Source organism: Erinaceus europaeus, chromosome 2, assembly GCF_950295315.1.
Source record: "Erinaceus europaeus chromosome 2, mEriEur2.1, whole genome shotgun sequence".
NCBI lineage: Eukaryota > Metazoa > Chordata > Mammalia > Eulipotyphla > Erinaceidae > Erinaceus > Erinaceus europaeus.
The window spans coordinates 187602891-187673072 of record NC_080163.1 but is presented as its reverse complement, the minus strand read 5'-3'; the positions used below and the strand labels follow the sequence as shown (position 1 = coordinate 187673072).

The 70182-nt window shown below is 51.7% G+C and overlaps 2 protein-coding genes across 5 annotated transcripts in view; both read right to left on the bottom strand.

Annotated features, from left to right (window-relative positions):
• The window catches only part of NCCRP1 (NCCRP1, F-box associated domain containing), a 6572-nt gene extending 5850 nt beyond the window's left edge, over nucleotides 1-722 (bottom strand). Inside the window, exon 1 of the mRNA XM_016188521.2 lies at nucleotides 603-722. The gene's annotated coding sequence lies outside the window, so the exon portion shown is untranslated. The remainder of the gene's footprint in view (nucleotides 1-602) is intronic.
• A 12598-nt stretch (nucleotides 723-13320) lies between these two features.
• On the bottom strand, nucleotides 13321-63012 carry PAK4 (p21 (RAC1) activated kinase 4). Of its 4 annotated transcripts, none has more exons than XM_016188517.2 (10): nucleotides 62866-63012; nucleotides 24860-24933; nucleotides 22881-23117; nucleotides 19843-20304; nucleotides 19213-19653; nucleotides 17933-18066; nucleotides 17622-17748; nucleotides 16558-16683; nucleotides 14896-15030; nucleotides 13321-14318 (listed from the first exon to the last, which is right to left on the bottom strand). In XM_016188517.2, the coding sequence occupies exons 3-10, from the start codon at nucleotides 23082-23084 to the stop codon at nucleotides 14163-14165; spliced, it is 1785 nt and encodes a 594-aa protein (XP_016044003.1). In that variant the 5' UTR covers nucleotides 23085-23117; nucleotides 24860-24933; nucleotides 62866-63012; the 3' UTR covers nucleotides 13321-14162. The 4 variants fall into 4 exon arrangements, with proteins under 4 accessions (XP_016044003.1, XP_060041870.1, XP_060041871.1 ...); XM_060185887.1 differs by lacking the exon at nucleotides 62866-63012 and adding an exon at nucleotides 33099-33414; XM_060185888.1 differs by lacking the exon at nucleotides 62866-63012 and adding an exon at nucleotides 33018-33033.
• Nucleotides 63013-70182: the final 7170 nt, after the last annotated feature.

Genomic DNA, 70182 nt, shown 5'->3' with positions numbered 1-70182 from the left:
TCCCAGCCCCCCCATGTTCTCCAGCACCCAGGAGTCCCAGTCCCCCCTCCCGTCCTCCAGCACCCAAGGATCCCAGCCCCACCATGTCCTCCAGCACCCAGGGGTCCCAGTCCCCCCCACCCCGTCCTCCAGCACCCAAGGATCCCAGCGCCACTATGTCCTTCAGTACCCAGGGGTCCCAGTGCCCCCCCATCCTCCAGCACCCACGGGTCCCAGTCACCACCAGCTCCCTTATCAGCTAAGCCCACCCCCAGCCCCGAGTCCTCCCACCCAGCCCCTCCTCCGTTGCACCCCTCCCCTGTCATCCGCTGACAGCACCCACGTCCTTCTTTCACCTAGCCCCAACTCCCCCAACCCCACATTCCCAGTCTTCTTGCCTCAATTTCCCCAGTGGCGACTGAGAACCTACCCAGGCATCCCTCGAACCCTCCACCCCCCGGGGGAGAGGGGTGTGACCACAGAGCTAATGCCAGGGCTCCACTCCCTAATGAGGTCGGTTTCGCTTCATTAAGATCCAGGCAGGGCAGGATGAAAAGGTTAAGGAATGCTCCACCTTTTTACAGCCCCCCTAACTTCCACCCCGGGGAGTGGGGAGCCCTCACCTTGCCACTTCTTCCTCCACCCCACCTCACATGCCCTGGGACCCGGACAGTTCCTGTCCTGCTGACCAGGTGTGGAGGTGGTGGCAGTGGGGAGGGCGAGGAGCAGAGCCCCAGCTCCAGACTTGGGAAGCCCCCAGGGAGTGCTGAGAGAGCAGCAGGCCCACCTGGGTCTTTGCCAGGGGAGGACCTGCCACCCCTTCCCAGAGCGGGTGGGGCTGCCTGCCTCCTGTTCCTGCTGAGGTCAGAGGGAGGGTTGGGGTGCTGGTGGGGGTGCGGAGGAACCTGTAGGGCTGGATGCCCACGGCCACATCTTGTTGGGCCACGTCCCACACTCCCTGCAACCCCCCCACCCCCAACCCTGGTGCAGAACCCCACAACTGCCAAGGTGAGTTCTAAGTGTCTACAAGTCCATTTCACCCTGGAGACTATGGGGGGGGGTGTGTGGCACACTCAGTTGAGCAGTTGAGCAGTTGAGCACACCACGGTAGGTACCATGCACAAGCACCCAGGTTCAAGACCCAGGTCCCCACCTGCAGGAGGGGGGAGCTTCATGAGTGGTGAAGCAGTGCTACAGGTGTCTCTTTGTCTTTCTCACTCTCTATCCCTCTCAATGTCTCTCTGTCTTATCAAATAAAAGGAAAAAAATGGCTTCAGGGAGTGGTGGATTTGTGGTGTAGGCATGGAACCCCAGCAATGACCCTGGTGTCACGTGTGTGTGTATAGACACACACACACACACACACACACACACACAATGAAGTATTTGGCATCTCTGCTATTGGCATTTTAACTGTTTATTAATGGGAGAGAGAAAGCCAGAGCGTCACTCTGGCACATGCAATGCCTACCCTGTACCCCCATTTCACAGTTGAGGAAACTGAGGCCTGATCCCATCTGACCCCAGATGACCCCACCTGCCTCCCCAGGCGCTTCCTGCTCCAGATCCTGAGGAGGCTGTGGCTCCCACACCTCACAGCCTAGTGATGAAGCACAGTAATTGAGGGCCGCCCGGGTGCCGGGCATCGTTGGAAGTTCTCTGGTGGGAGTCGGCACTGCTGCTATCCCCCTTCTATAGATGTGGAAACTGAGGTGGAGAGAGATCTTAGTGAGTCACCCCAGGCTGCAACAGCTGGTAAGCAGTGAGTTCGAGACACTCAGAGTCTTGATTGAGACACCCAGGGACAAAGAGAGGGATAGTGGTGGGCACTACAGCAGGTAGGAGAGAGAGAAAGAGAGAGAGAGAGAGAGGAAGAGAGAGTTTTCCAGAGATAAAGAGGCAGAAAAAGAGTGAAAAAGACCAAGAGTTGAAGCTTCCTTGAATGTGGTGGAGGCTGGACTCAAACCTGGGTCACATACTTGGTAAAGCAACTCACTATCCAAGTGAACTATTCTGCTGACCCTTATCCACTCCTCTCCTCTCCTCTCCTCTCCTCTCCTCTCCTCTCCTCTCCTCTCCTCTCCTCTCCTCTCCTCTCCTCTCCTCTCCTTTCCCCTCTCTTCCTCTCCTCTGTCTTCCCCTCCCCTCCCCTTCCTTGCTTCTCTTTCTTTTCAGATAAGATACAAAGAGAAAGAAAACCACAACACTGAAGCTTCCTTCAATGTGGTGGAGGCTAGACTCGAACCTGGGTCTTACACATGTTAAACAGCACACTAATCCAAATGAGTTATTTTGAAATAAGTCACTTGGACAGTGCACTGCTTTGCTATGTGCATAACCCAGGTTTGAGTCTGGCCCCCAGCAAATTGAAGGAATCTATGGTGCTGTGGTGTCTCTCTCTAAAAAAAAAAAAAAAAGAAAAGAAAGGAAGAAAAGGGGATGGATGGTAGATAGCATAATGTTTATGCAAACAGACTGTTATGCCTGAGGCTCCAAAGTTCCAGGTTCAGTTCCCCACACCACCATAAGCCAGAGCTAAGCGGTGACTATTTCACAAGCCCACTCTCTCCTGTCTCTTTTTTTATTGCCACTAGGGTTATTACTAGGGCTGGGTGCTGGTACTTTGAATCTAATCCACTACTCCCAGTGGCCATTTTCCCTTCATCTTATTTGTTTGTTTCTATTTTATATAAGACAGAGGAAAACTGAGAAGGGAGGGGGAGATAGAGAAAGGGGGGGGAGAGAGAGAGAGAGGAAGAGAGAGAGAGAGACACCTACAGACCTGCTTCACTGTGAAGCTTCCTGGCTTCAAGTGGGGATGGGGGGACTCAAACCTGGGTCCTTGCCCGTGGTAGCATGTGTGTTCAAACAAATGCACCACCACTTGGCCCTGTTTATTGTCTCTTTTCACTCACGGAACCTCTACCCCCACCCCCATTTATAGATCCAGCAAGATGATAAAAGAGATGACAGGACCCATGGGGAAAACTAGGAATGGGCCTGTAACCCTCTGGGGTGGAAGAAGACCACTGGAAAGCCATAGGGAGGCTCCCAAGGAAATTCCCAACACCTTGCAGAGCCTGTGACACACCTGAGATCCTTTCCTGGCATCAGGAGCCCACAAGCCCGTGCCCCTGCCTGGCCTCCTACGCACGGACCACAGAGGGGGAGGAGGAAGGGGCGGAGCCAGCGAGGAGTCTGAACAATCCCCAGCCCAGAATCCAGGGTCGGGAGTGGCTGTGAGCTGGAAAACTAAACAGAAGGCAGGGGCAGGGCAATGGCACACCCGTGGAGCGTACATACAAGGACCCAGGGTCAATGCCCCTGCAGTCCTCCACCTGAAGGGGGAAGTTTCAGGAGTGGTGAAACAGTGCTACAGGTATCTTTCTCTCTTCCTCTCTATCTCCCTTCCCATCTGTTCTCTGGAGCAGAGGAATTGTACAGACAGGAAAGATGATTCCGTCAGTGGTAAAGACTAGGACTTACTGACTCGAGGCTCTAGTTTTAAGCCCTGAGAGATAACCAGAGATATAACCTGATCCCTCTCTCTCTCTGAACAGATAGCTACAAAAATGACATCTTGACAAGAAACAACATGAAAAGTGCCAGGGATGATGCAAAAAGACTTTCAAGGGGGAAGAAGCACAGTGGTTATGCAAACAGACGCTCATGTTTGAGGCTCCATAGTCCCAGGTTCAATTCCCCACACCACCATAAACCAGAGCTGAGCAGTGCTCGGGTCAAAAAATAAATGAAATAAAATAAAATAAAATGACTTTCATGCCTGAGACTCCAAGGTCCCAGGTTCAATCCCCAGCTGTTGTCTGTTGAAATAAATATTAAATTTTAAGAAATAAACAATAAGAAAATAAAAGAAACACAATTCTCTCTACAATGTCATGCCAGTCCTGTGCTCTAACGCTGAACTATCTTCCCAGCCTTTACAAAGTACATCTGTTTCTTAGGACTGCTTCAACAAAACAGCACATATTTGATCATTTAAAAGGAAAGAAAATTAGAGGCTGAACTGTGATGCACAGGGTACAGTGCACATGCCACCATGCACAAGTACCCTGATTCAAGCACTCAGTCCCCACCTGCAGGGGAGCTTCATGAATAGTGAGTCAGTACTGCAAGTGTCTCTCCTTCCTTCTCCTCGATTTCTCACCCTCCAGCAAAGACATAACTAAAGAAGGAAAAACAAAAAGGCCTCCAGGAATGGTGGAATTGTGAAGGCACCAAGTCCCGGTGATAACCCTGGTGGCAAAAAACAACAACAACAAAAACACCTAAAAAAAAAAAAAAAGTAAGCAAAGGAACAAAGAACAAAACTGAAAGAAAGACATTCTCTCAAATTCTGGAGGTCAAAAGTACGAAAATGAAGGTGTTGTTGAGGCCACAGTCCGTCCAGAGGCTCTAGGGGAAACTGTGTGTCTGGCCTCTCCCAGCTCCTGGCAGCTGCCAGCATTCCTCAGCTTGTGGTCACATCACTTCAGTCTCTGTCTCTGTGGTCACATTTCTTCCTCTTTGATCTCAAGTCACCGCCACCCCTGCCACCCTCACCCCCTTTAAATTATTTTAGCCAAAGCTGATGCCAAGGATTGAACATGGGACCTCAGAGATTAAGCAAGTGTGTTGTGGGGGTTGGGTGGTGGTGCATCTGGTTGAGAGCATGCATTACTATGGGCAATGACCCGGGTTCAAGACCCTGTTCCCCACATGCAGGTGGGAATCTTCACGAGTGGTGAAGCAGGTCTGCAGCTTGCTCGCCTTCTTCCTTTCTTCCTTCCTTTTCATTTTTAAATTCAGTTCATTATTTTGGATAGAGACAGAGAGAAATTGAGGGGGGAGGGGGAAATTAAGAGGGAGACAGAGAAACACCTACCGTCCTGCTTCACTGCTGGAGAAGCTTCCCCCCTGCAGATGGGGGTGGGAGTCTTGAACCTAGGTCCTCGTGCATGGTAATGTGTGTGCTCAACTGGGTGTCACCACCTGGCCCTGCTCCAGCCCATTTCCTCTCTATAAACCAGGACCTTCCCCCTTTCCCCCTCCAACACACACACACACACACACACACACACACACACACACACACACACGGCCATTTGAAAGTGGCCCTCATTCTCTTGCGCATTCACAATGTCCCATGTTTTTCCTAGTCCTTGACCCTCCAGTCTCCTCCCCACCCAGGGTCTTGTACATGCTGCCCTTCTGTCCACAAGGTCTTCCGTTCCATGCTTTTCTCCCCCTCCACTCAAATGCCATCCTTTCACAGGCTGCATGCCCTCCTGGCTCTTCTACCAAGCAATGAGTCTTGGGGTTGGTCCTGGTCAGTACATAAGCAGTAACCTGCCCCCCCACCTCACCAAAGTCCAGTTCCAGTCTCCCACCCCGTCATCCTCTGTATCCACACCCCACTCTTTCTCTCTCTTGAACTCGGTATGATTTGTAAATACCTCTGAGTGTGTGGATGTGTTCACTTGTTACGTCGTGAGAATGTCAGGGCAGGGCCTTGGGTGGGTCTGTTTACTGTGTGTCCCCAGCTCTGGGCTGATGACACTGACTGTTCAGTTTGCTGAGAAGAGTTGAGTCCCTGGGCAGGATGGGCCTTTACACACTGCTCCTGCCACCAAACCTGTGTCACCCCCAGAACATGAGCCACCAGGGCCCAGTCCTGCTGGGAAAGGGAGAGAAAGAGGGAACCAGAAGGCAGAGGAGAAAACTGGGGTGGGGTGGGGAGAGGTTCTTCATCATGGCTGCTGGGCTTGGGTGAGAAAGAAGGGCAATGGGAGAAAAGTAGCGCAGCGGGTTAAGCGCACGTGGCACGAAGCGCAGGGACCGGCATAAGGATCCCAGTTCAAGCCCCCAGCTCCCCACCTGCAGGGGAGTCGCTTCACAAGCAGTGAAGCAGGTCTGCAGGTGTCTGTCTTTCTCTCCCCCTCTCTGTCTTCCCCTCCTCTCTCCATTTCTCTCTGTCCTAACCAACAATGACAACAATAATAATAACTACAACAATAAAATAAGGGCAACAAAAGGGAATAAATAAATAAAAATTAAAAAAAAAAGAATAAGGAAGCTTCCAATGGAGAGGATTGGGCCACAGAACTCTGGTGGTGAGAACTGTGTGGAATTGTACCCTGTTATCTTACAATCTTGTTAATCATTGTTAAAGCACTAATAAAAATTAAAAGATTCAGTTTACTATGTTAAAATTAATGTATTTACTATGTATTAGGATAATGTATGTGGGAGAGAGAGAGAGAGAGCGAGAGAGAGAGAGAGAGAGACAGAGACCAGAGCATAATCCTGGAATGCAGTTCCAGAAATTGAACTCAAAACCTCATGCTTGAGAGTCTGAGGCTTTATCCACTGCACCACATCCTGGGCTGCCCCCTTCATTCTCATATGTAAGTGGATCTCTTTCTAGTCTTCAAAGTGAGGACCGATTTCTGTCCATCACTTGTACTTTACACCTCCTCATTCTATCAATGCTTCTTCCGCAAGTCACTGGTTGGACTCTGCCTCCCCGTGAGCACACTTGACTACAGGGGACTCCCTATCTTCACCCCTACATTTGCAATACACTCTCCTGGATGGAAAGGATGCCCAGGGTCCCGCAGAAGGACCCCTGCAGTGACCATTCTCTCACATGTCCCTCATTGTCCCCAGAGATAAGTTCTGTGGGAAATCACCCAGGAGCAGGATTATCGGGAAGTAAGGTGCAATACTGCACATGACTAAGTCAGACTTCCTAATTGTCACCCGGTTCATTGTGTTAAAATGACAGCACCGTCACTTGAATTTGCATCTCCCTGATTACAATACTAATGAGTCTGAACACCCGGGTACACCCTGTTAGCCTTTGGCTTTTTTTTTTTTTCCTCCTGGTAGGTTGTCTGTTTATGTCCTTTGTTCCTTTTTCTCTTTGTGCTGCTCTTTTTCTGTCTGAAAATATCTTGTCAGTTTCAAGACATTGTGAATATTCTCTTCCCATCTGAATCCCATGACTTTTGTCCATGATGTTCTTCCTTGAATAATTTTTTTTCCTGCTCAGCTCTGGCTTATGGTAGTGCAGGGGACTGACCCCAGGACCTCAGAGCCTCGGGTATGAATCTTTTTGTATAACAACTATGCTATTCCCCCTGCCCCAAAGTATCGTTTCTAAAAAAATATTTTATTTACTTATTGGGTAGAGATTGAAAGTAATTGAGAGGGTGGCCATCTTTGTTTAAAAATTATTATTATTATTATTTTGCCTCCAGGGTTATTGCTGGGGCTCAGTGCCTGCACCATGAATCCACTGCTCCTGGAGGCCATTTTTTCCCCTCCTTTTTGTTGCCTTTGTTGTTGTAGCCCTGTTATGGTTATTAATGTTGTTGTTGATGTCATTCGTTGTTGGATAGGACAGAGAGAAATTGAGAGAGGAGGGGAAGACAGAGAGAGGGAGAGAAAGATAGACACCTGCAGACTTGCTTCACTGCCTGTGAAGTGACTCCCCTGCAGGTGGGGAGCCAGGGACTCCAACTGGGATCCTTACGCCAGTCCTTGTGCTTTGTGCCACATGCGCTTAACCCTCTGTGCTATCTATCACCCGACCCCCAAAAAATATTTTTTAAATTTTATTTAGTTTGTTGTTGGATAGTGACAGAGAGAAATTGAGAGGGGAGGATAAGAGAGAAAAGAGACAGATACCTGAAGCCCTGCTTCACCACTTATGAAGCTTTCTCCTTGAAGGTGGGGACCAGGGCTTGAACCCAGGACCTTGTGTAATGTAACGTGTGCGCTTAGCCAGGTGCGCCACTGCCTCCCCTCCATCTTTTTCTTTATTTGAGAACACAGAGATAAATTGAGAAGGGATGGGAGATAGGAAGAAAGAAAAACACCCGCAGCCCTGTTTCACCACTATGAAGCTTTCTCCCTGCAGGTGAGGACTGGGGGCTTGAACCTGAGTTCTTATGCAAGGTCATGCGCACTCAACTGGGTGTGCCGCAGCCCAACACCCTTTGTAAACTCTTAACTGACACCATTGTTGACGTCATGAAGATAGCAGCTATCAGTGCTGCAACCCTCAGACTGAGCCATCCTGAGGAACTGTTGAATGCTTCCAGAGAGTTCTCAAGTTAAAGATGGGTGCCATGTCTGTAGGGCAATGCTGACAACCTCACCAAGTGATGTTCCTGGGTCAACCATCACCACCAACTCTCCTATTCTGAGAGTCCACTGCCATCCTCAGGCCCTTCCATTGACTGGTTGCCTTGGTGAGGGCATTACCATCCCTCTTTGGATATAGACTGAGGGGGCTCCTCTCAGGGCATTGACTTCCCCACCAGTGTACCTGGAGGGGGCTGGTGGAGGATGAACTCAAATTTGGGGATGGCAGAAGGAAGTTGCGGCTTGGTTTCTTCTGAGCTAAAAGCTAAAAAACTGTTCTCTGTCCCCCAACCCCAAGCTGATCAGGTATTTTCCTTGGTCAACTGTAGAGTTTATCTTTCTTTTAAAATATATTTATTGGGAGTCAGGCTGTAGCGCAGCGGGTTAAGCGCAGGTGGCGCAAAGCACAAGGACCGGCATAAGGATCCCGGTTTGAACCCCGGCTCCCCACCTGCAGGGGAGTCACTTCACAGGCGGTGAAGCAGGTCTGCAGGTGTCTATCTTTCTCTCCTCCTCTGTCTTCCCCTCCTCTCTCCATTTCTCTCTGTCCTATACGACAACAACAATAATAACTACAACAATAAAACAACAAGGGCAACAAAAGGGAATAAATAAAATATTAAAAAATATATATATTTATTATATAATGTATTTTATAATTATTATCATTTTGTTTATTTATACCACAGCACTGCTCAGCTCTGGTGGTTCTGGAGACTGAACCTGGGATTTTCAGTGCCTCAGGCATCTCCTCTCCCCGAGTTTACCTTTCTTTAGCAGTGAGATCTAGTCCACCTAAAGAAGCTGTCCAACAAAACTGAGTCAATGGGAATGCTTCTTAACTATGCAGTCTAATTAGGAATCACTGACCAGAAGCAGCAAGGAACACAGAGAATGTGGTTAGTTCCACTGAGTGCTGAATGCTTTATTTAGTTTCATTTAAAATTAAGTAGTCAGGGCTGGGGAGGTAGCATAATGGATATGTGAAAGACTCTCATGCCTGAAGCTCTGAGGTTCCAAGTTCAGTCCCTACCATAAGCCATTGCTAAGCAGTGTCTGTCTGTCTCTCTCTGTGTCATTAAAAAATATATATATTTTTAAATAGCCAGGGCTGGCGATATGTAAAGACTTTCATGCCTGAGGAAACGATGGTCCCAGGTTCAATCCTCAGCACCACCATAAGCCAGAGCTGAGTAGTGCTCTGGTAAAATTAATATCGGCAGGCTAGGGAGATAGCACAATGGTTGTGCAAAAAACTTTCATGCACGAGGCTTAAAGGTTCCAGGTTCAATCCCCAGTACCACCATAAGCCAAGCTGAGCAGAGATCTGTAGTCTATATATCCTTCTCTCTGTATCTCTTTCACTAAAATAGACAAATATGAAAAAATAAAATTAAACAGCCATGGCCTGTGGCTACCTACCTCCTAAGCAGCAAGGACTTAGAGCGTCCATTTGTTGTGGTAGTAAGTAGAGAATCAGTTTTACATTTCTTCATAAAAACGAAGCCATTTCCCCATACCTATTATTAAGCAGCCCCCTCTCCAATTGATCTGACTCATATATATATTTACCACGTAAACTTCGGCCTGCCTTTGAATTCCCTGCTTTGTCATTAAATTAAGGTTTCTGGGATGAAGCTGGCAAATCTAACGAGTGACAGTGGTGGGGAATCATGATTCAATAGTCGCTGAATTTTTAGCTAGGCACCCAAGACGGACTACATTTCCCAAGATTCCTTGCCGCTGGGTGTAATCACGTGCCTCAAGCCCGGCTGCAGAGGCAATGGTGCCACCTTGGGGGTTGTGTCCTTAAACGGGAGTTCTCTGCTTGGTCTGAGCATGTGATGGGGGCAGAGTGCTAGGGCAGGGCCCTGCTGGCTGGGAAGGGCTCAAGCCCTCACTTGGCCTAGAGGAGAACGGCTGACCCGTGAGAGCTGTCAGAGCCGCCTGCTCACAGGTTGTTAGAATACAGACCACCACCCTATCCATTTTCCAATTGGGCCTGGGAATTCGCATTTGCAGTGAGTTGGCAGGGGGTGCTGCTGGTTCAGAACTCACACTTGCAGAACCCCACGGGGCACTTTTCACTTGATCTCTGTGAACACTCGCTGCTGATCACACGGCAGCCCTGGTGCAGCTGAGGTAGTGCTCACTGCACTCGGGGAGGGCCTCCTCAGTCCTTGAACCCTGACAGGTGGCGCCCTCCAGGGCCACTACCCATGGTAGCAGGTGCTGTCAGCTGCCCGGCCACACTAGCCCTGCTCGGAGTCCCCTTGTTCCACCAAGGCTGCAAATTTCCGCCTGGGAAATTTGCCACCTGTGGCCAGTTAAGTTCCGGCCAGGAAGGGATGCTGGCAGAGGCTGGAAGAAGCTACCCGGCTCTGGCCACAGCAGAGCCATGAATGGACCTGCCAGGTCTGGGTTATGCCACTGAGCCATTTTGTTGGTTTGTTTTTGATCCAGCACAGTGAGTAGCAGCAGACTCTATCTTCTTTGCACCCTCCCCTTCACTTTTGTAATTTTGCCCCCAGTTATCACTGGGGTTTGAAGCCTGCGCAAATGCCACAGTTCCAAGTCAGTCTTTGTCTTACTTCTCCTTCTACAGAGACAGAAAGGCAGAGGAGCATATTGAGAGAGTGAACACACAGCTACACTTCCTTCAATGCGATGGAGGCTGGACTCAAACCTGGGTTTGAGCACATGGTAAAGCATTGCTGCACTATGCAAGTGAACTGTTTTGCTGGCCGCCTTCTTTCTCTTTGACAGAGGGTGAGAGAAAGGGAAAGAGGTGGAGAGACAGAGTAGACACTTAGCAACACTGCTCCACTGCGGGGCTTTAACCTGGGTCTTCATGCATAGCGTTTTTTTTTTTTTTAAAGCAGACAAAGGGAGACACCACAGCAGTAAAGCTTCTCCCAGTGCACTGAGCATGAGGCAAAGCTGGCATCCTCCTAGGTGAGCTATCTCACTGGCCCTCTAGTTACTCAAGCTCTGCTGGCGTCATGCCTACCAGCTCCCAACTCCCCCCATTTGAAACAACTGGGGTAGAAGAGGCTGTGCTCCTTTTGCAGGGGAATCAGCAGCAGGAGGGCATAGCCCCCCTCCCCCAAACTATTCTTTAAACTGAAGTGGCGGTGACTGAAAGTGACAATGACAGTGGTGAGGCTGGCCGGCTCTGCCCCATATATCCTGTCACTGAGCTGACCTGTCCCTCAGACAGCAGCTCCTTCTCAGCCATCCCAGGCCCCCCACCCCCAGGCACCAGGAACCTGGACTAGGTAAACAGCCTCCAATATCATTTTTTCCCCTTATTCTTTTTTTTTTTTTTAAGATTAAAAAAAAATCTATTTCCTTTTTGTTGCTTTTTTTAAAAAAAAATTTTCCCTCCTGGGTTATTGCTGGGCTCAGTGCCTGCACCATGAATCCACCGCTCCTGGAGGCCATTTTTTCCCCTTTTGTTGCCCTTGTTGTTGTAGCCTCATTGTGGTTATTATTGTTGATGTTGTTTGTTGTTGGATAGGACAGAGAGCAATGGAGAGAGGAGGGGAAGACAGAGGGGGAGAGAAAGATAGACACCTGCAGACCTGCTTCACCACCTGTGAAGCGACTCCCCTGCAGGTGGGGAGCCAGGGGCTCGAACCAGGATCCTTATGCCGGTCCCTGCACTTTGCACCACATGTACTTAACCCACTGTGCCACCGCCCGACCCCCTTGTTGCCCTTGTTTTTATTGTTGTTGTAACTGATATTGTCGTTGTTGGATAGGACAGAGAGAAATGGAGAGAGGAGGGGAAGATAGAGAGGGGGAGAGAAAGACACCTGCAGACCTGCTTCACTGTCTATGAAGCGACTCCCCTGCAGGTGGGGAGCCAGGGGTTTGAACTGGGATCCTCATGCTGGTCCTTGTGCTTTGCAGTGTGCTTAACTTGATGCACTACTGCCCAACTCCCTCTTCTTTTTACCAGAGTAATGCTCAGCTCTGGCTGACGGTGGTGCTGAGGATTGAGCCTGGGACCTGGGAGCCTCAGGCATGAGAGTCCTTTGCAGAACCGTTATGTTATCTCCATCGCCCCCACTCTCCTTAACTGGCTTTGGAATCATGGGCACACCAGCCTCCCCAAACCAGTCAGGCAGTCATCCTTCTATTTTCTGGAACAATCTGTACTATCAATAGTCACCTCATCTTTCAAAATCCAACAGATTTGTGAAAGTGCTCAAGTGCAAAGCTTTTCTTTTTCTTTTTTTTTTTTTGATATGTGCACTAGGGGCTATTTTGGTCTTGTTTTCCATTTCTCCCTATACTGATTTCACCATATTTTTTTCCCAAACACGTAACCACCTCATCCAGGATCCTGACACATTCAGTGCAGCAGTAGCTGCTTTGTGCTGGAGGTTTGTAGTCCCGTGATTCTCTAGCTAGACCCTGCATGTACTTAGCCGGGCCTGTCAAAGAACAACGCCCTATTCGCTGTGCTGGTGGGGAGCCTGGGGCGAGCGCTGAGCACTTCCCACCCACAAACCAAACCGAGGTCCTTGGGGTGAGAGGTGTGTGTGGGACACAGAAGGCGGACACCCCATGCCATCATGTCCCATAGTCAGTCCTCTGCTGGAAATATTGGGGCTACACCCGCAGGAAAGCATGGAGTGTGTTTAAAAAAATACTCCAGGGGGCCTGGGTGATGGTGCACCTGGTTAAGCTTACACATAGTGTGCATGGAGCTGGGTTCAGGTCCCTGTTCTCCATCTGTAAGAGGGAAGCTTTGGGAGTGGGAAGCATGCTGCAGGTGAGTCTGTCTCTACCAATCTCTCCCTTCTCTCTCAAATTTTGTCTCTAATAAATACGTTAAAAAAAATTTGTCAAAAAACAAAAAACACCACTACTCCAGTAGCTAAGTGATGGCACACTGGGATTAGTGCATATTATGCACAAGGACCTGGGTTCAAGCCCCCAGTCTCTTCCTGATGGGGGGAAGCTTCTTGAGTGGTGAAGCAGGTCTGCAACTGTCTCCCTCCCTTCTCAATTTCTCTCTGTTCTATCAAATAACAACTCCTGATCCATCCACCATAATCAATCTGCCTAGTGGTCAATGAACTAACGCTAATGCACCAGGGATGGCTCCAGACTGCTGGACAGGCTCAAGGCAGGCCCTGTACACACACACACACACACACACACACACACACACACACAAACAAGAGAATGTTTTAATTGTAAAACTAATGGGAGGGAGGGGAGGCTGGCGCTATGCCACGGGGGGGGGGGGGGGGGCGGGGTGGCGGGCCAAGAAGCTAATTCTTCGAGCGGTGGTTCTGTCCCTGGTGCCACCGTGGGGGACTGGGGATGTCTGCCCCCAACATAGGGACAGGGGCTAGTGTTACAAAATGGCAATATAAATAGATTTCTAGAAAAGAGGCTGTCCAGGTGCAGTAGTCATTTTCTGCAGAGGCAGGGGTGAGGTGGGGGAGGGGACAGGGGACCCCAACCCCTGTCTTCCCCATCCAGTCACAGGTGCAGGGCTAAGGGGAAAGGCCACTCTTCAGACATTCATAATCTACCCCCACAATGGCTCAGGGGGGAGAGGGGCTCTATGTTAGGCCAGATCTCGGAGACACCCACTTGCAGACGGGAGGACAGAGGCGTGGGACCCCCACGTGCACACGCACACCCTCACACACTCACGTACACACCTTTTCTGTAGTGTCTGCTCCACCCCAGGGGCCCCCACTGTGGGTTTCCAGTGATGGGGGGGGGGACACCTGTCCTTTCTGTAGACAAGAAAGTACTGGGGGAGGTGGGGGCTGTCCCAGAGGGTGGAGGAGGGCTCTGGGCGCCTTGCTGGTACCCGGGAGTCCCTGGGTTTTTTTGTTTTTGTTATAAAAGTCACAAAATTGAAACCAGAGTTCAGTAGTTGGGCTCCAGCAGTGCAGAGTGTCTTCCAGGCTAGGAACCGGGGGGTGACCCCCACATTGGCCTCTGGCAGCAGGGCAGGGCTGGCCCAGGGGGGCTCTTTGGTTCAGGCCAGGCACTGGGCCTCATCGCGTGCGGTTCTGGCGCATGAGGGGCACGATGCTGGCGGGCGGGCCTGCTTTGGCCAGGAACGGGTGCTTTAGTAGCTCAGCTGCTGTGGCCCGCTGTGTGGGGTCCCGCACCAGCAGGCGGTCCAGGAAGCCCTTCAGGGACGGTGACACCTGTGGGGACAGGTTGGGGGAAGGTTGGGGTCCAGGGGCCTAGCTAGCATGTGTCTGAGTGATAGCTCTACTGCTGTCACAGGGGCCTCATTTTCCTCTCCTGCCAAATGGGGGGTAGCTCTGGGAGCCTGCTTTGTTTGCTGTGTGCACAGCCCAGGTTCCAGCTCAGCTCCTGCCAGAGGAAGCTTCAGTGCTACAGTTTCAACTTCCTTACTTTCTTGTCTGATAAAAATGACTCAGAGGGGGCTGGGTGGTGGCAAATTCAATTAAATGGCAGTGGATTCATAGTGCCGGCACCGAGCCTGATTCCAGGAGCTCATTTCGGGCCAGCTGTTTCTCACCTGGCTACTCCTCCGCCAGGAATCCCTCTTTCCTGCTCTGCTGTATTTGGCCAGACTACCCTGAGCACAAACACTGGGATGGTGAGGGTGCAGAACACCCAAGTTTCCACAGACATTTGAGGTCTGGGGCTGGGAGGGGGTGTGAGCCTGGCCCATTCTGGGGTGGGGAGGGGTCTGCCCATTCTCCACACTACCCCAGTGCTGTCTCTCTCCCTGCCCGCCAGCAGGGGCCCCACCTTGTGCAGGTTCTTCAGTCGTGGTGGTAGGTTGTCACGAATCATCTTCATAGCTTTGAGGGGTGGCTCATTAAAGTAGGGGGGCTCCCCGTCCACCATCTCGATCACCATCACTCCCAGAGACCAGATGTCTACCTGCGTTGGGAGAGGGGACAGGCGGGATGAGCCATGCAGGGGCCCTGGTGGTTGTGCCCAGAGAACCCTCTCTGCTGTCCACCCGCCAGGCCCCACAGTCACCCAGGGAGGGTTCTGTCCGGCCCACATCCATGCCACCACCCTCCTCCCTTTATTAGTTCCCACGCCATCCAGGGCTGCTCTCTGACAAAGTGCTGAGTCAGCACAGGGGGTCCACGTGACCCCAGCTGAGCCAATCAGAGAGCCAGCTGAGGCTGACTCCTGTGTGCCCAGAGCAGTGGTGCTGCAAGGCAGGAAGGCCTGGTCTGAGCTGCAAGGTCAGCTGTGCTCCACAAGGGGAGGGTGTGTGGGGGGGTGAGTGAAGCTGCTGCTAAGGGACCAGAGAGGGGTGGGCGTGGGGGTAGGGAAGGACGCATAGAGGGCCCAGCCTTCAAGCCAGTCAGTCCCAAGCTCGCATTTCTAGGGGTCCAGAACATTCACAGTTCACGCGGTCTGTCACATCATGAGCAGTCCCGGCTGAGATGACCCCTTGGACTCTCTCACACCAGCCTCCCCCTCAGTGTGACTCCCTAGGGCACTTCACACTTTGGGGTTGGCTTTCTCAGACAGGTAAGACAGACAGACACATACCACAGCACTGAAACTTCCCCCGGTGCATAGCACCCCCACGCTGTGTACCAGAGTCAGGTCCCCTCCCCGCTGAGCTATCTTGTTGGTCCTCAGTGTACCTTTTTTTTTTTTTAAATCTATTTATTTTTTTTTCACCAGAGCACTGTTCAGCTCTGGCTTATGATGGTGCAGGGGATTGAACTTGGGACTTTGGAGCCTCAGACATGAGAGTCTCTTTGCATAACCATTATGCTACCTACCTCTGCCCTATTTATATATTATTAGATAGTGACAGAGAAAAATTGAAGAGGGGGAGATAGAGGAAAAGAGACAGAGAGATGCCTGTAGCCCTGCTTCACTACTTGTGAAGCTTTCCCCCTACAGGTGGGGACCAGGGACTTGAACCCAGGTCCTTGCGCATTGTAATGGGTGTACTTAACCAGGTGCACCACTGCCTGCCCTCCCCCCCCCACCCCCCCCGCGCACCTTTCTTGCTGACTGACTGATGCACAGTAGAGGCAGCCCAGGGCCATGCCACAGGTCAAAGGTCTCTGGTGATGGCAGAGAGTGAAGCAGGTGACAGGTAGGGGTGGAGACTGTGGCCAAGATGAGTGTCATTGTTCTAAGCACAGCTCCTCAGTGCCACCCCCACCCCCCACCCCTGACACTGGTGGGACCTGGCTCTGTGATGCGAGAGCTCTCTCTAATGCTTCCAGGAGCTTCTCCAGGCCACAAAGGCCAGCACCTCTGCTCTAGGCTGTCGGTCCGGGCCTGGTCACCCCAGCTCGGCATTATGCTCAACCAAGTACTGGGCGGCCAGGGACTAGCACCCAGGCAGTGATGGACCACACAAAGGATGAACCAAAGGTGCACGCTTAGCCATACCCACAAACGCCATTCCCAGCGTGGCTGACTCACCTCTGGCCCGTAGGGAAGGCGTGAGATGAGCTCCGGGGCCATCCAGTAGGGCGTGCCAACCAGTGACTTCCTTCGAGGCACCTCCTTGCTCACTTGGGCGCAGAAGCCAAAGTCTGACAGCTTCACCTGGGGGAGGGCAGGCAGGGGTTGGGGGTCAGTGGACAGGCTGCCACCTGTTTATTTCCTGAGTTTTGGATGTGCTGCGTCTCCAGAAGTCAGACCTGGGCTACTTGGGCTGCACCCCCACCTGCCTGCTTAACCCAGACCACACTGCTTGTCTCTCCGGCAGGGGTCTGGGAGAAGGGAAACACACTGCAGGACCAAACAATGGGTGGGGTCAAGGCCAGGGACAGCCCCCACGGCCCTGCTCGGAGGAAGAGGCACATGCTTAGTAAACAAGCGTGAGGGCTAGCTTGCCACTGTCATGACCATGTCTCCAGAGCCAAGGACTGACGCCTTCTTTGAGGGTAGGGGGGACAGACCGTGTACCCCTTTCAGATGCTGAGGCTATCCTGGATCTCACATCCCCCAGAAGGCAAATCTGCACGGTGTGCACCTGATTTTGGGGGCTGGCAGATGTCTCCAGAGCACATCTGCAGACATATGTAGATGTTCACGGGCGCCCACTGAGACTCTGGGGAAACTGAACCCCCTCCCTCCTTCCCTGGGCGAGGGCAGGGAATCACCCACAGGATTTGGTGCATCAAAATGTACCTCCTGAAAACCACTTCCACTGCTGAAATACAAATGCAGGTGTCTGGGTATCTCTGCATCCGTGCAGCTCAGCACTACACAGGTCCCCAGGGCTGGGAGCCTGAACCGTCCCCAGGGTTGGGAGCCTGAACCCCCACTGTCCCTTTTGGGCCCAGGGTTCGACTCTGACTCCCAGAGTCTTGTGCTGAGGTCAGCGGCTCCACCGCCTGGGGTCTTGGGGACTGTGGGAACAGAGAGAGCCCCTCCAAGTCTGGATGGATACATGAGGAGCAAAACAACTTGCTGCCCCTCATGGTGTGGAGCTGGGCTCAGAGCCTCACGGGGGTGTGGGGCACCATGCTTGTGCTCACCCTGCCATCATGGGTCAGCAGGATGGAGTCGCTCTTGATGTCCCGATGGATGACGCCTTGGGCGTGGAGCACCGACAGGGCCTGCAGCACGGCCAGGCACACGGAGGCAATCTGCTCCTCATTCATCCTGCGTGGGGTGGGGCTGAGTAAGATAGGGCCTGGCCTGGCCTGCCCAGGGGGTCGAAAAGCTCAGCTGCACAGCAGGGATATGAGGGGGACATGCCCTCCCTGGACCACTCCCAAAGGGTCTGGAAGGGACTTGGTTTCTGAGGGGCCTGAGGAGACAGCCGCCAGGCGGGGTGCGGCAGTACCTGGTATGGGTGACGATGTCGGTGAGGGCGCCTCCCTCCAGGAACTCCATCACCACCCAGAGCTCGTCCCCTACCAGGTAGCTGTTGTACATCTCCACCACGTTCTCATGCTGGTAGTCCCGCATGATCACCACCTGCGTGTGGGGGGCTGGGGGTCAGTGTGGGGGAGGCAGGAGGGTGACTGCTTGCCCCAATCCTGGGGTGCCTGCCACCCTATCCAGCCGTAGACTGGATGGACCCGTCACATCTGGGTCAGGTGAGGCTACCCTCTGTCAACACTCAGGACAGCTCTGTGCCAGGTATAAGTGCGTGTGTGCGTGTGTGTGTGTGTGTGTGTGGGGGGTGGCAGCCCAGGCACATGCCAGTTTCTGAGCCTCAGCTCTGAGTGGCCTGGGAGCCAGGGCTGGTGCTGGGGGTGGGAAGAGGGTGTTTAGGCTCAGGGTGGAGAGCGGAAAGACAGGCTAGAACAGCAGGCAGGAATGCCAGGGGCAGGGAGGCCAAGCCTGGGAGAGGCAGAATAGAGCTTCCAGGGGCAGCTTAAACAGAAGCCGGTGATGCAGCCCTAATACTGAGGGCACAGGGGTGCACTATGGGGTGCAGTGAGGTATGCTGAGGGGCTGGGAGGCAAGAGCTCTTGCCTTAAGACCCCTCGGACTTGGCCCCGAGTCCAACCCCTGCATCAGGGTCCAGGCGCTGCTCCTGATCCACATTCCTCTTGGGGCAGAGCCAGGACTCTTTGGCATGGGCTCCCCAAAAGACAGGCCACCAAGAGCCACAGCCTGGGTCATGGGACCAAGGGCCAAGGCCTTGTCACATCTGCCCACAATTGGGCTAGGCCTTTATCCTGAGGGCATCAGGGGGCATTACCATGGCCAGTAAAGGGTGTGCGTGTGTTGTAATGTGGCAGAAAGAAGTTTCCAGCTGCTAGCTGGGGAAGCCCAGGGGCACTCAGAGCAGGCCTAGAGGGAAAAGATGGGGCTTCCCAGGGCGGAGGGGAGGGGAGAATTAGGGCTAGCAAGGATGGTATTAAGGGGGAAGGGGGTTGGCGGGAAGGCCCAGGCTCTGTCCTGCAGACAGGGTGGGTGAGTCATCTCTGAGGCAGGAAGATGAAGGGGGGGGCAGGTTTGAGTCACCTGAATGGGTGTGAGGGGCCTGGTGCTGGTGGGCAGGTCAGGAAAGGGATGGAGGAGCCAGGCTGGGGGAAGTATGAGGATTGGGTCTCAGGCCCAATCCTAGGGACTCCCCCCCACCCCGCTTGAGGGGCCAAACCGGGGGTGCACCTCATTGAAGAGCAGCTCCCGCCTCTGCTGTTTGCGCAGGTCCATCTTCTTGACGGCCACCAGGCGGCCTGAGCTGCGCACGGTGGCGATGCACACGATGCCGGTGGAGCCCTCACCAATCTTGATGAAGTTGTCCAGGTAGGAGCGGGGGTCTCCGGGGTCCACCACCAGCTGCAGGGCGGCCCGGAACTGCTCATGGGACACTCGCTGGGGCTCCCTTTGGGGTGAACGGGGGCCAGGGGGCCCAGGGGCAGGGGGGCCGGCAGGGGAGATGAGGGTGCGGGCCTGGGGGGCCAGCTGGGGCTCGGAGGCGTGGGGACCCAGCATGCCAGGGCTGGGGGGCTCTCGGGTTCGGGTGGGAGGCTGGGAGGAAGAGGAGGACTGGGGGGCAGTTAGGCCCCCCGCTGATGGCCCGTTGGGAGCTATGTTGTGAGGTTCCCCCTGAAAGAGAAGCGAGAGGGGGCTGTCAGAGGTTGATGACTCTGCTCTCCAGGCAGGAGAGGGACTTGGCTACGGGTGGACACATGGCGGTCAGGATGGTGATGGACAGTGGGCTGGAGCTGGTGGGTGGATGTGGGGAAGGCTCTGGGGAAGGGGGCAGAGGGGGGACTGGGGCAGGTGGTCGGTTACCTGGGCACCCCGGGGTGGGTGGTCCGTATCAGCCCTTGGGTACGTGTTAAAGGGCCGGCCTGCTGCCACTTTCACACCCCCAGCCAGACAGGCAGGCTGGGGGGTGCCAACATCTGGCCCAGAGTGGGGGCGTTTGTCCCGGGAGGACTCCTGGGGTCCCCCTGAGCCTTCCCTAGAAGACTTGGGCCTCTTCTCAGGCCCCACTCGCCGCCTGTCTCCGCCGCCGCTCCCCGCCTCGATGCGGCCTGGGGCCCGGATGTGGCCGCCCACCTTCTCTGGGCCCCCCTTGGATGGGACAGAGGCCAGATCCGCAGGAACCCCGTTTTCCTGTCGAGCCCGGGTGGGTGGTGGCGGGCTGTCTCTCCGCAGGGAGTTGGAGCGCGTCACTGACATGTTCTCGAACTCATCAAGCAGCAGCGTGAGGGCCCCATCCTTGGCACCTTTGCTGCCCCGCACGATGGTCTGGGGTCCCGGGCAATGGTGGGGTCGGGGCCGGACAAGGATGAGGGGACACAGGACATGGAACAGACAAGTGAGGACGAGACATCACAATACACACACACACACACACACACACACACACACACACACACACACACACAGAGACAAGACAGAGACAAATGAAGAAATGCAGAAATGCCATGGGGTGATGATGGGGCTGGGTGGCCCTACCTGTGTTTCTGGGCTGGGGTGTGGTGGTGGTGGGGGGTGTCCCTGCCCGGTGGGGTGGAAGGGAAAGAGGGCAGAGGCCACACCACCCCATAATCAGCCCTGGGGAGCTGGAAATTACAGGGTGCTGGGGTTGGGGCCTGGCTGGGTACTTCCTTCCCTGCAGGCTGCTGAGACTGCAATCCCCAGACCCTGCATCTGTTCCCCTGGAAGTCAAGGGTGGGTTCGGGTAGAGTCAGAAAGAGCTGGGTCCAAAGCAGAGGGCAAGAGGGTCCTGGGAGTGGGGGTGGCGGAAAGGAGGGTATGTAGTAAATGTGGAAGCCCACAGAGGCTGGGCAGAGTGTAGCTAGCCATCTAGATCAGTCCCCCTTCCTCCTCTAGTACAGAATCACCACCTCCAGGCTGGCCTCTGGCTCCCCCTGGCCCCAGGCACACTGGTCTCTGTCTCTAGTCCTCACATGCAGCAGGCTCAGCCTACAACCCCCCACTCCAAATCCCAAGAACACTGTAGCTCCCTCCTGCCTTCAGCATTTGCTAGAAGCTCGGCTTTTGCCAACCCCCCGCAGTCTAAGATGTCAGTGCTAACATCCCCAATCCCCAGCCTACTTTCTTTTCTTTTTTTTCCAGTGTTTAATACCAGCTGCATGGAGCCGGCACCCTGCCGCCCACTGTCCACTCCTGGGCGCCATGTTGGCAAGGGCAGGGGTCGCTGTTTCCTGTTCTTGCTACACGGCAGCATCTGGGACACAGTTGGTGCTTAATAGACATTTCTGGACAGGTGAGTTGGGTGGGCTGGGAAGAAGCTGGCCGGGGAGGGGAGACCATGCCCTTTCCCCCCCTCCCCCTCCATGGATCTCTGCAGTGCAGGGACAGTGGCCCAGAGTTTCCAGACAGCCTGAATTAGACTTCAGCTACCCCTGATGTGCAGAAAACACTGAGCCCACAAAACCCACCCAGAGGCCACCATGTCTCTGTGGGCCTGCCCCCAGTGCTGCCTCTCCTGGGCCTTGGGTGTTGCTCTGGAAGCTGGCTCTGGCCAGGGGCCCTGGAAGCCAGGTGGCCATGTGCTTAGACTGTGGTGCTGGGGCAAGAAGTCAGGAGGTCCTGAAAGTAAAGGGGACTGAGGAGCTTCCCATATGTGCTCAGGAACATACTAGTGTGAATTCCAGCTGCCTGGCTGGGCAAGGGCTATACTTTAGGAGCTGCTCTAGGGGGTGGGGCTGGGGGGGGCAGTTAGGGCCCACAACGAGCCCCAGAAGAGGCAGCTGCCACTTAGTTCTAACCTATTGGCCAGAAGCCAGAAATGATCATCTGTGACGCCATTCAAGTTTGAAATGGTGGCAAAACTCCAAACTACTGGAAAGCCCTCTGCTCACTTGGATGATGCGCTGCTCTGCCATGTGTGTGACCCAGGTTTGAGCCCAGCCTCCACGGCATTGAAGGAAGCTCTGGTGCTGTGGTCTATCTCTCTCTTCTCTCTGCCTCTCTGTTTCTAACAACCCCCCCAAAAAGTTCCCTGCACAAGCCCAGCGATACATCAGGCCTTGGTGGGTCACTTGGCTCAGTGGCTGCTGGGATAGGACATGTCACACTGCCCCTAGCCCAGTCCCAAGCCTGCTGCCCTCTCCCTCTCCACCCCTGGGAAGAATTCTGGCTGTGTTCCTGGCCCTCCCCAGTCCCCACTGGCCTCAGGATAAAGTCCAGCTCCAGGCTGGCTCCACAGGCTGGGTGTGGCCTCACCCCACCACAGGCCACCCTCACTGCAGGTCACACCCGGGCCTTAGACACAGACCCAGCCTGCCATGTTGCTAAAGATGGCAAGAACACAAAAGCAAAAACAAAGTTTCAGCACTGCCAGAGGGGTGCACTCCTTCACTCAAGGGCTTGTCTCTCCATCCAGGGCCTCACTTGCAGTTCCTCTTTAGCCCTCAGGGCTGATTCAGGGGTGCTCCCTTAAGGAAGGCACATCATCAAGCTCCCCATGTCCAGTGCCCTCCCCAACTTGAAACAGTCACTATCCAGGAGGGGGGCTGGCTCCCAAGCCTGTGGGGACTCTGTGAAGGGCCAAGGATGTGTGTGTGTGTTGGAGGGAGGGGGGCGAGCACAGAGATCCTTGGGGGCAGAGGGCTTGTCAGAAGGGCTGGGGTTAGTGTGGGCTTCTCAGGACTGGCATCAGCACTGAGAAGCAGTCAGAGGGGTCAGTGAGGGTGGGGAAAGACTAGAGTTGGGGGTGGTGGTGGTGAGAACTGAGCTGTCTGTTTGGAGGTTGCTAGCTATGGGGTCAGAGTGAGGGTTCTGTTAAGGACTCAGACACTGAGGCGGGGGTGGGGGTTAGGTCAGGGAAGGTGATGGGGGAGGCACCCACATACCTTGGGGGCCCCAGGCTGGATGGAGGTGATGCAGGCAGGGTCAATGAGGGGCTTGGGTCGGCGAGCTGACTCCTCGATCAGGCTCTGCCACTGGCGGGGCAGCCCTGTGAACTTCTGCTCGTGCTGGTCGAAGCCCGTGTGCACCCGGTGCTCAAAGTTGGACGGCGCTGAGATCTCCACCCGCTTCTTCTTCTTCCCAAACATGGCGGTGGCATCCGGGGGCTCTGGCCAGCAGGTCTGTGGGAGGGGGACACTCACTGGGACCTGATAGCTCAACCTGCTGCTCCAGTTCTGCCCCAAACTCCCCCTTTAGAGATGAGGAAACTGAGGCGTGGGAGGGAATCCTCGCCATGACTGCATGGGGAAGAGAGCCACTTCCCCAGAGCTAAGAGCAGACTAAGCTGCCTCTGTCTGTACGGCGCCTGGGACAGAGAGAGGGAAGACCAGCGCCAACCAAACAAAACCAGAGCTGGAGAGACAGCAGGGTGACTGCCCTGCCATGGACTCGGCTCTGGATAGAGGCCTGACACTGAATGGGGGGCAGTGGCACTGGAAGCAGTCCTGGAACTGTGGCTTCTCGGCCTCTCTCTGTATTTGAATAAACAATAACAACAACAGCAACAGAAACCAGCCTGGAGCAGTGAAACTGCATATGCATGAATAAACAAAACAAAATGCCCAATGGGGCTGGGCTGGGCTGCCAAGAGCATCTACTTTGCTGTGTGTGTGACCCAGGTTTGAGGCCCCGCACACCACGTGGGAGTTCTACTGCAGTGGGGGAGCTTCAGTGCTCTAGTCTGTCTCTCTGGCCACTAATTGTTGTTGTTATTGTTATTATTATTATTATTTTTACCAGAGCACTGCTCAGGTCTGGCTTATGGTGATGCTGGGGATTGAACCTGGGAGCTCAGAGCCTCAGACACGGAAGTATTTCACAGAACCACTATGCTGTCTCCCCTGCCCTCTCACTTCATCCTTTTAATTTTTTAAAAAAATATTTATTAATTCCCTTTTTTATTGTTGTAATTATTGTTGTTATTGATGTTGTCGCTGGATAGGACAGAGAGAAATGGAGAGAAGAGGAGAAGACAGAGAGGGGGAGAGAAAGAGAGACACCTGCAGACCTGCTTCACTGCTTGTGGGGAGTCGGGGGCTCGAACCGGCATCCTTATGCTGGTCCTTGCGCTTTGTGCCACCTGCGCTTAACCTGCTGTGCTATACTGCCTGACTCCCTCTCACTTCATCTTTAACAAAACTGGGACCTTGGTAGGTTCTGGCAGTAGCACACCCAGTTAGGTGTACCCATAATAGTGTGCAAGGACCCAGGTTCAAGCATAGTCCCTCACCCCTGCCCCCCACCTGCAAGGGGAAGCTTCACAAGCAGTCAAGTAATGCTGTAGCTATCTCCCCCTCCCCTCTCAATTTTTCTCTGTTTCTACTCAATACATAAACAAACAAATAAATAAATAAATCTGTAAGAATAATATTATAAAAGGGTCTGGGTGGTGGCACATCTGGTACACATTATGGTACTTAAGGACCCAGATTCAAGCCTCTCATCCCCACCTGCTGAGGGGAAGCTTCATAAGTGATGAAGCAGGATGCAGATGTCTCTCCCCACCCCCATTTCTACTTTCCCTCTCATTTTTTCTCTCTATCCAAAAGAAGTAAATAAAAATATATATTCTTTTTAAGTTGGGACCTTGGTGAAGCCCAGGTTGATGGCAATAACAAAAAAATGAAGGAGGAGCCAAAGGAGCAGGGTGGGGGCATGTTGACAGTGGAATTCCACTGGGGGCCCAGAGACTAGAGCTGGGGCAGGGGAGCCACATGGGCAGAGCGCAAATCTCTGGGCCAGTGACTTCACCTCTCTGCGCCTCAACCACAGGGGCCAGAGCATTAACTGAGTCACAGAAAGCAGGGCTTGGCCAGAGGTCTGTCCCCCTCTTGTTATTCTGATGGCCTGGGGTCCCCCAGACCTGGTCTGATGCCGGCTGTGCTAGAAGAGCCCTGGGGTGGGTGATGTCTCCTCTTGGGGCTCCGGGCTATTCATCTGCAAAACAGGAGCAAACCGGCCCTTTAATCACTCACTCACTCACTCACTCACTCACTCACTAACTCACTCACTCACTCACTCACTCAGTAATAAATCACTCCTTGGTGCCCAGCCACACACTGCTCTGTGTCAGGTGTTGACCCCGAGAGTCTCTGACAGAGTGGGGTGTCCGTCCCCCAGACAGACAGACATGTGTCCCAGGTGAGGTCTGTGTGGCATCACGCTCATGGGCAGGTGGGTGCCCCCTTCCTACCCCTGCTTCTCTGTCCAGGAGAACCAGTTTGGCAGCAGGAACCCAGTGGGAGGCGGGCGGGGACCCAGCAGCAGACCTGTCTGGGCTGGTGCAGACCTCCGGGCAAGCAGGTGGCCAGAGCCAGGGCTGCCCAGCCAGCCCCCCACACACACACCTGCTCTGGGGTCCAGCTGTCTCAGTGTGGAGTGGACCAGCCTGCGCCCTCACCTGAGCTCCTTTTCTGACTCCAAAGAAGTCCAAGGCCCCTTCAGTGCTCTTCCCCATTGCAGACCCTCACCGTACCCCTCCCTCCCTTTCTCCCTCCCTCCCAGGCTTCCTGCTGATCCCTGGGCCCCTGACTCCCCTGGTCTCCCTCTCCCCACTCCCCTGGTCTCCTTCTCCCCACTTCTCTGTCTCCTGCCTATACCCTGGCCCTTCCCAGCCTCCCAGCTCTGCTCTCCTGGGATCACTCACCTCTGGGGCAGCCTCCTCCCTCCCTCCCTCTCAAATCCCACTCCCCAAGCCCAGGACTGGGGGCACTGAATCAGAGGCCTCAGTGGGAAGCACTGAGCCATGTGACCCCTCAGTAAACCAGCGAGGGAGTGGGGGGTGCCGGGGACCCCAGGAGGGACTAGTTGGGACTCAGATGCGTGTGACCCTGCTGGCAAACTAGGGGGTGGCCAGGCCCACCTCCGGATATTTGTCTGGGGCCACCCCTTCCCCTGGGCACTGTGCAGAAGGCAGGACAAACAGAGGAACTGAGCCTGTTTATAATGACTGGTGGGAGCCCCACCCTGAGGCAGCTTCTAGAGCTGCTGCTACAACCCCCTGCACCACCCCCCAAGCCTGTCCTGATCTTCTGACCTTATTGGGGGGGGGGGAGGAAGATGCTTCACAAAGTGGGGAGTGGGAGGGGGTTGGCCAAGAGCAGGTGCTGGGGCTTGAGAATGCAGAGGTCACACTGCCCAATTTGGACAGCCCTGCTCTAGTGCAAGGCTCTGGGCCATGGAGTTTCTGTACCCTCAGAGGGGGGCACATAAGCCCCCCCCCCCCCCCGGGAGTTCCAGGGCCAGCCACCTTGTGCCTCAGTTTCCTCTTCTATTAAAAGATGGTGAGAACAATGCCTGCTGCCTGGAGTTCCAACTGGAGGTCACAGAGGGCTGCAGGCACCCCTGACCTGGCCCAAGGTGGCAGGGTGGCAGCCGACACTGAGCACCTGTGTCCCTTCTGAGTACTCCACCCAGAGTCGCTGGTTAATCTCCATAGCTGATGGGTGTGTGTGTGTGTGTGTGTGGGGGGAGCCCTGAGCTACAAGACAGGGCCAGAGGAGGCTCCCTACTTGCCCAGGTCACACAGTCTGTGTGTGGGGGGGTGGGGGGGGTGGGCAGTGACAGGAGACTCCAGACCTGTCCAACTCAGAGCCCACAACACATCTGTTGTTCACAGCATCCCAGCTACCACGACTCCAGAGATGCGAGATCCAGGCCCTGCTAGGTGCTCTTGTTACCCCAATTCACATAGGTGGCTGCATTCCAGAGAGAAGAGTCTACTATCAAGGGTGCCCAGGACTTGAAGGTGGAGTGTTGGGCAGCCACCTGTCCTGCAGGCTGCAGCCATGTGACTGCTGATGTGTTGACACCTTGTCACTGCTGTTACTATCTCTGGGGCTGGCCCTGGCTGCCACCCTTTCCTCCCAATCTCTCTTGGCCCCTCTCTCCCTGAGCATCCAGACCTTGCCCTTCCTCTCTGGCCCTGACCCCAGCTGGGGGTGAGGATCCCCACATCCTACCTGGCCCATCCCAACTCCCAGAGGAGGCAGCACCCCGCGGGCTTGTACACTGGACCCTGCATCGGAGAAGACACCACCAAGTGCGGCTCCCCGAGGCTCGGCCACAGTGCTCCCTCCTCTTCCTGCCCTACCCTGACTAAGAGTGGACCCAAAACTCAAGGCAGGCACCCCTGATTATATTTTAGAGTTGGGGCCTTGTGCATGTACAATTTCACTGGTCCTGTCTGCTTTTTTCATTCAGATGGAGAGAGAAAGACACATACAAACACACCACAGCACCCAGAGCTGCCCCTGGTGCCCTCTCATGCCCATTTTCAGATGTGGACACTGAGGCACAGAAAAGTGAAGCCTCTTGCTAAGGAGACCACGTGGGGCTTGGAAAGTGGTTTGTTCTGAAACTGACAGTTATGAAAGATTCAAGAGACAGAGAACCAGAGCATCACTCTGGCTTATGTGATACTGAGGATCAAACTGAGAACCTCATGCTCACAGGTCCAGAGCTCCTGGCCCACTGGCATTGACATCCTGAAATGCTCTGCTGACCCCTAAGGTTCTTCCCCATAGCCCACAAGGCTCTGCACAAGACACCTGTCACCTCTCTGTCCTCGTCACTTCCCCCCATCCCTGTCTGACAACCTAGCCATGCCCCCACAGCAGGGCCTGTGTCCCAGCTGCTGGAACTCTAGTCACTGACTGCTTTTCCTCCATCTGCTCTGTGCTCAGATGCTGGGTTCCTGTCTTTGCCAGCTGTATGCCCCCTTTGTCAGCTTTCTTTTTCCTGACTGCACTTATCACAGACAATTCTTGCTTTACTTAGGAGACTGCTATACCGTGAAAGCATGACTTTGATCCACACTGGGAAATCAAAAAACCCACCTGATCAGTGTAGCCTGGCAAGTAGCTAGTCCTAAGCCTGGGAGTGTGAGGTCCCAAGTTTGATCCTTGGCATTACATGTGCCAGAATGATGCTCTGGTTTGTGTTCTCTCTCTGTCTTGTGCACACACTCATAAATATGTAAATAAATAAATATATTTTAAACTGCTTGACGTGATTTATTGTGGCATTTACTTTATTGTAATGGCTTGGAACCAAACCCACAATGTCTCTGAGCTGTGCCTGTACAGCGAGAGAGAGAGAGTATGAGAGGGCAAGAGAGTCAGTCTTTAGTGTTTGTCTCCCCCACAAGTGGGGTTTGCACCCTCCTGCTCCCTACCATGCCCCAATACTCACAGCAGGGGCTACCCACAGCAGGGCCCAGGACACTTGCTGAAGGAGCTGGTTTGTCCATAGCTGCTACCTCAACCCCTGCCCAAGCAGTACATGTGAGAACCTGGGTCACTCACCCCTGTGCCCTTCGGCTGTGAGCTTTCACCTACCAGCTCTGGGAAGACCCCTTCCTGCCTCAGCTTATCCCAGACTTTCCTGGGATCTGCTCTGAACATACAAGGGGAGTCTAGTTCACCTGCCCGGCCCACAGTAGGAACCTCAATGTCTCTCCAGCCCCTGGAACAGCCTGCTCCACTCTCCTTTCTGCACTTTCTTATTCCTGCCGCCCTCCAGAGGTCCCACTCTCCCCTAGCCAGTGCTTCTCCACTCTCTTCTGCTCCCAACTCTGAGTCCTAATCCTCTGAGGCGTCCCTGGGGACCTGATCCTCAGACTCTGCCTCAAGCTTTGACAATTATGTTTTTAAATTTATTTATGTATTTAATGTTTATTATTATAGACAAAGAGAAATTGAGAAAAGACAGGGAGATAGAGAAGGAGAGAGACTGAGAGACACCTGCAGCACTACTTTACCACTTGCAAAGCTTTCCCCCTGCAGGTGGGGACCAGGGACTTGAACCTGGGTGCTTGAATACTGTCATGTGAGCACTTAGCCAGGTGCACCACTGCCTGGCCCCATTATTTAAAAAAAATTTAACCAGAGCACTGTTCAGCTCTGGTTTATGGTGGTACCAGGGATTGAACCTGGGACTCTGTGGAGTCATAGGCAGGAAAGGTATTTGCATAACTGCTATGCACCATGTTACCTCAGGCTTTGGAACTGTGCTTAAGTGCCCCCTCCCCCAGGGGTGGGCAAACACCTTCTCCCCACAAATAACCAGTCATATCACACTGCCCACCCTTTCATTCATCACTGTCACTGAGGTCTGATCTCTGCAGGTGAGAGGCTGTGCCCACAGCTGTGGCCAGAATAGCTAGGCACACCCCTCTCCTGTGGAGCTCACCTTCTGGGAGGGGAGGGGCAGCTAGACCGATCAACAAGGGGTCAGAGAAGGCTTTGCTGAGAAGGTAAGGAGAGCAGGGAGCACAGAGGGGGTCATATGGGGCCTGGAGGAAGAGTGCCAGACAGCAGGGAAGGTCAGGGCAAATGCCCTCCATCCCAGGCTTGAGCTGGCTAAATAAAGAGAAGACAACCAGGTTGGAGAAACAGCTCACTTAGAGAGTGCGCCGCTTTGTTATGTGCACTCACCAGGTTTGAGTCTGCCCCCCACTGCTATGGTCTCTTTCTGCCTCTCTGGCTCTAACTTAATGCACAGGCAGGCGTGCACGCACACATACACACACATACACACACACACACACACACGCCAAAATGGAGTCACTCGTGCTAAGTCTCATAACTGGAGACCTGATTTAACTTGAACAGCCTTCCAGAAATTCAGTCAGGCCATCTGGAATTACCTGGCCAGGATGAGTGAGATCACCTGCCTGAAAGACCACTTCCATCCCCAGAGAAGTGACTGGTGGTAACCCTGCCTGAAACAATTCCCTCTTTTCTTATCTCTCCTTTCCTTCTCAAAAGCCTTCCCTTTGTACAGATCCTTCTTGGAGCTCCTTTCTACTTGTGAGACTGGAAGCTGCTGGTTCAGGAGTCACTGAATGGACACTGTCTGGTCTTGGAACATGTTCAGTTGCTGGACTTTTGCTGCTGAACAAGGTTGAAGAGCAGAGAGGGGGTCTGACTAGCTGGGGCAGGGAGAGTGGGGGACAGAAAGGTGACAGTGGCAGGCTCTGTGGGGACTAGGCGGCGACTTGCGGAGACTCTGCCTTTCACCCAAGTGAGATGGCATCCCAGGAAAGGCCTGAGAAGAGTCAGTCTCCCTCAGGTTTCAGACTGTGTGGAGGGCATAGAGTCCAGGGATTGGATGGCAGTGGTGTGTGTGTGTGTGTGTGTGTGTGTGTGTGTGTGTGCATGCGTGCATCAGATGAGTTAGGTGAGAGAGGTAGGTGATAAAGGCCAGGTGGCGGGACTCTCTGGGGGCCACCTCTGCAAAAGGTGGGGCTTGAGCCTCCAGGTGGGCTTGGTCTGATATTGCTCTCACCCCCAGCACTCCACACCCAGCACCTGGCTCATCCTACCACTCAGCCTGTTCTCTCCTGGCCCTGAGCATGGTCAGTCAGAGGGGTGTCTGCTCTTGTCCTCACTAAGGTGGTGGCTCGGTGGAGGAACCACACCACAGGTGCTTGGTCACAGTTGGTTCCTGGTGAGTGAAGAGTCCTGTCCCTTTCCGTCCCTTCCTGTTCCTTCCTTTCCTGTTTCCGCAGCTAGTAAACTGAGGCCCAGATAAGGCAAGCCTCTCCCTTCCACCTGCCAACACGGGGTCACAAAAGCGCCCCAGGGACCCCTTGAGAAGACTCCACCACAAACCAAAGAGCCTCTGCTTCACCAAGGACCCTAGAGGTTTGTGAGACAAGAAGAATGACAGACACAATCCTACTGGCTTAGAAGGGAGAGTCTTTGAGGGCTTCCCACTTGGACGAAACTCCCCACTGGGAATCAACAGAGTTGCCCCCTCAGACCTCCTCACTCCCTCTTACGCCACCCCAACCTGCTGACTGCCTCCTTGTCAGTCCCGGACAACTTCAGGGTCTTGGCACTGACTGCTCTCTGCCCAAGGCTGCCTAGCTGACTCTTCCCTGGCACTCAGGTCTAAGTGCAAATACTACCCCTCAGAAAAGCCTTCGAAACAGTCTGCACCCTGACTTTCTATGTGAAGTTGTCACCTGACATCAGACTGTAGAGTGGGGATTCCTCCCCACTCCCTTCCCCTCATGGGAGGAGCAGGGTCTCTGGCTTGTCCCTGGTATGCAGAGCAGCACAGGCACACAGGAGGCACTTGGTAAATGTCTCTGAAACGTGATGGGTGACAATGCCAAGTGACGAGCCCAGACACTGAGGAGGCTAGTGCTGGGGGAGGGCAAGTGGGAAGCGTGGGGCTCACCCTGATGCCTGAGCAGGGGTGGGGTCCAACTCTTTAGAGACAAAGTCTGGTGATTTGGGACCTGGCCTGGGTGTGTCCCAAACACTGCTAGAGGGACTGGGAAGGTGACTGAGTAGCTAGAGCGCGCGCCTTGCATACATGAGGCCCTGGGTTCAATCCTTAGCTGCCAGTGCACTGAAAGAAGAAAGAAACTGTGCAAGAAGTGCCTGACTATGAGCCCATCCCCAGGTTTCCTCAACCCAGAAAGCCCACCAGGGAATCTCATGAAGTGGTAGTATACTGGGGTATGAGCAAGGGACAAATCATGGAGGGGACGGGGGCTTGCTAGAAATCTGGGAGTCCTCACAGCTGGTGAAACCCTCTAAGAAGATATGGATCCCAGGTCACCCTGACCTTAAGAAGCAGGAACTGGACAGAGTTGTTATCTGGAGAGTGCAGCACCCCCCTCCCCCACAGCCTCTGCACAGAATGTGCTGGTACCAGGACCCAGCAGGCAGGCGGTGCTTCAGAGTAGAATGGCTGGGCTTAGGTGCCAGCACCCCACGCCAAGCTGTGCATCCTCGATCAAATGCCTACCTCTCTGGGCCTCTGGTCCCCTATATGCTGAGTGGGAGGGGTGCTAATCCCTAGTTCCCAGCAGTGTCTGTCTGGGGGACTGAATTAGATGGCATGTGGAGAGTGTTTCCACCAGAGTCTGGCATTCAGCGGTCCTCCCTGCTACTGCTAGTAACACTGCTACTATTATCGGTGCCACTGTTATTGTTGCTGTTACTGAAGGAAGGAATAAAAGAAAGAGAATGCTGGACACAGTCCGTCCCTGTCGGGAGCTGTCTCTGTTAAGTCATCCCTTCTCCAGGGCTGGGCGGGAGGACAGTTTCGCTCTGGGCTGGGAGCCCCTGACAGGTCAGGACTCAGAGCTGCCTTGGCCCTATGACCCCAGCCCTACCAGCAGAAAGTAAGGTGTAGCCCAGACAGAGTGACCGAATGAAGAGTAGGTGCCCCAGGCTCAGATGGCCCCCTCCCACTGGCCAGGCCCAGCACAAAGGGCCCTGCTGATGCCCCTCACCCTCCAGAGGCGCCACAACAAACCTGAGAGAGGGGGTGAGCCTGCGGGGACTAGGGAAAGCAGATTAGATTTCATTCATTCCTCCCCAGGCAGGGCAGGAAGCAGGAGGGGGAACAGGCAGAAAAGAAACACACATACAAACACACACACACATGCACACACGCGCGCACACCCTCAGTAGCCCAAGCACCTACCCAGGTTAGTGGGGAGAACTTCCCACCACCAGACACGGACAGGTCTGGGGGGAGTGGCACGGCCAGGGGAACAGCATGACAGAGGGGACCCCCGCTCAGAGGGGACTCACTGGATGGAGGGACCACATGCTCTGGCCCACAGCTCCAATAGCAGGTCACTGACGAGGCCATGGGCACAAGGACCCCCCCCAGACACAGTGGTGACACATGCAGACCCTCACACCACCTGGACATGTGGGTGGGCACACTCACATACACTTAGCCCCATGGATATTCCACAACTGCCAGGTTAGCCCAGAAAGGGGGTGTCCCAGGCCCCCCATCCCAATTAGGAATACGCCCTGAGATACATCAGACCCCAGGACCACAGATCCACATGACAACCAGCAGACCCATGGCCAACTCTAGGGCCACCCAGAGTGACCTGGGGTCCCTCAGAGCCACAGCCACTGACACAGCTGCCCTGAGACCAGTGCAGAGATGTGGGGTGATCCTGAGGCACCCCAAACAAGAAGCACAGGGACCCCACCCCTGGCCCCAAGGAAGGTGTGGTCCCTGACCCACGTGCTCACCTGGCTCCAGTGATCAGGTGGCTGGCACCACGGTCTGTCCCCAGCCCTCCCTCTCCTCCTTGCTGCCCCAGGCCAGCTCACCTCCACTACCCTCCTCGCTCTGTCCGGGGCCACCCTGGGTGGGGCAGGGCAGTGGGAGAGGCATCAGCTGGGCGATCAGGGAGAAGGTACAGGGCTCCCCTGATGTGGGTGCCCACCGGGGCGGGCTGGCTGGCCTCGTGCCCCAGCCTCCTCGGCAGCGGGTGGTGACACGGCCCTGCCCTGGCAGGCGCTGAGCTTGGCTATGGCACCAGCCCACAGAGGGTGGAGGGCAGGCGGCAGCGGGAGGGACAGATGGAGGCGGGGCCAGACTGGGCCACGGGGCCCACAACTGGCCCTGGGCTGGAGGAGAATGGGGGGCTGGGTCTCCACAGGAGCAGAGGACCCCAATGGCAGCCCTTGACTCACAGCCTACCTCCAGTGCCACCCCCCACCCCAGTACACAGACAGCTACCACTGCCTGGCTCCCCGGTTCTGTTTCCAGGCTGGGTGCCAGAGGCCAGGGAAGCAGACTATACAGAAAGGGGAGGAGCTCGGGGAGTGGCTGGCTGGGGGGTTCACTCTCTGAGGTGGAGGGGTGTCGCAGGCTGTGTGTGATTCCAGCAAGAGCTCTGCAGGGTGTCCACTCATTCATCAGGACCAATCTGACATCAGGACCAGGCCAACTGGGGAGGGCACGGAATGGGGGGGGGGGGGAAGGTGTGTTGAGGTGAAGCCCCACATTCCCAGCCCCAGGTGTGAGCGTGCAGGGGCTGGGAGATTTGGCTTCAGCGGTGGGGAGATCAGAGTGCGGAGTCCACATGCCATGTGGCTGTTTTTTTTTTTTTTTAAATACATTTCTTTTCTTTTTTAAGTATTTTATTTTTGAGAGAGATGCAGAGAGAGAAAGACACAGAGATAAACACCAGAGCACTGCTCAGCTCTGGCTTAATTATGGTGCAGGGGATTGAACCTGGGACTTCGGAACCCCAGTGTCTCTTTGCATAACCATTATGCTATCTACCCCCAGCCCGCCATGTGGCTGTTTTGCCAGGATGCAGAGAACCTGTCAGAACCTGGATGGTGCAGGGGAAACCGAGGCCCAGAGAGGCTGAGTGATCTGCTGTCTCTGGTCTGTGGTTCTGACCCGCTGTTCTGGGCAGGCTGGCTTGCATGCAGCCACTATTCCAGAACAGGAGCAAAAGACCCTCAGAGGGGTGAGCTGGGTGGGGCTGTAATGCCTGCCCTCTGCAGTCCTCAGCTGTCACCTCCTGGCCCATCTCCTCCTCCAGACCTCACTTCCTCTGCCTGGCCTCCTCTGGCCCAGCTCCCTGTGCGAATTGTTTCTTTCTGTCCCTCCTACAACTGAGAACCTTGATGCCGCCTGCTTTTCCCCCACTCACTCCTTTGGGGCCCACGCCTCCCGCAGGAAGTCCTCCCCAATGCCTGACTGGGTCAGGTACCTCCTCTCCTTCATCCTAGCACTGAGCCCTGCAGCCTGGCACTGACTGGCAAGGCCACAGCTCCCTTGCTGAGCTCCTGACACACCCCAGACAGGCCCAATGGAGGCTGAGGATTAAGTGGGGGAAGGAACCAGATAGGACGCCTGCCCTGGGGGCTGACATCGAGGACACTGTGTCCTCACCCCACTGGGGGATCCTGTGAGTGTAGGTGTCCAGTTAGTTGATGGTGAGACAGTAAGCCTGTGGTCATGCTGGCAGGTGGGCAGAAACACAATGTCCTTCCCTCTCACCTGCTCTGGCAGCCCCACCATCCACCGCAGCAGCTCCTGACATGACGCCCCATCCCCCTCCTCAGGACTTTAATACAAGGATGGATTCCCACCCGCCCCACTCTGCCCACAAGCCAGGGGTTCCCAGCAGGGCAGGTTCAGGAGACCCCAGAAGCCGCAGGTCCCCAGCCACCGCCCCCAGCGTGGGGTGGAGCACCTGCCAGGCTGCTGCCCAGGGAGGCGCCAAGTGGGGTGAGCTCCCCAAACCGGACAAGCTGGTTTGGGTACTGGTGGGGAAGGCAGTCAAGATCGGGCAGTTCTGGCCAGCAGCAGAGAAACTGGGTCTCAAGAGACAGGATTGGGGGGGGGGCAGAGGGAAGAGGGAATAAAGCACCCCTCCTGCAGAAGTTTCCTGGGGGGAAGTTCTTCCTGGGGATAGGACTCAGGGGCAAGGAGAGGGCTCCCAAGGCCCTCTCACTCCACAATCTTTGTTTTCTTACTGCTGTGTGTCTGTCTGTCCCAAGGCTTTCTAAACAAATACACTCTCCCAAACATAGCCTAAACCAAAAGTCAACATAAAAATCCATCACTCAGTAGCTGAGGGAATGGCTCAACTGGTAGAGTCTGGGACCTACAGGCCTGAGGATCCTGGTTTGACCCCCCCAGCACTGCATGTATCACTGCCTCCTGTCCTTTTTCTGTCCGTGTGAAACTCTCACATGTGATAATTCCAATCATCTGCTCTAGCATGGAGCCCCCACCCCCTAGTAGACACAGGGTAGGTTCATGAGTCAGTGGCCCCAGAGGGTAAACAGTGAGAGGATCCCTGCCCTCCTCCAGCTCAGCCTGTGCAAGTTTTTTCCCTTCCTTCCTGAGAGAGCCGACGCCTCTCTCTCACGCTTTTTAAAACAACCACCAATGGCATCTGGGAGGCAGCTTAGAGGCAGAGCAGAGGACACACACGTGTGTGTGTGTGTGAAGCCCCAGGTTCAATTCCTGGCCTGGCATATTCTGGAGGCGTGCTCTGTTTTAGTTTTCCTTCTTATAGAATAAATAAATACAGAGATCTGAAAGCAACAGCTGGAAATGGCAGCACACACTATCCACACTGTTCTGCACCCTGCTAGTCTTCAAAACATTCCTTGGCACCCCTGCAGTGCTGGCAACTGGAGGAGCTTGGCAGCAGGGGACTGAGGTGAAGACACACACTTGGGAGCTGGCGAGAGCTCTCCCAGAAACCTGCCAGGGGGGTGAAGCTCCGGGGACGTGTGCACAGGGAGGACTGGTTTGAGACAGGAAGTAGCACAAATGCCCATCCACAGGAGAGGGAAAGTAAATTTTTTACCTCCTGGCTCCAGGGACTAGCACAGAATGAGGGGCCCAGATGTTCCCAGCTGCACTGGCTTCAGTCCCGGCACCACACGGGAGCACCAAAAATAGCACCAAGGAACTCCATACGTGGTGGAGCTCTGCTGTGGTGTCTCACCACCCTTCTCTTTAAAAACACTGAATTAAAAAAGGGGGGGGGCAGGGAGCTGCTGAGTGGTATGGTGGCATATATGAAGTCCTATGCAGAGATAACTACTTACAGAGCCTTAACCAGCAAGTCCACATAACATCCATCACTTAGAGCCCCACCCATTAACATTCAGATACTCTGGGGTCTGATCTAACTCCTTCCTTCTGTCTCTCTTTTTTATAATTTTTTTCTCATTTATTTATTTATTTTCCCTTTCGTTGCCCTTGTTGTTTATCGTTGTTGTTGTTACTGCTGTCATCATTGTTGGATAGGACAGAGAGAAACGGAGAGAGGAGGGGAAGACAGAGAGGAGGAGAGAAAGATAGACACCTACAGACCTGCTTCACCGCCTGTGAAGCGACTCCCCTGCAGGTGGGGAGCCGGGGGCTCGAACGGGGATCCTTATGCCAATCGTTGTGCTTTGCGCCACCTGCACTTAACCCACTGAGCTACGCCTGACTCCCCCTTCTGTCTCTTTTTAAGGCTGTCTTCTTGTGCTTATTTTACTTAAACATACTACTTGAAAGGTCCATCCATATTACAATATGTCTCAAAATTATATTTCTCTTTATGCCTGAATAACATTCCATTGTATGGGGCTGGGCAGCGGCATGCCCAGTTAAGCATGCACATTATAATGTGCAAAGACCTGGTTTCAAACCTCCCCCCCCCCGCCCTACCTTTAGGGGGAAAGTTTCACACGTGTTGGTGAAGCAGGGCTGCAGATGTCTCTCTTTCTCTCTCCCTATCTCCCCTTCCCTCTCAATTTCTCTGTCTCTATCCAGTAAATAAATAAATCTTGAAAAAAAAACACAAAAACATTCCATCGAATGTATAGCTCATACCCCAGTACCATAGTAAACTGGAGTTTAGATAAAACTCCAAACAAGGCAAAACAAAACATACTGTTTAATGGCACACAAACAGGCGGCAAACCCAAAGAAAAGCCAGGCAGTGAGCGCCTCAAAAAGTTAGGAGGGGGCACATGCAGCCTGGGGGCAGGGGAGAGCATGGGGGTCTTGGGGCTGGCGCCACCTGCTTCTTCACCAGGTGGGAGCTGGGGATCTGCCCTCTACAGTGACTGGCTACACTGCCCATTCAAGCCCTGTACTCTTCAGTGTGTGTGCCAACAATGCTAATCACCTCAGGGCCTTGGTTTTAAGTAGCCGACCTCTCCAGGCCTTGGTTTCTGCAGAGTGCTGCCTCCTCGCTGCTTTAGCAGCTGGGCAGAAGTCCATGATGCCTTGCGCTGGTCTCCACCGGGCCCAGTTGATGGTTTCTAGTCTTTCACTCAAGCAAATGGGGCGGCAATGATAGCTGTGTGCAGATGTCACTTCACAGGTGGGCCAGCCTGTCTGCGCCAAATGCCCTGAAGCGGAGCTGCCTTGCCCAGTCGCCCCCCATGAGGACTGCCCCACTCAGACTTTGGCCTCAGCCTCCCTGCCTAGGGTGCCATCAAACATTCCACTGGCTCCCTGCTAACCAGGTAGCCCAGGGCTGGCCCCTCATATCCAAGCTTTCACCTGCATTTTCCTGCTTAGTGGCTTGCATGCACAGCCTTTCAGATTTGGAAAAGCCATCAGAATCCTGTCTCTGCTAAGATGCTTCAAAGGCTGTGTCTGCTTAGTTGCGGGGTGGGGGAAGACCTAGGTAAACCTCATCTGAAGGTGCCCCTCTGCTGCGGAGACCCAACTGGGGCCCAACTAGCTCAAGCCAGCTCACCGCCCCATTCTCTCCCGCCCAGCATGGCTCCAGCAACAGCCTGCCCCCATACACTGATTTCCTCAGCAAAACCCCAGTGAGGGTTCAGTAGGTGGCCTCCCAGGCTGGGAGGGGTGCGTGGTCCTTGCCTTGTGGAGCTGAGAGGCCAAGATCTCATACTCAAGAGATGAAGTCCAGACCAGGTTGGTGAGGGACAAGTGTGGTGGTCAAGGTCACGGGCCAGAAAGGGGGATTGGCGTGGGCATCGGGGAAGAGCCGGACTTTGCGAGGCAGCTCGGGTAGCCCTGCGGGTGGAGGATGGGGACCAAGGGGGTCTGAATGTGTGTGGAGATGAGTGACATGACAACCCTGCTCCAGGCAAGTGACTGCTGGACATGGAGAGAGGGCAGCTGACTGGTGCTCTACTTGCCAAGAAAGAAATGACACTTATGATGAATCAGATATGGGGACTGAGGAAGAGGTAGTGCCAGGGTGGTGGTGAAGATAACATACTGCCATTCCACAAAGGACAGCCTGGTGAAGTTCCAGAAAATCTGGGGTCCAGGACAGCTCAATTCTGAAGAAGTAGAATGAAATGGGGGGGGGGGGGGTAGACCTGTACCCCCCTGTGGGAAGGCCTGTCTGTAGTTACGGAAGATGATGTGGGATAAACACACAGGCCAGAGGACAGAACCGGATGCCCAGAGAGAACCTCAACTGCCTTTTTCTTTTCTTCACTGCAGTAAAATACCTACAGTGTTTACCATTTTAATGATCTGAAAAGCTTACGGGGGGGGGGGGGGAGGCTGACAGTGGTGCACCTGGTTGAGCACACGCATTACCATGTACAAAGATCCGAGTTCAAGTCCTGGGTCTCCACCTGTGGGAGGGAAGATGCATCAGTGCTGCAGGTGTCTTTCTCTCTCTCCCCCTCTAGCTCCCCATTCTCTCTCAATTCCTCTTTGTCCTATCAAATAATAAATTTTTTTAAAGGACAGTTTATAGTGGGGGGGGGGGCTTGAACACACTCACCATGTTGTAGGACCATCATCATCACTGTATACACCCAAAACTTTATCATCTCCTATAAAAACTCTGCACCATGGGGCTGGGTGGTGGCGCATCTGGTTAAGCACATGTATTACAATGCTCAAGGACCAGGGTTCAAGCCCCCCCAGTCCCCACCCGCAGGGAGAAAACTTTACGAGTGGTGAAGCAGGGCTGCAGGTGTCTCTCTCTCTCCCTATCACCCCCTCCCTCTTGATTTCTGGCTGTCTCTATCCAATAAATGAAGATAATACAGAAATTAAAAACAAACAAAAAAAATCTACACCAGGGCAGGGGAGATAGGACAGTGGTTATGCGAAGAGACTCTCATGCCTGAGGATCTAGCGTCTCGGGTTCAGTCCCCTGCACCACCATAAGCCAGAGCTGAGCAGTGCTCTGGTAAAAACAAACAAGCAAGCAAACACCAATTCTGCACATTATAATCACACACCTGCTCCCCTTCCTCATGACCTGTGACCGCTTCAATTACTTCGAGTCTCTTCGATTTTGCCTATTCTGGTACTTCAAACTAGTGGAATCATATATTCTCCTATGTCTGCCTATATTTCACTAAATATTTCATTTATTATTACTATTTTGTTGCCAAAGTTATCGTTGGGTTCCATCATTGCATAGTTCAACCACTCCCAGCATTTCTTTTTAAGCTAGAAGCTGCGGGGAAGACCAGGAGGGACAGCACAGCTCATGACGCTTCCCTGTCCAGGTGTTCCCATGTGGGGGCTGGGGGCTTGAACTTGAGTGCTTGTGCTTGGCACAGTGTGCACTACCTCCTGGCCCCATAACATTTTAATTAATTCATTCATTTAATTTTGGTGTCCTTGCACATGTGCACATCTTCTTTTTACTCCATTAGAGAGGAACAGAGTGAAGGAGACAAGAGAGAGAGATACAGAGACACCAGAGTTTCTTTGGTGCCGTGGCTCAAGCTGGGGCTGCATGCTGGGCAAGGCAAGTGTACTACCCAGTGAGCTATTTCTCCAGCCCTCACTATTTTAAAGGTTCATCAAGACTGTAGCATCTAGCAGAATCTCATTTTTCAAGAAGACTGAATAGTATGCCACACTAGAATCACACTCCATGGGCACTGCCATGTATTTGTTGATCCTTTCACCAGCTGATGGGCACTTGGGCAGGTTCTAATTTCTTTAAAACTCTTATGAATAATGCAGCAATGAGCACTGGTGTGTAAATATCTGTCCGAGACTCTGCTTTCAGATTCTTTTGGATATTCACCTTGGAGCACATGAGAGTCATAGGGTAGTTTTGCGTGTGTGTGTGCGTGTGTGTGTGTGTATATACACGTGTGTGTGTTTAGGGCCATTTTCTATTTAACCTTCTCAGGAGGTTAAACTGCCAAACTGGTTTTCACAGCAGCTACACAATTTCAAACTGTATATTTATTTATCATTAACGAGAAAGGAAGGTGAGGGAGAGACATTAGCTATGGTACATGCAGTGATGGGGACTGAACAGACTGAACTGAGAGACCAACATTCTAACCACTGCACCAACTTTTTTTACACCGTCACTGATACCTACCAATTGCTTTCCTTTTTTTTTTTTTTTAAATAACAACAACCCTAGCAAGTGTGAAGTGGCACACATTTTTAACAAAGGCAGAGAGACAGCATTTTCTGTGCAAATAGAGCTGAAAACAACTAGACAGTCAGATGGAGGGAGTACTTTTATCTAAAACTCATACTTTGCACAAAAAAATTAACTTGGAATTGTTCATGGACATGAATGTGAAATGTGGACCCATAAAACTTTTAGAAAACAAGCATTTTCAAGGACCCAGGCCTAGGCAGAGATTTTAGATGTAGTGTGAGAGGCACAATCCATAAAAAGGAAAATTAATTAAGCAGACCTCATCCAAATGAAGAAACTTCAATGCTGCAAAAGTCCACATGAGACAGATAGAAAGATGGGCTGCCATAGGCTGGGAGCGAATGCGTGAAAACCACCTAACTGACAAAGGGCCAGATCTGGGAGACATAAAGAACTCTCAAAACTCCACGGCAGAAACCCAGAACCCAAAGCAACCAAACAATCTCATCAGAAAACAGGCTGAAGACATGAAATGACGTTTCACCAGAAGACACGCAGATGGCAGCTGAGTGCAGGAGGGTTTTCAGCATCATTAGCTGTTAGGAGATGTAAATGAGAGCCACGCTGAGGCGGCGCCGCATGCCTATCAGGGCGGCTAATAAAACAGCAGCAGCAACGCCAAATGCTGGGGAGGGCGTGGGGGAACTGGATGCTGCTGGTGGGCAGGACGAGGGGCACAACCGCTTTGGGAAATGGTTTGGTGAGTCTTTGGTCATCTATCACCACTGCGCTTCGGAGACATCTGTCCCAGGGACATGGCAATTTATGTACAGGAGTGGTTGTGGCATACTAACCAGGAAGGAAAAAGGAGTGAACTCCTGACACCGCCAACTATTTGGATAAATCTTGAGAGTGAATCTGCTGAGTGAAAATAAATAAAGTCAACCCTTAAAAGTTATGCACAGTATGGGTCCACTCACATAAGCATGCTTCTCTGGATAGTGTGCCTGTTTTGCCGGGCTCATGATCTAAGCAAAAGGAAGCTTCAGTGTTGTGGTATCTTTCCCTTCCTGAGTCTCTATTTGAAACAGTCAGCCTGACTGGGAGTACAGATCGACCTGCCAACGCCCATGTTCAGCAGGGAAGCAATTACAGAAGCCAGACCTTCCACCTTCTGCATCCCACAATGACCTTGGGTTAAAGAATAGGAAAGCTATCAGGGGAGGGGACGGGATACAGAGTTCTGGTGGTGGGAACTGTGCGAAGTTGGACCCCTCTTATCCTATGGTTTTATCAATGTTTCCTTTTTATAAATAAAAAATTAAAAAAAAAAAAAGAAAGAAAAAGCCCGAAGTAGTGAAGCCTCAGTGTTGGGGAAAGAGAGAAAGAAGGAAGAGACTAACATAAACACTCTTATTTATTTATTTATTGGATAGAGACAGAGAGAAATCAAGAGGGAAGGGGGAGACAGAGAGGAAAGAGACAGAGAGACACGTGCAGCACTGCTTCACTGCTCTCCCTCCTGCTAGTGGGGGCTGCAGGCTTGAACCTAGGTCTTTGTAGTGTAACGTGCACTCCACCAGTCGCACCACCACCAAGCCCAACATAAACATTCTTAAAATGATGACATTAGAAAGATGGAGAAGAGATATGAGTAGCTGCCAGGAGTCACGTGGAAAGGAAGTGGTGTAAAAGGAAAAGAGTGGCCCATGTGACGGAATGTTCTGTAGTCTGACCATTATCAGGGTCAGTACCCTGGCTGTGGCTTTGTATTGACTGTAGTTCTACAAGATGTTCAAAACAGGGGAAACTAGATAAAGGTGGCTTTCTCTGTAGTCCCTTTTTTTTTTTTTTAATTGTTGTAGTCATTATTGTTTTTATTGATGTTGTTGTTGGGTAGGACAGAGAGAAATGGAGAGAGGAGGGGAAGACAGAGAGGGGGAGAGAAAGACAGACACCTGCAGACCTGCTTCATTGCTTGTGAAGCGACTCCCCTGCAGGTGGGGAGCTGGGGGCTCGAACCGGGATCCTTATGCTGGCTTTTATAAAAGTCTTTTTTGTATAACCACTATGGTATTACTCCAGCCTTTTTTTTCCTTTCTTTCTTTAAGATTTGTTTATTTTTTATTATTATTTTTTAATTTTATTTATTCCCTTTTGTTGCCCTTGTTTTATTGTTGTAGTTATTATTGTTGTCATTGTTGGATAGGACAGAGAGAAATGGAGAGAGGAGGGGAAGACAGAGAGGGGGAGAGAAAGATAGACACCTGCAGACCTGCTTCACCGCCTGTGAAGCGACTCCCCTGCAGGTGGGGAGCCGGGGTTCGAACTGGGATCCTTATGCCGGTCCTTGTGCTTTGCGCCACCTGCGCTTAACCCGCTGCTCTACAGCCCGACTCCCAAGATTTGTTTATTTATGAGACTGCTTCAGGACATGCAGTGCCAGGTATTGAACCCAGAGCCTCATGCATGCGAGTCTTGTACTTTGTCTCTGTATGCTGTCTTTTACAAAAATATATCTTTTTAATTTTTTTTACTGATTTAATACTTACTTTACTTTTAAAAAGTATTTTATTTACTTATATATTTGATAGAGACAAAGAGAAATTAAGAGGGGAGAGAGACACCTCCAGCATGACAAGGATTTATCTTATGTGTGTGTGTGAGACAGAGAGAGGGAGAGAGGGAGAGGGAGAGAGGGAGAAACAAACACTGGAGCATCACTCCGGGTCTCTAGAAGGGGAGGGCAATCTGAGGGTCTACCCAGGGTAGACGTGCCGAAGTGCTCTCTAGAGAGATGCAGGTTTAAGGAGATTCCTCAGGTAAGACTCTTCTTTCTCTTTCTTTCTCTCTCTCTCTCTCTCTCTTTCTCTCTCTCTCTCTCCTTGCCAACAGGATTACTGCTGGAACTCTGTACCTGCACCACTACACCTTTCCCGGCATGGTTTTTTTCTCTTTTTGTTTTCAAGGAGGGCAGAAGGGAGTGAGAGGAGAGAGACACCTGCAGCACTACCACTCATGAAGCTTCCCCTCTGCAGGTGGGGGCTGAGGGTCCTGACCCCAGGTTGTGTGTGCTCATTCACCGGCTGAACAATCACCCAGCCCAAGCCTCTACTCTCTTGCGAGCACCCAAAGTCTTCTATAATTCACAATAAGAGGCAACAATTACAAGAGGGTTGAATTTCTTTACTTATTATTATTATTATTTACCAGCACCGCTCAGCTCTGGCCTATGGTGGTGCTGGAGATTGAACCTGGGACCTTTGATACCTCTGGCATAAAAGTCTTTTTGCATCACCACTCTGTTATCTCCCCAGCCTGAAAACAGGGTTTATTTAATGATGGAAGAAGGACTTGCAGGGTGCTGGCAGAGTTTGTCTTCCTGATCTGGGTGACATGTAGGTGGGCGTTAGCTTTGTAATAATTCACTGAATTGTGTCACATTTCACACCACCACTCTGGAGATGCCAGCAAGAACAGTTCTGCTGGCTGCAAGCTTCCCTGTACACATGCACGTGCCTGCAGATATTCTCTCTCTCTGTCCATCTCTTTCTCTAGCCCCTCTCTCCAAGGCTGTAGCTTCTCCCTTAGTCATAGTAGTGGTCCTCCTTGGCACCTTGCTGCTGTGGTCTGTATCCTACAAGGAACTGGGAGCCCTCAGACTAGGCCACAACAACCTCCAGGGCTCTCCACACCCTGCCCTGTGTCCTGGGTGAATAATTGCAGTCTCCAGGGAGCCTATCTAGTCACTGAAACATACCCAGCCATTTCAGCCCTGCCCTGGCCTGTCCCAGGGTCATCAGAGCTGGGAAGGAGTCATTTAGGATTTAGTAAGGAGACGTCTCCCTGGGGTCTTGTGGTGGTGCACCTGGTTGAGCACATGTGTTACCGAGTGCAAGGAACCGGGTTCAAGTGCCCAGTCCCCACCTATAGGGGGGGAAGCTTCATGAACAGTGAAACAGAGCTGCAGGTGCCTCTCTCCCCATTCCCTCTCAATTTTTCTCGTTCTCTATCCAGTAAATAAATGAGTGCCCCACAACAGGGGCAGCTTCTGACTGGCTCAGTGGTACAGTGTGTGTGAGACTGGCACCAGGGAGGTCAGTGGCAAAGTGCTACCTGTGGGTACTGGATTCAAGCAAAGCAAGGTAGTGTGTGTGTGGGGGCGGGGGCGGGGGGGCAGCTGCTGAGGCTGCAGAGAAACTCGAGGATCATAGAGGCGAGGTGGTGGCCCAGGGTCACACAGCACGCGCTTGATGGAGGTTTCCTGGCAGGCAGGTCTGAGCCAGGCCCAAGTCCACTCACTTAAGCACATTCAGGCCACCGCCTGGGCAAACGCTCAAGCATTCTTCATCTGCACTCCGGCTGTGCCAGGCACTGTTACACACAGGCACTGGGGACAGCACACTGACTAAGTGATGAAGTCCCCTCTGGGGACTGTTTGACATTCAAGTGGGGGAGACAACACAAAACTGAACAAAAGACATGTAATAAGTGTGTGTGTGTGGGGGGGAGGGAGTAACAAAATACTGGGTTGTTGGAAAAGTTATGACACATATTTTGTGTAGAAAAACATGGAAAGAATATGGCATGACTGTTCAGACAACCCAACAGCCCACTTGAATAGTGTGCTGCTCTGCCATGTGCACGACCCGGGTTCGAGCCTAGCCCCCAGCACATTGAAGGAAGCTTGGTGCTGTGGTCTCTCACTCTCTCTCTGCCTTCTCTGTCTCTTATCTTGGAAAAAAAAAGGGGGGGGGAGGAGGTGGGCAGAGTGTGACAGGGCTGATCTTCCAGAGAGCATAGTCAGAGAGGGCTCTGAGAGGGGAGCATGTAAACAAGGCCAGAGGGCAGGGGAGGAGCCAGGTGGAGAACATTCAGGGTGGAGGGAAGAGCCACTGCAAAGGCCAGAGGACTGGAGTCTGCCTGAGATGATCCAGGATGTTCCAGGAGGCCAGTGGGAAGGAACAGAGGGAGGGAGGGTGGGGAGCATGGTGCAGTTGAGGTCACAGAAAACACACAACGGCAGCTCCTGGATGGGGCACCACACCCTTCTCTGTGAGGTCTCCCTGAGTCCAGCACAGCTCTCCAAGGGAGACACCCCCTCCCACCACCCCTTTAGGGAGGAGGAAGTGGGCAGAAAAAGGGAAAGCTCCCCAAGATGGGCAAGTGGTCAAAGGCAAGAGCCAGGGGCAAGAGTCCAGCTCTGCCGCTATATCCTAACCACTGGGGAGGGCTGGTGGGGTGTTAAGGTCAAGGGCAGTTTTTAGTTGGAGGCCTGCAGGTCCAGGGAGCAGGGTTTTTGTTTGTTTGTTTGTTTTAAATAATTCTTTTATTTGTTATTAATATTTTGTTACAAGATTCAATGTAATTTTAAATTATAAGATTATAGTGTTACACGTGTGCTCAACCAGGTGCACCACCACCTGGCCCCAGTAATGTTTCTATTAATGAGAGAGACAGAAGGGGGAAGAGAAAGAGAATCAGACATCACTGTGCCAAGAAAAGAACTCAGAGCCTCAGGCTTAAGAGCTCAACATTTGGGGCCGGGTGGTTGTGCACCTGGTTGAGCGTACATGTTACATGTTCAAGCCCCTGGTCCCCCACCCTGCAGGAGGAAGGCTTCACCAGTGGTGATACAGGGCTGCAGATGTCTCTGTCTCTCTCCTCTATTTTCTCTCTCCATTTCTGGTTTTCTCTAACAAATAGATAAACATTTTTTAAAAAAAAGAGTTCAACATTTTCTTTTATGCTACTACCTGGACCACCAAATCTATTCACCAGAAGAAAAAAAATAACAGTGCTGGGAAGACAGCATAAAAGACTCTCATGCCTGAGGTTCTGAGGTCCCAGGTTCAGTTCCAAGCATCACCATAAGCCAGAGCTGAACAGAGCTCTGGTATGTGTTTGTTCCTCCCTCCCTCCACCTCCCTCTCTCTATATATAAATAAAATAAAATAAAGAGTCTGGTGGTGGCATACATGAGCACACATGTTGCCATGTGCAAGGACCTGGGTTCAAGCTCCTTGTCCCCACTGACAGAGGGAAGCTTCACAAGCAGTGGACCAGTGTTGCAGGTATCTGTCTGTTTATCTATCTCCCATTCTCTCTCAAATTTTCTTAAAATAAATAAAATATTTCAAATTAATAAAAAAATATACAAAAAACTAGCATTTCAAAAGTCACCCAGCCACCAATATTGACTGATGTTCATAGTGGCACCATGTATGACAGAAATCTGTTATTAATATATAATATAATTGAGTCTCTGAATAGGCCAGAGTCCTGATTTTTTAGGAAGCATAAGGGGCAGAAGCACACCATGAGGACACACCAGCCAGATCCAGACTGCAGAAAAGTCCAGAAGACAAAGGGCCAGGGACCTTGATCAAGGACCCAAGTAGCAAGCACACCAAGAGTTGGAGGGGGGGGATCCTAAAGTCCCCCAGACTGGAAGAAGGGCCTAGCAGCCAAATGCCCAGTGCAGACTGTGTCTTCTTCCAAATCAAAGCTGAAAAGGGGTGACAAACAAGTGGTGAAATATGATGACATTAAGGAGTTACTGTGTATGTTTTCTCCTGTGACAAGTGATACGGAGTTGTTGGAAAACTCAGAACATATTTTTCTGTTTTTCTATACAAAAAGTGCATCGCGACTTTCCCAACAACGCATTTTTTAAAATTTAATTATTTTAACGAGAGAGAGAGAGAGACAGACAAACACCAGAGCACTGGTCAGCTCTGGTGGTGCAGCTCCCTAGCCTTATTTTTTGTTTTGCTTCTCAACACTTACTGCTCAGAGGAGGATGACTCTAAGGATGAGGGACAGGCCCTGAATGCAAAGGTTTTTCTTTTTTTTAACACTTTACAAAAGGGGTTATGAGCTGATTATAATGGCAAAGAATTATGGGTCACTCACCCTGTGAATCTTAATGACTAAAACCCCACACAGGGATCCTGCCTCTAAGAACTGCAGTAGTAGCCATAATGACTTAATGACGGCAGCCCAGTGCCCAGTGAGCATCACACGCTGACTCACTTAATCCTCCCTGCCTCCCTCTTTTCCTGTTCCAGCTGTGGAAACCACCAGAGACATCTGGGGCTGTGTCCTTGACCAGAGGGAGGTGGGGGACAGGAGGGCCAGGCCAGGATGCAGGCTTTTATTTGCCATCTTCCTGAAAGAAAGCAAATGTAATTGTCACATCTTGGCATAAATGCTTGGTAGAAATTAAACTACTGGCCACCTTGGAATGTTCATTGCCAACAGATGACACCCTCAGGTTTGGGGGGGGACACTTGAGGGGGACTCTGGGACCCCCAGATCTGCCAGAGGCTGACCTTTCCCCCTTCACCCCCCAACACACACACACACACACACACACACACACACACACACACACACACACACACACACACACACACACACACTCTCCAGGTGCAGTGACATCAGCATCCTTCCTGTCCTTGTCCTGAAGAAGCCATCTTCCCTCCTTGGCTTCCCTCCTTGGCATAAGCTCCAAGCAGTGGAGCTTATGCCAAGGGGGAAGGTGCAATGAGACTGGGGGCAGGAAAAAGGTAGGGGGGGGGGAACAGGGAGAGAAGGAGAGAAGAAGCGGAGAGGGAGAGGAAGTCAGGACAGTGACAGACTGCACTGCCAGGCAGGGAAGCCTCCTCTGAGAACATGGGAATAACAGTCCTATCTCCTTGCTGCATGCACAGAATGCTACAATGCAAATATGTGTTTGCTCTTATTTCTGCAGGCCAGTGGCTCTCATCCCAGCTCAGAATCACACTAGAGCCAATGGGGGTGGGGGTGGGGAAAAGAAACAAACAACAAACCTGGGCGAAGAGATGGGACGGTTCAGTAGGTAAAGTATGCATCTTACGTGGACAGTACCAGTGGGATTTCCTGGATGGTGATGAGTGCTTTGGTGTCACTCTTTTTCAGTCTCTATCCCCCTCCCAAATAAATAAATAAAATTATATATATATATATATATATATATATATATATATATATATATATATATAAATTGAGAATTGGAACTGGCCAGGGAGGAGGCTCAGCGGCATCACGTATACATGAGACCTGGCTCCAGTCTCTGGAATGGAAATAGAAAAACAAACCTGCCGGGGGTCCAGGAGGTGACTTACCCGGTGGAGTACATGCTCTACCTTGTGCAAGGACCTGGGTTGGAACCCCAGCCCGCTACAAAGGAGCACCAGAAGGGAGAAAGCTTTGACTTTTCTCCTTTTAATAGACAAGACAGGCAGAAAAGCAGAGAGAGAGAAAGAGGGAGGGAGAGGGAGAGATCACAGCACCCAAGCTTCCTTCGTGCCAGGCTTGAAGCTGGGTCACACACATGGCAGAGCAGCGCACTATCCAAGTGAGCTGTTTCACCAGCCACTTTTTTTCTCTAAATAATTGAAGTTCTAAAGGGAATTTATGCACTAGCTTATTCACTATTCACTCACTTAGAAAAATCAGTCAAAGGAGGGGGATGATAGCTCAGCCTGTTAGAGCACCCACTCGCATGCCTGAGGCCCCAGCAGCCATGGGTTCAATCCCCGGCACCACCTCATGCCAGAGCTGAGCAGGGCTCTGGTCCTCTATCTCATATCACATAAATAAATATTTAATTTATTTATTGTTGGATAGAGACAGAGAGAAATCGAGAGGAAAGGGGGAGACAGAGAGGAATAAAGACACCTGCAGCACTGCTTCACCACCACTTGTAAAGCTTCCCCCCTGTAGCTTGAACCCAGGTCTTTGGGGGCTTGAACCACGGTCTTTGAGGACCAGATCTAACATGTGGACTCTACCAGGTATGCCACCAAGCAGCCCCATAAATCAATCAAAATAAGCAAAGTAAAATAACATTTCCACTCTGGGTTAAAGGTAAAGTGGGGAAGAGCAGGGTCAGTGCTCAGGAGGCCCCTCTCTGGCTGCCCACCCTTCCCCAACTTGATCCGATGCGGGGTGGTCTGGGTGGGGACTTAGGTCAGAGGAGGAATGGGAGGAATGAAGCTGTGCCTGGCGCTACCATCCCCCTTCCCTCCACAGATCCCAGACGCCCATCTTCTTGCCCCCGGGAGGGCCTCACGTGCACCTCAGGGCAGCAGCCCCACTCTTCTGCTGCTGCTGGGTTTCCTGCACAAGAAACACTTTCAGGGTGCAATGAGTGACCCCAAAGCAGCCAGGGACAGCCAGAGCTTATCACGCGCTCTGCTGGGCGGAGTGGCCCCAGGCAGCTTCCCAGAGGTGGTGACCCTTATGCCTACAGAATAACTAAAGTGATAACAGGAACCAAGACCAGCAGGAGGCACTGTCCTGTCCTGTCACCCCACCCACTCAGGCAGTGGGAGCCATGAAAGGCTTTCAAACAGGAAAAGCCCCCTCTAACCTCACAAGCACCTGCTCTCAAAAGGATGGCGAATCCCAGCTGACCCGCTGGAGGGTGTGGGGTGGCCCCAGATGCTGCCACGCCCATGGGTGGGCTTCGGCCCTGACCCCATCCTGCCACGCACTGAGAAAACCCCGCCAACACTACTTCCCGCATGGCTGAGCTGTTCCCTGATAATTAAACCATAAGCTGATTAGCTGAGGAAAACCTTTAATTAGCCCTTGAAATCGGTCAGGAAAATTACAACCTCCTCTCCGGGTGCTCTGCCCGCCCTCCACCAGGGCCCTGGGCAGTGCTGGGGGGAGCAGGAGGATGGGGAGGCGGGTTATAGCTTGAGCTGTGGGCAGCTCATCCAGCAAGGCCAAACCTCGGGCAGGCCTCTCTCGCTCACTTCTCTCCTCTCTCTGAGAGCAGAGGGAGCAGGGCAGACTTCCCCCACGCACCGCACAGAGTGCCTTAGAATAAATTCAAAGCTAGGCGGACACAGTGCTTTGTAGAGAGACACTGGAGAAGACCTAACAGCAGGGGGAGAAGTACCAGCTTCATGGACGGGGAGGCTCGGTGCCGGTGGCTAATGTCTGCCTACTACTGAAGTGAAGCAGCAAGAGAGCCCAAAGGCCGAGCGAGACATAGGGCTCTGAAAAAGCACAAGTAGGAGGACTTGTGTTCATTGCACTCCCTGGATCCCCAGAGTCAGGCAGATCAGTCCCTATGCAGGGAGAGGCAGCCAGAGCAAGGCAGAGGAGGGGGAAGCACCCAGAAACAGACCCACCTACATAAAGAGCGGCCGTGCAAGCAAGATGGTAGTGGAGGTGCAATCAATCTGCCTTTAACAAAGGGAATTCGGTGGCCTGGGAGGTGGTGCAACTGACAGATAAAACACTGGACTCTCAAGCTTGAGGCCCTGAGTTCAATCCCTAGCATGGAACGTGCCAGGGTGATACTCTTGATTTTCAATCTCTCTATTCTTCTCTCACTTAAAACAGTCCTTAGGAAAAATAAGGGGTGTGGCTGAGCAGGTGGCACAGTGGATAAATGCACTGGACTCTCAAGTGTGAGGTCCCAAGTTCAATTCCTGTTATGTGTACATGCTGGAGTAGTGTTCTCTCACACAGATAAATAAATGTTGTAAAAAGGGTATTTAGATGTTTAGGGAGGGGTTTGGGTGGAAAATATGAATCATCAGGATGCCTCCCTCACACCATATATATAACAATTTCAGAAAATTAAGTGTAAAATGTGAAAAGCAGAACTACAAAGCTACAGAGGAAACAAGGAGCAGATTTCACAATGTTAAACTATCACTTTGGCTCATCAAAGGACACGGTAAAGGAAAAGAGGGTCAGAGAGACACCTCAACACGGTAAGAGTACAGGACGTGTAAGCCTCAAGTCCCGGAGGCCACACATTCAATCCCTGGCAACACCATAAGCCAGTGCTGAGCAGTGTTCTGGTCCTTCTCCCTGTCTCTTTTGCATAAAAAATAAATAAATTCTTTTAAAAAGAAGAGAATGCCACCAAGATAGCTTACCTGCACAGGTATGTAATGCATCATATACAGCTGGAGGTTGGTGGCAGCATCAGTGCTCTGGTATCTTTCCCTCTCTGTCTCCCTCCATTACTCTCCTCCTATCTGAGAAAGTCAGCCTGGAGTGATGAAGCTCCAACAGTGGCAAGAAGACAGACAGACAGACAGACAGAAGGAAGGAGGGGAGGTGGGGAGAGAAAGACAGGCAAAGCTACAGACTAGGGGAGAAGATAATGTAAAGTCATAAAAACAGAGTTCCACCCAGAATCTCGGATCTAACTCAAAGATATGAAAAATAACAAGGCGTCTGTCACAAAGGGAAAAAACAAAACAAAACAAAAAACAGCAGACTAGGGAGTTGGGCAGTAGCGCAGCGGGTTAAGTGCACGTGGCGCAAAGTGTCAAGGGGCACAAAGCACAAGGGCCGGAGTGAGGATCCCAGTTAGAGCCCCGGCTCCCCACCTGCAGGGGAGTCACTTCATGAGCGGTGAAGCAGGTCTGCAGGTGTCTTCTATCTTTCTCTCCTCGTCTCTGTCTCCCCTCCTCTCTCCATTTCTCTGTCCTATCCAAAACAACAATAATAATTACAATGATAAAAACAAGGGCAACAAAATGGAATACATAAATATTTAAAATAAAAAAAACCTAAAAACAAACAAACAAAAAACAGAGGACATGCAGGGCTACAACACAGGAGAGCGGCCAGGTGGTGCTGCCCACCTGACTGTTCCTCCCAGATCTATTCAGCACCAGCCTGCAGGAGGGGCTAAGCAGGGCCCGCTAGAGCCACCCTCACCCTCCTCATCTGTGAAGTGGGTTGGTGGGTTGCAGCCACCTCCTGGGACTCTGGAAGGGACTGGGAGGAAGCATGGGAGCGCGGCGTGGGGCCTGCCATGTGCAAACCCTCAATTACTCTCCTTATTAATCAGCAAGGGGAACAATGACTCCCAGACCCAAGGTCACCTTGGGCCTTCTCCTGCCTCCCACGGAAGGTGGCTCAGAAGGCCAGGAATGCAAGAGACAGGCTCCGGATGGGCAGCAACTGGGTCTGCGTATCCACTGCTGTATCCCCGGAGGCCAGACGGGGCCGGCGCTCCGGAGTGTCTGTGGGGAAGAAATTAAGTGATCGCATTTCTATTTCTGGACCAGACACCAGGATAAGGACGTTAGGAACAGAGCCTGAGCAATACTCGGGGATTTGTACAGGCACCTCAGTTCCAGAGAAAGAGAGACAAGGGGAAGTCCAGGTGACTGGGAGGTGGCTCAGACGGTGGAGTGCTGGACTTGCAAACGGGAGGTGCCAACGAGTTCTGCCCCCAGCACCACATACGCCAGAGTCATGCTCTGCTTCTCTCTCACTTTCCTTAAATAAGCACACCTTTTTTTTTTTGCTGCTGTTGGTGTTATTGTTACTGGTGCTAGGGCTTCACTGGACCAGGCCGACTTTTTCAGACAGATAAAGAGACAGACACACAGAGTACAGCATCAAAGCTTTTCCCGGTGTGGTGGGGGTCGAGCTAGAAACTGGGGCGCTCACATGCCAAAGCAAGCACCCTAACCAGGCGAGCTTTCTTTTCCTTTCTTTCTTTCCTTTTTTTCTTTTTATTGCCAACAGGGTTATTGCTGGGGGCTTGGTGCTGGCACCACAGATACACCACTCTTGATGGCCTTTTTCCCCTTTTCTTTTTTAATAGATAGAATAAAGAGAAATTGAGAGGCAAGGGGAGAAAGACAGAAAGACCTGCAGGCCTACTTTACTGCTCATGATGTTTCCCTGCTGCTGAAAGAGAGTGGGGGCTCAAACCCTGGTCCTTACAAAGGTCTGCGAGTGCACTCAGCCAAGTGAGCTACCACCCACTGTCCTCCCCCAGGTGAGCTATCTTGCAGGCCCAATAAATCTGCTCTGTAAAGATTCAGTCACTATTTTATGACACAGAGATACCAGGGCTGTATCCCAGCATACACAGTGCTGGGGATTAAAGTCGGGACTTCAGGCACACAAGTCCTGTACTCTACCTGCGGGACAATCACTTATTTAACTTTGTTGTTAAATAAATAGATATTAAAAAAAAAAAAGTAGGGGGCGCTGTATGGTAGTGCTCCCAGCAGAGAGCACACCACAATTACCATTTGTGAGGACATGGGTTCAAGCCCCTGGTCCCCATCTGCAAGGGGGGGAGTTTCATGAGAGATGCGGAGCAGTGCTGCTGTTATCTCACTTCTCTCTGTCTCTATCAAAAGAAAGGGAAAAAAAAAAAAAATATATATATATAGTCACCAGTGGCATCAAGTATGGCTGTATATGCAACTCAGCGCCACTAGGCCACTGGACAGCCCACCGGTGAAGGGGGAAAGGTGCCAAGACATACACAAGAAGATACAAGTTAGGGACTAGGTGATGGTGCAGCTGGTTGAGCTCACACTTTACTGGGTTCAAATCCCTGCTCCCAAGACGCAGGAGGACACTTCACTAGCAGTAAATCAGGTCTGCAGGTGTCTCTCTTTCTCTCACTGTCTTCTCCTCCCCTCTCAATGTCTGCCTCTATCCAATAAATTAATTAAATATTTTTTAAAAAGATATGGCAGAGGATCCATTCACTTGGAGTTCAAGAGCAAGCAAGGCGGTCCTCTCTAAGTCAGGAACCCACACTTGGTGAAGCCATGGAGCCCCTTAGGGTCAGGAGAGTAATCAAGTGTGTGCTGGGGCTCCCCCCTCGGGGTGGGGGGTGGTTTTTTTTTGGTTTGTTTGCTTTTTGCCTACAGGGTTATTGCTGGGGCTCAGTGCCCGCACTACAAATCCACTGCTCCTGGCAGCCACTTATTTTATTTTATTGGATAGGACAGAGAGAAATTAAGAGAGGAGAGGAAGAGAGAAAGATAAGACACCTGCAGACCTGCTTCAACAACTGTGCAGGTGGGGAGCTGGGGGCTTGAACCTGGATCCTTACACTTGGTACTGTGTGCACCTAGCCAGGTGCGCCACCGCCCACAGCCCCCATTCTCTGTCTTCACAGAGTGGTGGTGAAGTGGTTTTTTTTTTTTTTTTTTTTTGCCTATTGAACAATGTGTACCTCATGCACTTCTCTGTAGCATGATCTTTGATGGTTTCAAAGATGGCTCACCTGGACAGTGCACCCACTCTGCCAAACACGGCACCCAAAAAACGGCAGGAAGTTTTGGTGCTATGGTGTCTCTCCCTCTCTCCTGTCTATCTGAAAAAAAGTAGGCTGGGAGTGAAGACTAGGAACAAATAAATAAACAAATAAGGTAAGGAGCCAGGAGCTGGTGTTCCTGGTAGAGTGCACATGCAACCAACGTGTGGATGTGAGTTCAAGGCCCCAATTTCTTCCTTGTGTGTGTGTGTGTGTGTGTGTGTGTGTGTATGGTGAAACAGTGCTGCAGGTGTCCCTCTTCCTCCTTCCCTCTCAAGTACTCAGTGTTTCTATCCAAAATAAATAAAATAAAAATATCAAAAAACGTCTAAGAAAACCAATGGGTGTTTAAGAAAAAAAGAAAAAGGAAAAGGGGAGGCTGAATTACAGACATCCACATTCACACTGCAGTTGAGGGCTGAAAGCTCTGGAGACAGGTGGGGAGGGCCTGGGCAGCAGAGGAGAGGGTCTAAAGGAGAGGGGGCCGCGGCAAAGGTGGGGGTGGGGGACGGCCTCCTGCAACGCCCCACTTTTCCTCATTCCCAGCAAGGTCCCAGAGCAGGAGGGGAGGGGAGGGGAGGGGAGCGGAGGGGAAGGTCAGGCGGTTTCCTGGCGTGTGGGCGTGGCTGAAACCGGCCAGGGGACTGGCCGGAAACCCGCACACAAAGCAGCTTTATCAGGAGATCCAGGGTCGGGCAGGGGACGGGGTGGGGAGGCTCTGGTGAGGGAACTCTGCCTAGTGTCGCCCACCTGTCAAGGTGCTCCCCCGCCCCCCAAGCTTTGCTGCAGCCTGCCTGGGATAAGGACACCCTGGGTGGGGAAGTTGGACAGCGCTGGGGCTTCCACTGGGGGTGGGGTGAGGTGGTGGCAGAGGCTGCGTCTCACAATGGTCAGGACCTTGGCAGTGCCACCTGGGCCCAAATACCAGCCCTGCTAGCTGTGTGTGACCCCAGGCTAGTCGCCCAGCCTCTCAATTCCCTCCTCAGTTAAAAGGAGTAACACCTCCCACCGGGCTGCTGGGAGGACTAAAGCAGCCCTAGCTACCAAGTCTGAGTACTCACTGCATATTTCCTATTCACGTATATCCATGCACGTGTATCCTCAGAATATATGTATGTATGTATGTATGTATGTATGTATGTATGTATCTTGCATAAACACGTTATCTATACACGCTTATCCTCTCAACCATCCCACAAGAAGGAACCGCTGTCACCCCATTTTACAGGTAAAGGCAGCAAGGGAGGTGAGGTGACCTGTCTGGGGTCCCACAGCTAGCCAGTGGTGGCAAAGCAGGCTCCAGAGCTCATGCCCTCATGCCCCACTGTGACTGGACAGGTAAGAGCCCTGGATTGGAGGCAGGGAGGCCTGGCTTCGAGTCCTGGATCCACCACTTGTTTGCTGTGGGTTTCCACACATATGCTAAAGGGAGTTCTTTAACAGGTGGATAGCACTAGATACCCATGGTCCTCTCACCACCCCCACAAATGAGCCTACTACTGGGGTCCTCCAGGCTCCCTTTCCTCGAAACTTCTGATAAAAGGCAAAGTCAAACCATCATAGGGAGTTCCCAACACTGGAAACCCAGAGGCTGCTTCTCTTAGTCAAAACAGAGCCTCAGGAACCACTGGCACCTTGCTTGCTGGCTGCCAATGGTCAGAGCATCTCATAGCAGCCATCTACCCACCAAGCATGAGGGAAGCCCTGGACTCAAAGCAGGCACAAGCTCTTGGGCAGGAGGAACATTCACGGCAGAGCAAAGGGGGTGCAGCCCTGAGCCCCCGCTCCAGAGATGCACCCAGGGCTGCTGTGCTACAAAGAACCCATGAGGCACTCACTCCACATGCAACCCAGGGGCCAGAGGGCCGAATACAAACAGGGGAAGTCTGCTCCATTCATCTGAGTGAAAACAAAGGCAGGGAGACCATTGGGGGAGCAGATCGCTCCAGAAAGAAAAAGTATTAGCCTTCTCAGTATTATAGCATAAGGCCTGCATGCCTGAGGCTCAGAGATCTGAGATTCAATGCAGGCACTGCCATAGGCCAGATCTGAGGAGTGCTCTGGTCTGTCTCTCTCTCTCTCTCTCTCATGTTATGGCATCAGGCTACTTTTTCCCCCCTTTTGTTGCCCTTGTTATTTTTTACCGTTGTTGTGGTTATTATTGTTGTTATTGATGTCATTGTTGGATAGGACAGTGAGAAATGGAGAGCGGAGGGGAAGACAGAGGGGGAGAGAAAGAGAGACACCTGCAGACCTGCTTCACCGCTTGTGAAGGGACTCCCCAGCACGTGGGGAGCCGGGGGCTCGAACCAGGATCCTTACACCAGTCTTTGCTCTTTGCACCACCTGTGCTTATCCCACTGCGCTACCGCCCGACCCCCCAGGCTACTTTTTATTCAGATAAAGAGACAAAAAGAGAGGGAGAGACAGTACAGGAACCCAAACTTCCTCTAGTGCCCAACCTCCTCCCATGTGGTGCTGGGGCTCAAACCTCAGTGGTTACATGACATTGGACCCACCCTACCTCGTGAACTGCTGCCTCTTCAGCCCTAAATAAATCTTAAAAAGCAAAGAAGAGAAGAGCAAATGAAGAACCCAGGCAGCTTCAGGAAGGAGGCCTGACAGCCAGGGTGGGAAAGAGATTTGCATGTTACCGATTCCCATTCTGTAGTTGTACCGATTTTTCCAGTTATTGTGGGGGAGGGGTAGGTACTGCAAGGAGATGGAGCAAAAATGCGCCTTCTTACAATTAAAATGACAGGCCACGCGGTGGTGCAGCCAGTTGAGCACACACACTGCCATGTATAAGGATTTGGATTCACGTCCCCTGTCCCCACCTGCAGGAGGGATGCTTCACAAGTGGTGAAGCAGTGCTGTGGGTGTCTGTCTCTCCCTCTCTATCTCCCTCTCCCTCTCCCTCTCACCATCACCCCATTAAATAGGCAAAAAGTGTGGGGCCTAGACACTTCCCCAGGGGTCCCCAGCTACAGGGATAGGACATATAGGGAGGTGTCACCAAGAAAGCTGGCCTTGGCCCTGAAGATGGCAGCCAACCACCTGACATTCTGGGGAGGTCAGGGCAGGACCAGAGGGCTCCAGGAGACAGGCTGCAGTGAGTGGTGGCTTCTGTAACGTCCGCCATAGCTGGTTCTCCTGGGACCTGGGAATGCTCCCCTTTGGATACAACGCCTTCCCCATCCCACCTCCAACCTCTTTCCTGTGGGTCAAGGCAACTGGAGGTCAACTAGCTCCAGCCCTGGGTCGGGAAGGGTCCCATTTCCCTGGCCGTGACTTGGAAGGAGACTGCTTCCTGCTGGCAGCATCTGTGGCCTCCTGGCTTGGGTGATGGGAGAAACAGCTGCTGGGGACACCCCAGCCGGCGTCTGGCCAGGAAGTCTGGCTTACTGTAGGCCAGCAAGACGAGGAGAAATGAAGCAGTGGACAAGAGAGGGGAGGAAGATTCTGAGGTGCCTGGGAGAGGAGGTGGGCACCCAATGCCCAGCAAGCCAGCTTAGCCAGATCCCCAAGAAGCATCCCTTGAGAACCCAGCAGACAGGAAGCAGTCCTGAATGGTCAGAGGCACTTCCTCATTACTGGAGGGCAGTTAAGACAAGCAGCAATGGCCCAGAGTTCAAGTCTTGCCTCTGCCATGTGTTTCTAGGCAGATCTCTCAGATGTCAGGGTCCCTATCTCTAAGATGAGGGTGACTGTATCTACCTTGTAGGCTACTGTGAAGAACAAATGACCAACTTGGCTGAAGCACTCACAGTCCCGGCCAAGCACACGGGACACTATACCATCACTGTCAACCTCATGCCCTCCAACCTCTCCCACTTGGGCAATCACCGCCACCTCCCCTCCTGTCTCTCTCTGCCCCTATGATCCACCCCCCCCAGCAGACTAAGCAGTTTTGATAACAGGAAACCAGATGCTGCCTCCAGTGATTTCTACTATAAGCCCCCCTGTCCCCCAGCCAGTCAGCCCCTGTGCAGCTACACACCCTCCCCTCCTCCCCCCTGACCTTCTGTCCTTCTCTGTCACATGGGCCTCCAAAGGCACCCGGCCAGCCCAAGTTCATTTAGACCCCTGGGCTTCTGCACTCTGAGCCTGCTGTCTGTTTTATTCTGCTTCCTTTCTGGTCTGTGCCCACTCATTCCCATCTCTCAGACTCCCCCTGCTTGAGGCAGTCTCTGTGCTTCCCTACCCCTGCCTAGACCCCAGTTTGTGCATCCTCATTCCAGGCCTGACTGTACTGGGCTGTCACTGGCTGAGAGCAGGCCTTCCTCTTCCCTGTACTATGTTCTGTGAGGCAAGGTCGGAGCTGTGGGGGCCACTACTGAGACAGTGGTCATCCAGAGAGTGTAGCAAGCATTACCTCCTACCTCAGGAAGTGAAAGTCAGTTCACTCTCCCTCCCCATGGTCAGCCCTGGGAAATGCCCTCCAGGGAGAGCAGGGCCAAGCTGCTGAGGGTTGCAAACAGGCCACTGCAGTCTCCCTCCTGCTCTGGGTGTGGGGTATCAGACCCCTGCTAAGCTTGTCCCCAACTATTTCTATAATATGGTCCATTTCATGGCGAAGTAGCTGGCTTTTCTGCTGAGGCACTGAGAACCCTTAAGCCCTCCCAATCGGGGAGGAATGTGGAAGCATCTATGAAAAGTGAAGGCATAAGGCATGGTCAGAAGAGAAGGAAACACATCCTAGACTGTGCCCTGTTGAAGTCCCAACTGGAAATGGCTTCAATGGCAACTAAATGGTGACCCAAAACAACTGTGATCACAAAAAGAAACACTCAACAGCAGGGAGAGCAAATAGCCTCGAGCTATACATATCCACTGGGAGAACTACCCAAAGTCTGATGCTGAGCAAAACAAAACCAAACAAACCAAAAGGCAGGCCATTCCCCATGCTGCCACTTACATGAACTGTGGCCATGAGGACTTGGGACCAAGGGCACCGGCATTAGTGTCATCACAGTGGGCCCAGACAACAGTTTGGAAAGCTCTCCGGAGGACTACAAAGTGTAGCTCAAGCTATTGTTTGTGAATTCGCTCCTGGGTAGGGAAAGTAGGGGAATTCCTGCAGGAATGCTGGATGCCAAGCCCCAGGCAGTGGGGAGAAACTCTGTGTCCACCAAGTGTCCTTGTTCCAGGCCAGAAACTGGAGGTATGAGGGGTCTGGTTACATTGAAAAGTTCTACTCTTCTGGCTGGTTTTAAATGTATCATATGAAATAAAATTGACCAATCAGAAATCACTTGTTCAAGGTCCCACTGCTGTGAAGTGAAGGGGTAGGGATTGCATGTGGGTCGCCCGTGCCAAAACCCCAGCCCTCCTTATCTGTGCTGAGTCCCGAGATAATCAGTGAACCGGCACAGTGAGGGTTCGAGGCTAGGTCAGCCCCACAGGGCTACCTGGCAGTGTGCCCACTCGAGCCTGCCAGAGGCAGGCGGGGGTGGGGAAGGTGGCAGAGCAATCCAGGAGGTCGGAGGCAAAAAGACCCCTCCAATGCCTTGGAGCACAACCCCCCACCCCCTCTCTCCTCTGTATCAGGATCAGAACGGCATCTTCTGTGTGCTAGGCCAGGGGCCAAGGCTCAACACTCTGCACAGTTGGCAATTCTATGAGGTGACCACTGTCACAATTCCTGTTCTTATTTATTTATTCTTAAGACTTCCTTTTCCCTTAAAGATTTATTTATCTGTAAAAGAGAGAGAGAGAGAGAAAGAGAGGTGGAGAGAGAATCTGAGCATCACTCTGGCACTTGTGATGCTGTGGATGGATTAAATCAGGGATCTCCTACTTGAGAATCCAATGCTTCATCCACTGTACCACCTGCTGAGTCACTTGGGATTCCCATTTTACAGTGGAGGAAACCAAATCCAAAAAAGCTAAGCAACTTGTCCAAGGCCACACAGCCTGTGAGTGGTGGCTGTAAGTCAGGTGTCTTTGCTCCAGAATTACATTGAAGCTCCACACTTCTCCCAGCCTCTACCCCAATGCCCCTCCTGAGCACAGCAGGGGCCTCATACTAGCCTTCCTGGGCCCCACGGCACCTACAGCCCCCCCAAATCTGCACTCATACCATTCCTTCTGCCCAGAATGTCCCTTCCCCATGCCATCCTACAGACTCTACAGAGCTTGGCAGGGACTCTCCCAGGGACACAGGATATGGCTACTCTTCATGGGCTACCTCACTAAAGGTGGAGATTCAGCCAGGTATCACTGGCTGGGCATCTGACTGCAGTCTGCCCCCCACATGGGATCCAGGGAGCCCTCGGAGACTGGCAGCCACTTGTGTCTCATTGACACAGTGTCCAACATTCACCCACTAACAAGCCAGCACCCTCTGTAGGTCAGAGATTATTCACACAGGGAATCAGGAAGGAAAGACCAAGAGGTGAGCTGAGGAAACAGCATAATGGTTCTGCAAAATGACTCTCATGCCTGAGGCTCTGAAGTCCTAAATTCAATACCACCATAAACCAGAGGCGAGCCTGCTCTGGTCTTTCTCTATCTCTCATTAAAACAAACAAAGACCTGGAGAAATCCCTGCCCACATGAGGTCCACCTTCTGGGGGGTGGTGGTGGCAGTGGGGAGAGCAAGCTGGAGCCTGATGAAAAAGGTGAGGATAGAACCAAGGGCTAGGGAGAAAGCAACAAGACGAGATAAGAGTGGCTGCCAGTCAGGGTGGTCCTGGGCGAGGCAGCCAGTGAGAGGAGCAGGGTGGGGAAAGGATTCCAGGCAGAGGCCGCAGGAAGGTCAAAGACCTGCAGGGGAGGTGTGTAAGCATGCAGAGTCAGGCAGCCCACAGGCCCCGAGTGGGAAGATAAAGGCAGGGGCAAGGAGAGAGGTAGGAAAAGAAATAGGAGCAAAATGAGGACCCCAGTGAGAGCTTGGTGTTTTTAAGAACCCAAAACGTTCCACTTTGAAATGAGTGCCACCCAAAGACACCCTCCCCAGCCTGAAGCCAGTCGGACTCAATGGGATTCTGGGCCACCTGCAAACACCCCTGAGACTCTCTCCTCCCAGCTCACACCCTCCCACAGAGGCCAAACAGAACAATCCATTCCTGCCCAGGGAGTGGCGCAGCCTTGCCCAGCCCCCTGCTTCCAGGAACTGGACCTTCCACCATCTGGAGGCAGGAGATCTGGACTCACTCAGATCCTCTTTCCAATCTGCCTCACCCACACCGCAGAAGCCCTCTTTTTTGGTTGGTAAAGTGTGTGTGTGTGTGGTGTCCACCCAGTGCCCACCCACCTTCACAGGATCATGAAGTCGAGTCCAGCTCTCAGCGTCGGTCAGCCCTCGTGAAATATTAACCCAGCCTTTCGACTGCCCTGCAGAGCACAGCAGGATTCTGGGCCCCCAAACTCTAGAGTTTGAATCCCAGCCCCACAACTGATTCATTTGGTAGACTTGGGTAAATCTTCTTGGAACAGCACACAACCCAGAAAAAGTTGTAAGTCAGAATCAAATAAAGAAATAAATGTAAAGCATCCAGAGGCTGGAGCTGGAATGTAGTAAGTGATTTATGAATGTTGGCGACTTTTTCCCCACTATTTGTAGGGTGTGTGTGGGGGGAGGGGAGGCCCCCTCTCTCCCACCAGGAAACACCTTGAAGCTCGCTCTTAGAGGTCCCTGTCCCTCCTCCCCAGCAATTGATCCGACCAGGATTTTTTTTAACTTTTAACACTCGGGAACCGCATCACGATGATCCTGGAATCCTGACCTTTGACCCCCCCCGGCCACGACGTGCCCCAGGTCCCATAAAAGATGCCGCCTGCAACCCCGATCTCATTCACGCGCTCCGCTGGCGGCCACATTTAACCTCCAACCCTCCGCCCCCGGGCTGCGACCCTGGATTGGCGTGGGCGCCCCCCCAAGTTATTCACTGTCCCCCCACTTTCCAGACACAAGCCGCTACCCCACAGGAGCGCAACCCCCATTTCAAATTTCCATCCCGCCGCGCCCCTTCGCCACGCCCCCTACGCTAACTTGACCTCTGACCTCCGGCACACCCACGACCCCCCCATTTTGATCCCCGACCCCTGGACACGACCCTACCCTCGACGAATGAACTTTGACCCCCAGCAGCCCCGCCCCCCTACTTGCATACACGTTCTCCCCCTCCACCATCGCTCCCGCCACCCCAGTCTCCTACCGGCTCGGCGCGTATCTTACCGGCTTGGCGCCGCAATCGCTCACTGCCGAGCTGCTGGGCCGGGAACTCGGCGCCCCCGCGCCACTCTCAGCTCTCTATCGCCGCCGCCACCGCGGCCACTACCGCCGCCATGTTGAATCCCCAACGAACATCCGGGGCTTTCCCCCCCTCGCCGCCCACCAGTCCCCATAGCAACGGGGCTGACCCGGCCGGAGGCTGGGCCGGCTCAGGGGCGGAGCTGGGCTCCAAACTGCACCCGCTCCAGCCTCTGATTGGTTCAGGCTGTCCAATCAGAGGCCTCCGAGAGGAAAATGCTACGTCGGGATTGGAAAATTTGGAAAAGAGTGCGGGGGAAGCTGGCTCCTGGCCCACTTGAGTTCTAAAAGAAGAAACTGAGTCTTTTGACTGGCTGGCCTCCTCACCTTTCTCCTCCCCACCCCCAAAGAGAGTTAGAAGGTGGAAGGTTGTAATGGGTAACAACTATGCTTAAGCTCACACTATGCTCGGGACACCTGACCAAATGCTTTGCTCGTGTTGTGTGCCTGCATATTCGCTGTCAGTTGCATAAAACCTGGGAGATAGCCTATTGATTATGCAAAAACTTCCATGCCAGAGGTTCCGAGGCCCCAGGTTAAATCTCCAGCACTACCATAAACCAGAGCTGAGCAGTGCTCTGGTAATAAGTAAATTCTTGTCTAGGGCAGGGGAGCTAGCATTAATGCTTATGCAAAAAGACTCATGCCTGAGGCTCCAAAGTACCAGGCTCATTCCCCAGCACCACCATAAGCCAGAGCTGAGCACTGCTCTAGTTAAAAATAAAATAAAATTAACTTGGAAAATACTACCACAGTAACCCCATAAACTGAACTCGTATACCCGCTTGTCTGATTTCACTCAGTTGAACTTCACAGTCAACTAGATCTTCCAGGAAAAATATCATTTCAAGGTCTTTGCGTTCATTGCTCTAGATTCTTTCTCCAGAGCCTCCCAACTCCCTTCCTCTGATCCTTCAGAGTCTTACCCAATTGCTACGCTTTGTTGAAAGTGATAACTCAAGTAGCAAATATTCCTCTCACACGCTACTAAAAACCCGTTGTCAGCTTTTCTTATTTCCTTTTGTTTCTATCCACCTTCTAACTTCTGATTATTAGCTAATGAGCTAATTGTACTTACTGGCCTTGGATTGTCTCCCCTGCAAGAATGTCAGCTTCACAACATTAATTTGGGTTTGTTCTGTTTCACTTTGCGTGTCCTGTGCCCGGGCATTATTCACATGTAGATACTCAGTAAATGTTTTTTTAATTTATTTTTTATTTAAGAAAGGATAAACTAACAAAACCATAGGGTAGGAGGGGCACAACTCCACACAATTCCCACCACCCAATCTCCATATCTCCTCCCCTCCCCTGATAGCTTTCCCATTCTCTAGCCCTCTGGGAGCAAGGACCCAGGGTCGTTGTGGGTTGCAGAAGGTGGAAGGTCTGGCTTCTGTAATTGCTTCCCCGCTGAACACAGACGTTGACTGGTCGGTCCATACTCCCAGTCTGCCTCTCTCTTTCCCTAGTAGGGTGGGTCTCTGGGGAAGCTGAGCTCCAGGACACATTGGTGGGGTCTTCAGTCCAGGGAAGCCTGGCCAGCATCCTGATGGCATCTGGAACCTGGTGGCTGAAAAGAGAGTTAACATACAAAGCCAAACAAATTGTTGAGCGATCATGGACCCAAAGGTTGGAATAGTGGAGAGGAAGTGTTGGGGGGGGGGTATTCACTGCAAACTCTAGTGTACTTCTGCTTTCAGGTATATATTTTGCACTAGTTTATGGATACGTGTGAACATATGCTCTCTCTCACAGAACCTGGTCTATTTCTAGGTTTGGGGACTTTGTTAGAAAGTGATCCACCTGGGATGGAATTAGAGAATGCTATGAAAGGAAAGGCCTCACCCGAGTAATGAAGCTGAAGGGTTGTCATTCCACACCTGAAGTCTCTGGACACAGTCTGAGCTGAAGCATGTTGAGGTGGCAATCGTTGCATTGATTAGGTTGCGATCGGCTGATGCAATATTATTTGATATGGATTGGGAGAGGCATGTGGGAAAGTGGGCCCTATCCTAAGGTTCCAGGACTGGGGGAAATATAGGCTTTATGGTGGAGATGTGAGGTTCCTTCTGTCTTAGGGTTCAAAAAGACAATGGATAGTTAATGTTATGGTACCCAGGATCTTGTAAATAGCTATGCCACTGGTTGCCTCTGATCTACTTGGTCTAGGCTGAGAGAGTCCGCATATCAAATACACAGTCTCTATATTAAGAAGACTCAGTCTGTGTTTTAAAAACTTAGAGACATACAATTAATTTTCCCCCTCTCATATTAATTAACTAGTTATTTATATGACTACACTTTACTAGGAGTGTACATAAACACCATTCCCACCACCAAAAGACTGTGTCCCATCCCACCCACCCACTCCCACCCCCCACCGGCCCAGGAAGCCGCATGTCTACCCATCATCACAGGGTTTTTACTTTGGTGCCCTAATTTCAATTTAGTCAGATCCTGCTTTTAGTTTCCCTTTCAGATCTTCTTTCTCAACGTCTGTTGATGAGTGGGATCATTCCATACTCATCTTTATCTTTCTGACTTAGCTCACTTAACATAATTCCTTCTAGCTCTGTCCAAGATGGGTCAGAGAAGGTGGGTTCATTGCTCTTGATAGCTGTATAGTATTCCATTGTGTATATATACCACAGCTTTCTCAGCCACTCCTCTGTTGTTGGGCACCTGGGTTGCTTCCAGGTTTTAGCTATCATGAATTGTGCTGCTATGAACATAGGAATACACACCTCTTTTTGGTTGGATGTTATGGAACCCTTGGGGTATAACCCCAGGAGAAGAATTACTGGATCATATGGAAGGTCCATGTCTAGCCTTGTGAGAGTTTTCCAGACTGCTCTCCACAGAGGCTGGACCAATTTACGTTCCCACCAGCAATGCAAAAGGGTTCCTCTGTCCCCACAGCCTCTCCAGCATTTGTTGCTGTTGTCCTTTTTGATGTTTTAAATGGTTTTTTTAAAAATATATATCACTCTGATGCGTTCCCTGCTGAGGATTGAACTAGGGGACCTTGTGCCTGAGAGTCCAACATTTTATTCACTGTGCCAGACAACTCAGTAAATATGAAGTGGTTAGATGAGTCTTAATACCATCTCCTCAGAAATCCTCTTAATTATTTAGTGTGCTCCCTCTGTCCCAGCACAGTCTATAGCATATAGTGGGCATTTGATTTCTGCACAAGTGAATGAATGAACAACCGTGTGATGAGTTTCCTTCGTATATTTACCTGCATTTATTTATTTATTTGTTTGTTTATATGATAGAGCAGAGGCAGAGAGAGTGAAAAAGATCACAGCACCTACGTTTCCTTCAGTGTGGTAGAGTTAGGCTTGAACTTGTGTACATGGCAAGGCAGCACACTACGCAAATGAACTATTTTGCCTGTCCTCCTTTTTTTTTTTTTTTTTAACCAGAGCTCAGCTCTGGCTTATGGTGGCATGGGGTATTGAACCTGGGTATTTGGAGTCTCAGGCACAAGAGTCTCTTTGCATAACCTTTATACTATCTACCCCTCATGGTTTATTTTTAACAGTGTGGGAAATACACATTTAGTAAGAGTATCGCATGAAGATTGGAAAATAGTTCCCCAAGTAGGGCACATGCCTTGCCATGCACCTGACCTGGGCTCCACTGAAAATACAATGGCATTAGTGTTGCGGTGACTTTCACTCTCCATTTCTCTTTCTCAATAAGTAATTTACATCTTTAAAAAAGCAAGATTATAAATATCACCAGTATCTTTTCACAGCGCTAAGCATCCTTCAGGAACATTCCTTTTTTAATGGATGCCAAGGTGCCACGCTACCAATGAACTCAAATTTGTTGAACCACTCTTTCCCATGGAACATCTCAACTGTGATAAATATTTTTGTTATTATAAATCATTTCCTTTGAAAGGATCCAAGTCACTAAATATTTGTGCACAACGCTAATTCATTCCTTTGAAAAGTCTACTAGAAATGGAACTGCTAGGTCAAAGCAACTGTACATCTGTGAGGTTTAATAATAGTAACAGTTTTCCTCTGGGCTGGTTCATTTCTATAGCCATGGCTAATGCTAATCCCTGTAATTTGAACCATGAGGGACTGTGATTATCCCTGTTTCCCAGAGGAGGAAACTGAGGCTTAAGGGATATTGCACATGCTCTTGGTTTGCAGCCAATACTCATCCCCAACTTTGACTCTTACTAACTGCCCTCTACTGCCTCCCCACGGCCTGGGGTATACATTGCCCAATTGTGATCCTGGCTCCTGGCTTTTAGTGGACACATGCCCTTAAAGTATAGAATGTTGTTGGTTTTGTGTAATTTTGAAATTATTACGCTCTGTGGCATCTCGTGTGTGTGTGTGTGTGTGTGTATGTTTGTGTGTGTGTGTATGTGTGTGTATATGTGTGTGTGTGTGTGTTTATTTTTACCAGAGCACTTTTTTCTTTTCTTTTTCTTTTTTTTGTTTTTTGACCAGAGCACTCCTCAGCTCTGGTTTATGGCAGTGTGGGAGACTGAACCTGGGACTTGAGAGCCTCAGGCATGAAAGTCTCTTTGCATAACCATTATGCTATACCCCCACCCACCAGAGCACTTCTAAACTCTGGTTTATGGTGGTACTGAGGGTTGAATTTAGGACCTGAGAGCCTCAGGCATGAGAGTCTTTTTATATAGCCATTCTGCTATATCCCCAGTCCTGTGTGTATTATTTACTTACTTGTTTACTTGTTTATTTTTAACTGTCACCAGTCATTATTGGGGCTGGGTGTCTGCACAATGAATCTACCTCTCCCAGTGTTTTTGTTGTTTTGCTTTTTGATAAGACAGAAAAATTGAGAGCATAGAGTGAGAGAGGAGAGACAGAGAGACACCTGCAGCATTGTATTGCTCCTCATAAAGCATCCCCCATGTAGGTGGGGCCAGGAACTTGAACCTGGGTCCTTGTGCATTAACATGTATGCTCAACTGAGTGTGCCACTGTCTGGGCCCATCCATGTATTATTATTATTTTAATTAGAGACAAAGAGGCAGCAAGAGTGAAAGAGACCACAGTACTGAAGCTTCCTTCAATGTAGTGGGGGACTGTGCTTTGGTATATGTAGTGCCAAGGATCAAATTTGGGGCCTTACATTGCAAGTCCTGTACTCCACTGCTGCACCACCTCCTGGGCCACTGTCTTTTAGCTACTGAGGTATCATACTGAAATTAATTCCCCAGTGGTCTGGGAGGTGGCTCAATGAATAAGGTGCTGGACTCTCAAGCATGAATTCAATCCCTGGTAGCACATGTATCAGAGTGATATCTGACTCTTTCCCTCAGCTACTGTCCCTCTCATTAATAAATACATAAAATATAAAAAAGAAATTAATTCCCCAAATGTCATTTAGATTTCTTCGTCCCCTCCCCCCCACTGCTAGCTATGCCAGGCTCTCTCTAAAGATTTTAGTTATGACGATCATACCTAAGGCTTACCTCTTCACTAAGGAATTCTTAGACCCATTGAACAGACAAGGAAACTGAGGTGAGAAGTGGAGCAAAGTTCCACCATTTGTAAGCAGCTTTGCTGGAATTTTAACTGGGAAGTCTGACTTAAAAGCTAATGAATTTTGTTTTAATGCTTGAATTCATTCATTCAGTTTATTCACTCAGGGGCCAGGAGAGAGCTCACTTGGTACACACACCTTGTTTTGTGTGAGGCCCTGGGTTCGAGCTCTGGAAACACACAGGAGCACCATGGACAGCATTGTGGGGGGTGGAGCATCCAGGAAGACTGGTGGAGGGATGATGTGATGTCTCTCCTCTCTGTCACTCAGATTAAAAAAATGAAAGTAAAAATAAAAATAAATCAGGTCCCAGATGCTTTTCAGTGGTGACTTGTGTGATCTAGACCTTGAACCCATTAACCTAGCAACACATTAAAATAAACCAAAAATTCTTTGAATGCCATTCATGCCCCAAGCATGTTGATTAGTGACTGGTTAAAAACATATAGGCATCACATACATATTATTATTCATATAATTATATATACTATATTATATATATTTGTTTGTTTTTTAATTCGTTTCTTTCTTCTCTCTCTCCTTTCTTCTTTATTTTATTTTTTTTTTTACCAGAGCACTGCTCAGTTCAGGCTTTTGGTGATGCAGGGGATTGAACCTAGGGCTTTGGAGCTTCAGGCATGCAAATATTTTTGCATAACCAACTTTCTATTTTCCCTCCCTAGGCAGAATTTTCTATATAATATGAGGCCTTGTGCTAAGCACTTTACATGAACTACCTCCTCTAATCTCCAAAACATTCCTATGTACGATTATTGTCTCCATTCTATAAATGTGTCAAATGAGGCTCAGAGAAGTTAGGTAGCTTGGTTGCACACCTGGTTGAGTGCACAAGGACCTGGGATCAAGCCTCCAGTCCCTCACCTGCAGGGGGAAAGCTTCATGAGTGATGAAGCAGGGCTGCAGGTGTCTCTGTCTCTCTCCCTCTCTTTCTCTCCTCTCTCAATATCTGACTGTTTCTACCAAATAAGATAATAACAATAAAAAAATTAAAAGACCAATGATACAACATAAAGTGTGTTATAAGCAGAGCTCAGATGCGTCCTGGGATCCATCCCTGTAGCCCTAGAGAACATGTAGGAGAGACAGGACCCAGTGACCCCGCTCTCAGGTGAAATGAAATGGGACCTGAACTCATGTGTCCCCTCTATAACTCGGGAATGTTGAGAACAATGGAAGCGACCCCACATGGCCACCAACTGGCAACAGAAAAATGTATTGTGGTAACTTCCCAGCAACAGGACTTGGCCACATAAGGAAAGGAACTACCAACAAGTGGGGTGTCCATGGATGAACTGCGAGTGAATCGAGATCAGCTCAAGCAAGAGGCTACCCTCCATGTGGTTCTGTTCTGGGAAAGGCAGATCTGAGAGAGGGGAGTGTTAACTGCAAAGAAACTGGAGGGAAACTTGGGAGGTGATGGAGATCTCTGTATTTTGATCCTGTCCAGGGGGACACACCTATGTCAAAAACTCATCAAATCACATGGCCTGCTGGTGGATTGAAGGACCTGATATCCTCTGTTGCTCTGTTTGATCCCCAGTGCCATATGAATTGGAGTGGTGCTGTTCTCTCTCTCTCTCTCTCTCCCTCTCTCTCCTCTCTCTCTCTCTCTCTCTCTCTCTCTCTCTCCCTCTTCCATGCACACGTGCTCTCGCTCTCAAGACAAATAAATAAAAC

Bases quoted from the DNA above. Each gene is read 5' to 3' on its own strand.
- PAK4 (XM_016188517.2), bottom strand. From the start codon at position 23,084: ATGTTTGGGAAGAAGAAGAAGCGGGTGGAGATCTCAGCGCCGTCCAAC. The intron at 18,067-19,212 runs GTGCACCCCCGG...CCCCACACGCAG, and splicing joins GGGAGCTGCTCTTCAATGAG to GTGGTGATCATGCGGGACTA. The intron at 17,749-17,932 runs GTACTGCCGCAC...CACCCCACGCAG, and splicing joins GACATCGTCACCCATACCAG to GATGAATGAGGAGCAGATTG.